Raw genomic sequence first — 66483 nt, 5'->3', positions numbered from 1 at the left:
CTTTTTATCTAAGGGCCTTGCTCACATTACATTTAAGGCAACTGAGTTTGAGCCAGAACAACCACTCACATACTAATTTTGGCTACAAGTATATTTATGCTATTTGAATTTTTTTTATTTTTTTTAAAGATAAACTTTTTATAATTTTAAATATGTTATTGAATTTAGACCAAAAGCATATATATGTTTTTGAACTTTATATGGTTTCAAATATATGCCTGAACTGTGCAAAATCATTCATTTAAACACTTAATCAATTAGTGATAGACAAGCACTCTGACGTGATAATTTTTCGACGGCTCCTCAACTCCCATCCTCTCTTTTCGGCAGCGTCTCCTTTCTCTATAGTGTTCTCTACATCTCTTCCGATTGGGTTAGATGAATCACTGACGTGCCCGAGTTGATGATCACCCTACAGCCTAAGGGGAATTGAACATGAGACTAGTTTGAGGGTAGCATTCTTATAGGAGACTTAGTTAAAAAAGACGCAATCGAAGGAAACACAAGACGCACCAAAAAGAGAAGAGATGCAACTAGAGAGAAAAAAAGGAGTTGAGGAAACGCTGCAGAGAGATGTGGAGTTGAGAAGATGCAAAAAAATTATCACATTAACAAACGTACGTATCATTTGCTGGCAAAATGTTTAAATGAGTAATCTTATACAATTTAGGAGTACATTTGAAATTATGAAAAATTTAAGAATATAAATATGCTTTTGACCTAAATTCATGAACATAATTGAAATTACAAATAATTTAAAATTTCATAAAAATTTAAGAGCATAAATATATTTTTGGCCTAATAATTTTTGTACAAAATCAATCATAAAAGTAACTAGTTTGTCAAAATTGACATGGCATAAACGAAGTAGAGTGACCAACAATTATTATTTGTGTGACATTATGATGTTATGGTATTTAATGCGTGCAATGCATAATCCGCTGTCCACGTGAACGTTACATCACCATCCCACCATTCAATCTTATAAAAGCTGAGATTAAGACCCTTCTCTTTTCTTCGTTCTTAACAATAATAATATAATTAATAAAATCTTAGCAAATAGGATTAGACTTAGTGGTGTTGGGAAGATGTGGTCCTCTAGTGCAGGCAAGGCCATTAGCCCCATCTACAGAACCTTAGGACTCCCATGTCTCATACCATACACGCTCTTGCACATGCTATTTCATTTCAACCATCTAATCTAAAGAAATATGGAGAATCTTGCAAATAATTTTGATTTTTAACTGAAAATATTTGAGATTGGGAGCATCTTAGATAACTTTAAGTATCTCGATTCATTTTTATCTTCAAGGAATTCAAGACTAACTCTATCTCTATCATATTCACTAAATTCATCTCCAACTCAAGATAATCAATTCGAGTACTCGACTCACTTTCTTATATAAAAATTAATTTTTTCATGCCCATTACATATTTATTGCTACTGACTCGAACATCAAAGATTATATTGAAAATTGAGTTGTCCTTTTCTTACATTTGTTTGGATGGAGATTGAATTAGGGTAATTGGTCCCAAATACCATTATCAATTATGGAAAAAAAATTATTTAATTTGTATGTAATAATTTGATAGGACTTCTAACACTTTAGAGTAGATCTAATCCCATTGTACCGAGAGAGGCGGCCAGTGGATCGGTTTGGAGCATGACCCTCGACCGGGCATGTGTATGTCCATGTGATAGGTGGAACCATGGGTACCATCCATCAACATCATCCCTTTCGTTACATGCATCGTACATCTACATATATATATATATGGCACATTATATAGTGATACACATACCAAATATATATTTTCTTTGCATGATTATATATATATATACATAAAACATAAAAAATCGAGTGATTCTCGATACGTAGATACGTAGGTAATCTTCGAATTGGAACATCTCACTCTCTCTATAACCTCATGATACACTTATTTTTTGGCTTAAATGAGCGAATAGATAATTTCAAATCAAAACTTAGAACCTATCCTTTTAGAGACACGAAAACATAATCAAGCTCACAATTTCATAATATATATGGTGGATCAATTGTGTTATCCATGAAGAATTATTTTTGTTTTTAAGCCTTTTGCTCGTCTATAGAAATTTCTTACAAGATTAGTGTTTTAAATAATTACTATTCACTTAATTATATTCACTTATTATACATGATTACATACACAAAATAAGTCATTTCTTAATTAAAAATTATCCAAAATGGAATTAAATATTCTATAATAATCTAATTATTGTACTAGTCCTTATTTAAATGTTGACCCATAATAATTAATGTATCCAAGTGACACTAACGGTTCGGAAAGGGATCCGAACCCGATAACGCTGGCCCGAATTTAGAGAGGCCCGGTCGGTAAGTTTACGGTGAGCTGGAGGGAGCGTGAGCCCGAATCGCATGGAATCGGGCCCGCAAATTTCACCAATCGCGGACCACTTCTCGCTGAGGGACCCACATAATCAGGGGCCCACTCACCGCTCATCAAGGAGCCGGAGCTTCTCCTCCTTCCGATTGATTGACCTTTTCATCCTACTCTTTCGTTGGCTCCGACTTTATTTATTTGACCCAATTTTATTTATTTTCATTCTTTATTTTTTATTATTTTAGAATATGTAGAATTAATAATATATTTGTATGGTCGATGCTCGCGGAGTGATTGGTGGTGCCATTCCCTTTGACCCATCTCAGCCGTCCATTCTTCTATTTGGAACCACCAAAACGACTTCAATCACCCAAATTGTTTTTTTTTTATTTTAGATTATAAAAATACTCTTTACCTATTAACACAAGCCACGTTTTACCAAGTATTGTACTTGATGACGCGTATGGATGGCTGATTAATTTATTTATAAAAATAGAAACAGCAGGGGAATAAATGTTTGGCAAGCCATGTGGGTGGGTGGGTAGGTGGGTGGGTGTACGGTCACCCACATATATCCACGTATATGGTTTCTTATCCATTACATATATATATATATATATTATATAGGATAAATTCATATTTTTGTGTTTATATTTTATTTTTTGTATAATAATTTAATTTTTTTGTTATTTTAATTATACTATTATATTTATATTTTAGAATCAATTTAATATCTGTATTTTGACTTATTAAAAAATGTCAATTAAAGTAATTAAAATATAAATATATGGGTATAATTGAAGCAATGAAGAGTCTATGTTGCTATAAGAAAAAATGTTAAAATGTAAGAATTAAATTGATTTAAAAATATAAGTTTAGAGGTAGAATTAAAACAATAAAAAAATTAAATAAATATAAAAAAATGTGAAAGTGTATATATAAGGTGTGATTTGTGTGTATAAATATAATAATAATAATAATAATAAAGGAAGAAATGCAATGCAAGAGTTGCGAGTCATGTGGGAGTGCTTAATGTTGGTGGTAAGTAGATGTTAGGTGGGGATGAAAGAGAGAGAGAAGGGGAATTAATAAGACGGCCCAATTGGTCGAGCTTCCAGCTTGGTTGCGTGTGTGACTCACATTCATTCATAATAAAAAAAAGGTATAACGCTAAATATCATAGGGTTATAATTATAAGAAATAAAAGAAAATCATTGTCACGACATGAAATAGGCACAGCTGTGCCCAGGAGGGAGGGAGGGAGGGAGGATTGGATTTATATATATGTATCTACTTTACATTACAATTCCATCACCTTTTTTGTAGCAATTGTTTTGGGGTTGGCTTGGTAAAAGAGATTTGTAAATGCTGTCCACCTTTCAACCAATCATCATTGTTAGTGTTCTAACTTTATTAAGCCCAACACATTTGATTTAAACATCTTGTCTTATAAGGAAAATTGATCACTAATATAAGTTATTTATAAGGGTGTCCACACAATTAATTCGGTTTGATTTTTGAACTGATCAAAATTTACTAATCGATTAAGTCAAATTGAAAAGCAAAATCGAATCGAATCAACAGATTAATCCAAAAAATTGAAATAATCGATACCTGAAAAAATAGAACTCAATTCATATAAATTAAACTAAATTGATTAAATATGAAAACAATATCGTTTTAAAATTCAATTGATTTAGTTTTTTCAATCAAAATATCGAACTTAGAATTGATTCGAATCGATGCAAGAAAAAAACCAAACCAAATCGAAAAGTTCGATCGATTCAATTCGATTAGTTTGAATAAACCGAACTTTTGTTCTCCCCTGATTATTCGAAGAGTACGATTGCTAGCTCATACCATGGATAAAACTTCAGGTTAATCAATTTATAAAACAAAGATTATAAATACTATCTCTAGTAAGATTGTAATCGGACAAAGTTGAGTCAGGTTTCGCCAAGCTTAGCTAGGCTCGAGCTCGAATTTATTAGAATATGTTATTTTGTTTAAACTTAATTTATTATTTTACTTTATTATATATATATAGTATATTATATTAAATGATTAAATGAATATATAATAATTTTAAATATATTCAAAATAATTATATTATTATAATAATTTAAATTTTAATAACTTTATAAAATTTATATATTTATAAACAAGTTTGTTCAAAACTATTCACAAACTTTTAATTGAACATGTTTACAAATCAAACATATTAATCTTCATGACTTTTTAATTAAGCATGTTCTCAAACTTTAATGAATTAAATTTTATTAAATTTAATCTTAATTTATTTATAAATTAAGTTTTAAAATTAAATTTAAATTCAATTCATTTAACTTAACAAACACATTTAAATAAATTTTTGACAAATCGGCCATCAAAATGGTATTTATTTATATAGGAAAAAAAAGAAATTTGGGAGACAAATATGGGAATGAGAGAGATGTTGGAGTAACGGATATATTTATCTACGACCCGTCAACGATTTCATGATGTATACGACGACGACTATTCTATTGATTAGACACCACGTGACCGCATGTGCACGCCAAAAGAACGAATAAATACGCAGACTCCGCGGCACTTGCACGTGCTTCTGATTCTCCACGCTACGCTGCTGAGATTTCACTCAACCTTCATCCACTGGTTTGCTGCCACGTACTCCGGATCTCTTTTTCAAGTTAACCGTTGCACGTCTTCACTGGCTCACACGGCGGCTCCCCAGTTCGCTGAATTCGAACCCAATTAAACTTGGACCTAAAGCCCAAATCACTTCTCAAGATCAGCCTATAAGCTCGAATTTAATTATTCACTTGATATGATTATGGTCAATTATTATGTTCACATTTGATTATTTGCGTGATACAATCGTGATCCTCTAGAGATTTTATAGCGACCCCACATAAGGGTGTGAATTACAAAAATTATATACCTCATTAACTGTATTATCATTATATTATTATTGTATTATTTTTTTATAAGTTTAATTATTGAAAGATCTATTAAGAGATATAATTTTATTCTCCTTTTATAGGTTAGGCAAGCTTTGGATAAACTCGAGATCGAACTCAACCTATAACAACGCATGGTTGAGAAAAATTATTTAAAAGTACAACTCTCGAATGAATTTAATGGTAATTATCTCCGATCATCACAAAAAAGTCAAGAGAAAACAGCTAAAAAAAAAAGCTCTCATTAATATATAAAGTGCCTGTTATTTTTATTTATTTATTTATAATCTGCAACAATGCAAAGTCAACACACGAATATACTTTGTATTCCGAAATAGGCCAATAATCTCGACCATTACTACAAAACATTGAGGCGGGCCGGGTCGGCTATTGCTTTATGGGTTTGTACCGAGTTATTGGGCCTAGCTAAGGCGCTGAAGCCCAATTTAGTTAAAAGTACAACTCTTGAATGAATTTAATGGTAATTATCTCCGATCATCACAAAAAAGCCAAGAGAAAACAGCTAAAAAAATCTCACATTAATATCTAAAGTGCCTGTTATTTTTATTTATTTATTTATAATCTGCAACAATGCCAAGTCAACACACAATATACTTTGTATTCTAAAATAGGCCAATAATCTCGACCATTACTACAAAACATTGAGCCGGGCCGAGCTCGCTATTGCTTTATGGGCTTGTACCGAGTTATCGGGCCCAGCTAAAGCGTCGAAGCCTAGTCTCCTTTTACATCTTTCCCTGTTATGAGTTTAATTTACTTTCAACCAGAGTCGTGATGTGATTTTATGAATGGACAAGTTAAAAGATTTTAATGGAAGGTTATAATTGGTAATTATAATTTAATTCTTATATTTTTAAGTAAAATTTAAATAATGTGATGGTAAGTTTAAGTTTAATCATATTTGAAAGATTATGAATTCAAATTTTATTAGTAGATTTTTATTATTGTCTGAATACAATGATTAAAATTTATAATACGGAATAACTCAAGTTGATGTATAACTAGGTGCAAAACAAGACTATCAGGAGAGTCTAGTAGTTGTCGAGGAAAGTTGTTCGAGGGAATTAATATGTGCTCGAAAAGAGAGTCTGCAAGACAACAACAAGATTAGAAGATTGAGAATTTCTCCTGCGTGGGGTCTCCAACACTTAAGTTAGAAAATGATATGGTGTTGTCAGAATACAAGGAAAGTGTGTGTATGAATATGTAGTTAAAGTTGTGCGGATGTTAGAAGGTGGAATGTTGGGAAATAGAAGATCTAGGAGACAAAGGGTCGATGAGCATTTATATCATTCAGTTCGTGACAACGACACTTGGTACATGACTGTACTCTCACCCTGCAATTAAAACACAATAAAAACAAATCATAATAAAATTTTTATATTTTTTTTATTTTGGTGAGAGGTTTATACTCGTCAGTGTACGAGTGCAGTTGTAGTTCAAATTTAAATTTATATTTTCTGGATGAATCCAGGTCGTCCACTGAGAGATTTATTTATGACAAAAGAAAAAGAATGTCACACACACGCACACGCATTTGGACAAATTGGCAACAATATTTTTTTTATGAGTTTTTTTTTAGACAATAGATACTAGAAAATAAAGTAAGGCAGAAATTGAAATAAACATTAAACGTAAAAATATGAATTTGGATAGTGCTTGAGTTAAGACAATTTCAGTATCAACCCGTTGATTCCCAAATTTTAGCATAAAAGATTAGCAACATTAATTTAATTTCAGATATGAGGGTTTGTTATTAAATGCAATTAGAGACGATGATAGTTCTAGGTTAAGCAATCCCCATACATGATATGCGAGATTCTAATTTAAGCAACCACCATAAATCCAATTGTAATTAATACACAAAATAACTAAATTAATCATCTGGGTTTAGGTATGATAGCGTTTCCAGTTCTAGTAACTCTCATACATGGCATGAAAGCTCTAAGTTAGGCTTACGCTCCAATCCAAACCTAGTGATTTTTCAATAATTAATACACACTCATACTGAAATTTAAATTAATGTTACTTATTTAAAACGCAACTTTCTTTGGGAATCATTGGCGTTGGACACTGTCCTTGCCTTAACCCAAGATTAGATTTAGCTACTCATTTTTATTTGAAAGTTAATTGACAGGAATTTAAATGACGTAATTTAAATAACAGAATTTAAATGGCAGGAATTAAAATAGTAAAAACTAACTGACCATTTAGGCGGTGGATAATTAAAAGACAAGAATTAAAATTACAGAAATTTAAAGACATAAACTAACCGGCCATTTAGGCGGTGAATAATTAAAAGACAAGAATTAAAATTGCAGGAATTTAAAGGCATAAATTAACCGGCCATTTAGTCGGTGAATAATTAAAAGACAATAAATGACATAAGAATTTAAAAGAAGAAAAAAAAAAGAAGTAAGATTATAAGAGAAAGTACTAAAGAAAATGAGAAAGAACAAGAACAATTCTCAAAGAGGGAATTATAAGGAAACAACTAAACTTTTATTCAAGAATAATAATCACACTTACAAATGCAATCAAGTGACCTATTTATAGGCCACAAGATGCAATACAAACCACACAATTTCAATTATTCAACTAGACATAATTATATCTAATGGGCACTCACACACTTAAAGTTAAATGGATTTTAGCTATAATACACACCTAATATTAAATGAATTTTAGCTAAAATACATACCTAATAAAGCACTCATAAAGTTAAATGGATTTTAGCTATAATATCCACCTAATAGTTAAATGGATTTTAGCTAAAAAAACACACCTAATAAAGCTCTCACATAAAAAATAAAAATAGATTTCTATAAATTGGTTTTTAATCTTCATTAGGATTAAAAATAATCCTTGGGCCTTCTCCAAATAATATCTTTCATGGGTTGCTCAAATTGGGCCTTAATTCTTCACGGGCTTGAATTTTTCATGGGCTTTAATTTTTCATGGGCTTGATTTCTTCATGGATTTGAATTCTTCATGGACTTGATTTCTTCATGGGCTTGAATTTTTCATGCCTAAAAAAAAAAATAATAATTTAATGTTATTAATAAATTATATATTATATATATGTATTACACATGGCACATATATATATATATTAGATTATATTATATATATATATATTACATGCATGCATATAATGATGTATATGTATTATATATAATTTTATATATTATTATTATTATTAAATTTTACTTTAAAATTTCATTTCATTCATTTTTCAATTTAAACTTGCATATAACCATAAAATATATATTAATATCTAATTTAAACCATTTTTAAGATCAAAAGAAGGGTATAATTATAACAAAATTTTTACAAAATTAACCACTAATCATACCCCCTAACTTAAACATTGCTAGTCCCTTAGCAATCAGATTATACACCTGCCAAACTTTATTCACAATAACTGTATGAATGTAAAAATTTCAAATTCGAAACCAAAATGCATAAAATTGAATAAGTAATTTAGCATTCTAAATCAGATTTTTGGTTAAAGGTCATACAATCTCAGGAATGAAAATTAGGATAACCAACACACAGATTTACTCCCTCAAAGTTTTGACTTCAAATCTCACTATGGATTTTCTCTCCAATAAAAAGGATTCCTCAAGTGTACACACAAGGGGGTGCACCGTTATAAGAGTAAATGCAGAACAAGTTCAAAACTCGGTGTCATCCCAAATACAAGGAACGTATTTTCATGAAAGAACAGGGAAATTGACATAGCTTCATGATTGGAATAATGCTCTAGACGAGTAACTTCTGAATTTAAACATGATTCCCTACTCCAAACTCGAATTCTGAGATCACATGATTTATAGCATCAAAAAGGACCAGACTGGGTTGTAATGGGGCTATAAAGTTAATACGGGTTGTCAAAGAAAAGATAGAGTGTGCAAAGGGTGTGTCGGGATTTTTATTTTTTTTTAGCATTTATTTTGAAACAGTTATGCTGAATAGCTAAGAGAATTTGCCCATTTTTTTCACTTTTTTTTTCTCTTTTTTTTCTTTTTTTTCTTTTTCTCTTTAAATATGAAAATAGATAAACAGACTAATTCCCAAAATCACACCAGGTTGGATAAAATTCATATGGTTATGGGTTAAACAAGGGTAACGAAAGAAGTTGTACTACAAATAGCTCAAATGGGCTAACAAGAGGTTGATTTAAAGAAATAAATAGGCTCAAAATGAAAGAAATTGATCCCCCTATCATGCTTCTCAGTCATCTAATTCATAGTTTGAAACCAGTCAAATTCATCCGCTATCATACTAGACATTCAAAGCGAATTGATATTTTGAAGCCATTGAAAAGATAAGATAAACAAGAGAGCATATTTAGAGTAAATGTTATTTCACTCAGAATTAACGGTTATTAGGTTCAAACACTTACTTGGGTAATAGTCTCCACTTCTGTTGAGGGATCATACAATGTACTAATCAGCTAATTACTGTTACCTTTGACTTTATGACCGATAACCAATTTTTAAATTTTGAATCCTCGATGAATGCAAATTACTTATTCTAATGCATATACGTTTTCAAATAAGAAATCAATGCATCCATGTTTTGTATTGCAAACTTAACTGGCTATCAGTGCATAACTTCAAAACTTTAGGAATAGCGTTATTTAAAACATAATTTTTTTTTTAATAAGAGCAGATAAAGATAATCAATTCACACAAGACTACAAACTAGCAATAGCAAACTCACAGTTAAATATGAACCAAATAATTCATAACTAAACCTTACACCCCCCAACTTGAATTGCAGTAATAAATTAGGGTTGTTAAGAATACCTGTAACTCCACAAGTCCATTTTGCTGTGAACTGCTAAAACTTAAACAACAAATGAGCACACCATATATATATATTTATATTTTCACACCAAAATAAAAATTTCATGCAAGTCATAAGATAAGCAAAATGCGTCTCAAGAGTACAAAAAGTACTCCTTACTCAGCCACCTTATCAAAGACTTTGCTAACAACATTCCACAGTTTTGTTTTTTTTTGTTTTTTTGTTTTTATTTTATTTTTTTAAAGAACACAACCAAGAAAAATCCTGCAAGGTGTACAATAACTAGATGCATCTCAAGAGTACAAAAAGTACTCCTTACTCAGCCATCTTAATAAAGAGCATTTCTCACAGTGATAAATCTAAATTAATCGGACCCCTTTGGCGCTTGTTACTAATTGCCTTAGACCAGTCTATCCGAGGCTCATGAGAATCGTACTGTGGAACATAAGCATGTAATTTCTCTAGCAGCTTATCAATGGTGGATGCAGAAATGAGAATCTTTCTTGCTGAACGAGAAATGAACTGTTGGTCCACAGCCTGATCAAGAAAAGAGAGTAACCCATCGAAAAAATGGTTAACATTTAAAAGTCCAATGGGTTTGGTATGGAGATTACTCTTGGCCCAGGAGATTATACAAAAGATTTCCTCAAGTGTTCCAAAACCTCCTGGTAAAGCAATGAAGGCATCTGACTGATAAATCTTACAAGCCATGCGCTCAGACATAGAAGTCGTTTCTATAAGTTGACCGCGTGTAATCCCGGAAATATGTGGTTCAGCTAAAGGGATTGGCATTACACCTACCACAGATGAATTTCCAAGATGTATAGCTTGTGAAACATAACCATTCAATCCACGACTTCCCCCTCCATATACCAAATTAATTTTTTTCTCTCCTAATTTTTTACCAAGTTCGCTCGCTACAAGTGCGTAACAAATATCGCTCCCAAGTTGAGAGCCACAAAGTACACATATGGTATTGATTCGACGAACTAACTGGCCTTCCACGTTTGTTTCTTTTGTATGTCCTGAAAAGAAGTTTGGCGATCAAAAGTAGCTATACAACAATTCAACAAGAAATAAATACAAACAAAAATCATGCGTATGTATAAGTAGTTGTGATTGTGTTTGGTTTCACGATTTGACGCGGTTTGATTTTTGCAATGCGGGGTAGTTTGGTTTCGCTTCTCCTTGAAGATCCAAGAGTCCTACAAATTTATAGATTAGGCTATGCAGCCTTTTTAGATGATCAACAAACACACTACACTGATCTTGCATTAATCTTTCAACTAGTGGAAAAAAATGGACGAACAGATTTGGAATATACTATGAGAAATTTTAAGGTTTTTTTTTTTTTTTTTTTTCTACAATCAAAGCGAAGATCAGAACAATAAAATCACCAAATAATTGTAATGAGCCTGTATCAAGCTCTCTCACCTCAGATCCTTCGAGCAAGCTGAATGTCCTTGAGCATAATGATGACTCTTTTGGCATGAATGGCACACGAATTGGTGTCCTCGAAAAGGTCGACGAGATATGCCTCTGCAGCCTCTTGGAGGGCTGCTACAACGTTGCTCTGAAACTTAAGATCCGTCTTGAAGTCCCGTGCAATTTCCTTCACAAGCCTTTGGAACAATAGCTTCCGAATCAGCAGTTCCATACTCTTATGGTACTTCTGAATCTCTCTCAGAGCCACCATTCCCCATCAAAACCTGTGCGGCTTTTTCACCTCCCATCGTCGACGTCGTCTTCGTCACCAACTGCTTCCTCAGCATCTTCTCACTGGTCAATTTCCAGGCAATTTGCTTCATTTTTGTATAAATTGTATAGCGAAAGAAGACTTCAATTTCAAGTTGTTTCTAAACAACTTGGCAAAACCAGACCAAATCTCCTTGAGTCCTTGGTGGGTTGGAAGCATGCGACACTGGCTAGAGAGAAGAAATAGAATAGAAGGCTTAGAACTTAGAAGTGATTAGGGTTACACGACACACCCTTTTACATTTTATTTTCTTTTTTAATTTATTTTACTATTAAAATATTACTCGAGCGATTTGCAATTTTTTAAACTATATCGAACCACCAAATTCTCAAATCGTAAATCGTGCAATTTGTAATTTTTTTAAATCGTGTCGAACTGCTCATCCAAAAAATTGCACAATACGATACGATTTGATCAATTTTTGTGATTAATCAATTTTTTTGAACACTCATAGTTTTTTATTTGAGAGAACTTTCTTTTGGAAGATGTGTTACAATAATATTAAAATAAAATAAAATAATAAATAAATTAAATAGATGAAATTCAACAAAAGTACAAAAAAAAGCTTCTAAGCAATAAAGTTCAACAAATGGAATATTCAAAATTTATATTTTTTAATAGGGTAATTTTAAAAATTATTAAGGTGCAGTAAACAAATAAAAATATTTTATTTTAATTTAAAATTATTTTTATTAATTGATGAGGAATATATAATATTTTATTAATTAATAAAATTATTTTAAAATTAAAATAAATATTACTATGTGTGAAAAGAATGGCACATCACACATTTCATATATGAAGTACAAAAAACCGCCGCTGAATGTTTAAAATATACCAATTTGCCGCTAATTGTTCCATTTGCAACTCCTCCGATGGGAACATCCAAACTTCCGTTTCTGCTCGATTGCTTCTCTTTTAAGCTACCAAAAAGCCCCATCTTTGTCAATCTCATACAAACTTTGATCGCAATGGAACTCTGTAAACTATGTAGAGCTTCAATCGTTTTGCTGGTCACAGCCAACTTGATCTTCACTGCACAAAGTATACCCACTACTTTGGAAGGCCCATTCGAGCCTGTGACTCGCCGTTTCGATCCATCACTGCGCCGAGGCAGCGATGACTTGCCCATGGATCATCCAAGGTTGAAAAGGAACGTCACCTCGATGTTTCCTGAGCAGATTGCTCTCGCACTATCCTCGCCTACAGCAATGTGGGTTTCCTGGGTTACCGGTATTTTTCCTGTCGGTTTCTGAAATATGTCCTTTGCTCTTCACGTGTTTGTTGAATTTACTAAATGAGATATTTGTTGAATTGGGTTGGTTTATGTTGGTTTCCAGGAGATGCTCAGATTGGTCTTAATGTGACTGCCCTTGATCCGTCAACCGTTGCCAGTGAGGTCTGGTATGGGAAGCAAAGGGGGAAGTATTCCCTGAAGAAAACCGGGGTTTCGACTGTTTATAGTCAGTTGTACCCATTTGAGGGCCTTCGGAATTACACCTCTGGCATCATTCATCATGTGAGGATTGATGGTAAAGCAATAAAACTACTCCATTTAGTTTTGTATTTTTTTAAACATCGATGATTGAGGAAAGAGTGAGTTTGTGCCATCTCGTTTTTGGTTCTGATGGAGATAAAAACTCGAAGCAAAAAATTATACCTTTCCTTGATCAATATAAGGGCATAACATATTAGCATAGAAATTACTAGGAGCACTGGTGATTTAGGTAATAGTCCTTCAATTAGCTGTGGAGTTCTTTAGTTTGAATGGGCTGCTATTGCCCTGTTGGGTTCTTCAGTTCGAATGTAGTGGGAGACAAGTTATGCTGAGCTTCATTCTAGTGTCTAACCACTGAGTGTTAAATCTCTGTGTGCATTGATGCTAATGAACATTGCATAATACATGAAGAGGCTACATATAATGGACTTTTGTTGAATCTAACACCACAAGTTTCCTGTAAAACGTATTGCCAAAATAATCCATGTTTAGTGGGGCAAGAAAATGGAGCTTAGATAGAAGTTGTTCTAAAGTTTATTGCCTTTATTAACAGCTAATTTTCAGAACTAGATTGATATCGTGCAATCCTTCTATGAAAGTCTTGGTAATTATCTTCTATTACCTATTATTTTTCTGATAATTTTTTCCTTCAAGAAATTGATCAATCAATTGTAAACCTATTCTTGTTGAGCTGGTTAGATATTCTAATTCTTGGATGTGTTTATGATTTTAGTGGTAGTCTGGTACTGTTATGAAATTTCTGAGAATCACTTCTGTAAAAGGAACTTTTGCGAGAATAATTTTGATTAGTTTGAAAATAATTTTGGTTTTTTCCTTTTCTTCTCCTCTACTGCTGAAGCATTAAATTCTTGTTTCTCCTCTGCAACATAAACATATTTTTTTTTTATTATATTATTTATATTGCTTTCTTGTTGAACTACAATAAAGTTCCTTTATCTACTCAAAAATAGTCTTGCCTACTGATAGCATGGCCAAAAAGGTCAAGACTCAAGATAAATTTTTGAAATCACTCAAATGAAAGTAAACCTCTATGTTAATTGCAAGGTAGACTTAGGCTGCAACTCTCTTTAACTTCCACCTATTGTCTCTCTGATAGCATATAACATAATTTTTTGGCTGAGCAACTTGAAAATTTATTGTTGAATAATTGAATTGTGTCAAGAGTCTCATAGTTTGTGCTTGATTTCTTATAGTTTTATTCAATGGTATTGATGGATCTTCTTATGAGAGATCTTTAAGACAACCTTTTTGGGAAGAAAAAAAAAACCCAAATCATGCTAATTGTTTCTTCAGAATTGAGATTGACAAGCTCTTGTTTTATTATAGGTCTTGAACCTGGAACTAAATATTTCTACAAATGTGGTGATAGTTCTATTCCAGCTATGAGTGAAGAGCAAGCCTTTGAAACTTTACCATTGACCGGACCCAATAGGTACCCTCGTCGAATTGCAGTTGTTGGAGATTTGGGTCTCACAAGCAATTCAACTTCTACCATCGATCATCTGATAGAAAATGATCCTTCAATGATTTTAATGGTTGGAGACTTGACTTATGCAAATCAATACCGGACAACTGGTGGAAAAGGAGCTACATGCTTTTCATGTGAGTTCCCAAATGCACCCATTAGGGAGAGCTATCAACCCCGTTGGGATGGCTGGGGAAGGTATTAAACTAGTTTTCATGGTGACTGTCATATTCTCTGCTACAACAATGCTCCCCTTCTGTGTTTGCCATGCAGTTGAACTTCACAAAGATGCATGTTGTGCCTCTTCAATTCAATTTAGTTTTTTCAAAATTACGCTTGCAATTTGCAAACTTGCAATGCAGTTATGCTGATGAGGCTTCTTCTTTATTTTATCTATGTTTCTTTGCTCCTGGCAGGGATCTTATCTTATCTTTTCTTTCTCATTTGTAGCCTCATCCTATTAAATTTGGATCTGAAATACTCTACTTAGACAATCAAGAATTTCTGTGTCAATATGATGCTTGCTTCCTATACTACCTGAAGGGGTAAAAAGGAAACAAGAAAGAAGGATTTATGCCCTTTGATTGTCATCTTACATGGTTCTTGCAAAGCGTTAAAGTCTATAAAATAGTCTAAAATTTTCATTGATGAAAGAAGTTTAAAGCAAGTATGACAGGGTTAGTCTTATGCTCTTTAGAAACACCAAGGTACAAAACAATGAGTATGCCATATGGAACCTATGTTGATTGCAAGCTCCAAGGTACAATCAGTCTTTAACAAAAGAATCTACTGCTTGGTTGACCCAAGAAAAGTTTACATCTCAAGAAAATGAAATTGCAAACTAATAAATTGAATCTTAAAAATGAAACTATGACATGAATAAACTGAATAAGAGTCCTCAAGTTATCTGAAGTTAAAAATGTGATAATGAAGCTTATCAAAATAATATGAGCTTGTGAACTATGTTACCATTCATGGACCGTAATTCTGTCCCATGATCTTTTTCCTCACTTGCATTTTGATAAACTTTGTACATCGCTATCGGTAACCTAATAAACCATTTGCACTCTTACCAGGGTGTGATTTAACATCATAACAGCACAATCCACAATTTTGGTTCTTAAAACAATAGGGGAAAGAAATTCTTTAGGGATGCACACACAAGCTTTTAAGCTACAATATTTGTTCATGTATTTATCAGATTGTTGTAACTATGGAAGGTCTAATGTGTCTATTTTTTTCTTGGTTTTTGTTTGCTCCTGGTATTTTTATCTGCATGCCTATGAATATCCGTGATCTTTTTTTGTCTACAAATGTCTAAATTATGATGCTTGGGTGTATATTCTAATTTAGGCATCCAAGACTTAGAGGGTCTGGTTATCTCACACACCTATTGGGGATAAGTTGGGGTCCCATGACTTCCATCAGAAATAAAACTGGTTGTCACGGACAAGGGCTAGGGCGCCTTTAGTTGAAGGGGTAATGTAGTAATAAAAGGAGTAGGCGACTGGAGCATAGAAGTGTGTAGAAGCTGGTAGTTAGCTGCTTGTATGTTTTGGCGCCTCCTTGAGGAGGGTATATAAGCCAACTCATTTCGCTAAAGCGGGCATCTGAAAATACAATTGAATCACATTTTTCCTCACCAATCTCTCTCTCGATTCTCTCTCTTTCTCTATCTCTATCTCTCTACCTCTAATTTCACTTCCTTCGGGTTTCTCATTCGCGCGCAATTCCTTCTGAATTGCAGAAGGAGCCATTGCCAGATTCGAGATTTGACAATTTGGTATCAGAGCACGTTCATGGGCGATCGGGAGGGCCATGGCAGACGGAACTCGGATGAAGCATAAGGAAGCGCAACTCCAACAGGTGATTGCGCCGGTATTGGAGATGCAGAATCGGATGGAGACGTTTGAAAATTTGGTGGAAAGAAGGATCGATGGAGCGGTGAACTTGTGGCGGGAGAAGAGTTGATCACAGATTGCTCGATTAGAGGAGCAAATGAGAGAACAAAACCAAACTCTCCGGGATCACATGCATCAGTTTATGCTGATGCTTTCACGCCAAACTCAAGTACGAATCTCTTCGGAGTTCCCTTCGAGGGAGCATTTGGAACCGGTCCTAAACGATCTAGGGGGTAATAGCAGATCGGAGGGATCTGCAGAACTGGAAACAGAGCAACCAATGATGGAAGAAAACACGGGCGTCAGGAGATCAGGCGTAGCACAAGGATCGAACCAGAGCGGGACGTTGATGCCGCGTATGGAGATTCCTTTATTTGATGGCCAGAATCCGCGATGGTGGGTGAGGCGTTGTGAGAGAGTGTTTCGTCTCTATAACGTGGCCGAACAACAGAAGGTAACAATTGCTGCGGCCTACCTTAACGATGTGGGGGATGCATGGTACCAGGGGTGGATGGGAGTGAAAAACGAGTGCTCTTGGGAAGAATTTGTGGAAGGAATGTGTGGAAGATTTGGGGAGAAAGGAATGTTAGACGTAGTAGAAGAATTTAATAAACTGAAACAAAGAGGATCTGTGCAAGTCTACCAACAAAAATTTGAGGAATTGAAGGCCCTCATGTTGATCTCCAATCCCACACTTACCGAGGTTACTTCGTGTCAAGTTTCATCAGCGGCTTGAGCAAGGAAATCCGCCCCATAGTGAAAATGTTTCAACCGAAAATAGTACAGTAGGCTACGGAGTGTGCTAAGCTGCAAGAACTAGCGGTAGAGGCATTATCGAAGAAGCAAAAAGGGGTGAGTAGAGGTTGGCAGGTGCCTATTCAACAGAGTAATAGGGGGTGGAATAAGGAAGGAGGAACAGGGGGATCAAACGGTAAGGCGTTAGCTCTGCCAGCTCCATCCCCATCGTTTGGGAACAATTTGAGAGAACATAGGAGGTTAGCTAGACTTTGTTTCAGGTGTGGAGACAAATACACGCCAGGCCATCAATGCAAATGCCAATTGCTGTTGCTAGAAGGAACAGAGGATGGGGAAGAAAAGGTTGAAGAAGTAGAGACCCAAGAGAACGAAGGAGACAAAGAGAAAATGGAGATTTCTCTCCATGCACTAAGGGGAGTATCCACAAGTAAAATCATAAAAGTAGATGGTAAGGCACAGGAGGACGACCTGTCTATACTCATAAAAGTAGATGGTAAGGCACAGGAGGACGACCTGTCTATACTCATTGACAACGAAAGCACACATAGCTTCCTGGATGAAAGAGTGGCTAAGAGGCTCCATTGTTGACTTACCGGGACAGTTCCACTGTCTGTTACAGTGGCTAATGGCCAGAAGGTGATTTGTAAGTTTGCTTGCATGGGATTCTGTTGGCAGATGCAGGGGGAAAACTTCGAAGCTAACGTAAGACTTCTCCGGTTAGGAGGCTACAATATGGTCTTAGGTGTGGATTGGATGAGAGAAGTAAGCCCCATTTGCTTTGACTTTAAGAAAATGGAAGTCACTTTCAACAAAGGGGGAAAACGAATGACTATCATTGGCAGTGCAGAGGCTGGTACTTGCAAACTTATTTCAGGCAAAAGACTACATAAGCTATTCAAAAGCAAGTGGACACAGGTGGCTCAATTGTTCTTGATACAAACAATTGAGCAGGAGGAGGAAGAACTGGATTATGGTGGGAAACTCAAACTGGAAGCAACGAAGAATGGCTCCATCCCTTGGGAGGTAACTCAACTGGACTTACTTGATGAACTCTTAGTTGAATTTAAGGATTTGTTTGAGGAACCGAAAGCTCTACCCCTTCCCAGACCGTTTAACCACACCATAAACCTTAAACCCAATTCAGAGCCGGTTAACATTCGTTCTTATCGGTATCCCCCAAAACAAAAGGCTGAGATTGAACGCATGATTAAGGAAATGCTTCAGCAATTAGTCATTCGACCCAGCATCAACACATATGCCTCTCCTCTTCTCTTAGTCAAAAAGAAGGACAGCAGTTGGCGGTTTTGCATAGACTACCGCCAACTCAACTCCCTTACCATAAAGAATAAGTTCCCTATCCCTATCATAGAAGACCTACTAGACGAGTTACATGGAGCCAAAGTTTTCTCCAAACTCGACCTCCGTTCAAGATATCATCAAATCCGTATGAGCCCCCAAGATATCCACAAAACAGCCTTTAGGACCCACCAAGGGCACTACGAATTCTTAGTAATGCCTTTCGATTTAACTAACGTACCAGCAACTTTCCAAGCCCTCATGAACCAGATATTCGAACCCCATCTTCGCCAATTCATTCTGGTTTTCTTTGATGATATCCTAATTTACAGCCCTGGCTTCCCTAAACACATAGAGCACTTATGGTTAACCTTGCAAATCCTTAGATTCAATAAGTTGTTCATCAAGAAGTCCAAATGTGCCTTTGCATAAACCCGGGTGGAATATTTAAGCCATGTTATATCAGAAAAGGGGGTGAGCACTGACCCCCAAAAGATTGCAGCAATGAATGACTGGCCACGGCCGACTAACGTGAAGAGTTTGCAGGGATTCTTGGGTCTCATGGGTTATTACAGACGATTTGTTAAAAATTACAGCATCATCAACAAGCTATTAACTGAGTTGCTCAAAAAAGACGGATTTCATTGGGATGAAGCAGCTAAAGCTTCCTTTGATCAATTGAAGAAAGCCATGTGTGAGGTTCCTACATTGAACCTCCCTAATTTTAATCAACCGTTTGTTTTAGAAACTGATGCCAGCAACTATGGAGTGGGAGCAGTGTTGGCTCAGGGAGGAAGGCCCATAGCCTTCATCAGCCAGGCTTTAGCACCAAAGCATCTCGGTCTCAGTGTACACGAGAAAGAACTTCTGGCGGTCTTGATAGCAGTAGACAAGTGGAGGCATTATTTGGAAAGGAGTAAGATCATTATTCGAACTGATCATGAAAGCTTGAAATTCCTATTGCAACAGAAGTTACACACACACCTCCAAAGGAAAGGTATGTCTAAACTCATGGGTCTTGATTACACCATTCAATATAGGAAAGGACACGAGAAGAAAGCAGCCGATGCCCTTTCTTGCTGTATGGAGGAAGGAACAACGGCAGCCATGACTTCTGTCATACCAGAATGGCACCTAGAGGTAGCAGCCAGTTACGAGAAAGCAGAATGGACCAAGGATCTAATGGAGCAACTGACACTAGACCCCACGAGCAAACCGGGTTACTCGTTAAGGAATGGGTTGCTAAGATACAAAGAGAAGTTGGTAATCAGAGGTGACGAGCTGCTACAAAGAAAGATCCTAACAGCTCTGCATGATTCGCCCGTAGGAGGCCATTCGGGGGTCCAAAGCACATATAACTGAGTACAACAATTGTTCTATTGGCCAGGGTTGAAGAAGGCAGTGCAGAGTTACATAAAGAATTGTGACATTTGCAGCCGGTGTAAACATGAGAATATTCACCCTCCAGGGCTGCTGCAACCCTTGCCTCAACCGGAGCAAGCATGGTCCAGCATCAGTATGGATTTTGTGGAAGGATTACCCAAGTCAGAGGGCAAAGACTGCATATTGGTAATCGTGGACAGACTCACCAAATACAGTCATTTCTTAAGTCTAACTCATCCCTTCACAGCCCAAGAAGTGGCACAAGTGTTCCTAGATCAAGTTGGAAAATTACACGGCTTGCCTCAAGTCATTGTGTCCGATCGAGACAAAGTCTTCACCAGCTTACTATGAAGTGAGCTTATGAAATCACTTGGTACCAAGCTCCACATGTCATCAGCATATCATCCAGAAACGGATGGACAGACGGAACGAGTGAATCAATGCCTTGAGACCTACCTTCGGTGTGTGTGCTTGGTGCAGTCCATAGGGTGGCACAAGTGGCTGCATTTGGCATAGTGGTGGTACAACACCAACTACCACTCATCCTTGAAAATAACCTCGTTTGAGGCCTTATTCGGCTACAAACCACCACTGCTACCGGTGGTGGCCCCAACTTGGTAGCCACAGTGGATGATTATCTCACTCAACGACAACAAGTGATGTAGACACTAAAGAGGGAATGGGCAAGCGCCCAAAACCGAATGAAGCAATACGCTGACAAAAAGCGGAGTGAACGAAATTTCTCAGTTGGGGACCGGGTCTATTTGAAACTGAGGCATGCACAATTGAAGACTCTCTCACCATCGGCAATGTCCAAACTCAGTCCTAAATTCTATGGGCCGTATGAAGTGTTAGCTCGGGTGGGCAAAACGGCCTACCGATTACAACTTCCAGTAGACTTTCATTCATCCCGTTTTCCACGTCTCTCTCCTCAAACCATATCCTGGTACCAACCCGGTGAGTGTAACTCTACCCCCGACTGCTCCAACATCGCAATAGGCAGCTGAACCTGTCGCTATCGTGGATAAACGAGTGATATACAAACAGAACCTCCCCCTCACTCAGGTGCTAGTTCGCGGTCCAACCTCCATCCAAAAAACAACACCTAGGAGTATCTACTAGACTTACTCCAGCAATTTCCGAGGGCAGTCGGACTCCTATAAAATCTTCTTGAGGACAAGAAGAATCCTAAGGAGAGGAGAATTGTCACGGACAAGGGCAAGGGCGCCTATTAGTCAAAGGGGTAATGTAGTAATAAAGGGAGTAGGCGGTTGGAGCATAGAAGTGTGTAGAAGCTGGTAGTTAGCTGCTTGTAATTCAAATGTTTTGGCGCCTCCTTGAGGAGGGTATATAAGCCAGCTCATTCCGCTAAAGCGGGTATCTAAAAATACAATTGAATCACATTTTTCCTCACCAATCTCTCTCTCTTTCTCTATCTCTATCTCTCTCCCTCTAATTTCACTTCCTTTGGGTTTCTCATTTGCGCGCAATTCCTTCTGAATTGCGGAAGGAGCCATTGCTAGATTTGAGATCTGACACTGGTTAAATCCCTTAGCCTACTGGATAAGTCAAGGTAGGGTGGCAGCTGCCATTAAACCTTAGCCTGCTGGTTAAATCCCTAGCTTTGATAGTAGCAGTAGAAAGCATTTTAGTTTGGTGTGTGCACCTATTGGATGAAGGAAATTGTTTTTATTCATATGCCTCTCTTCATATCTATTTCAGCCTTCAAATGCTTTTTCTTTATGTACTTAACTTGATTTTCATTTTGCACAAGGAAGCTGGTTATGGTTATTTTAGCTAGGACACTCAAAACTTACCATTGCATGATGCAAAAGATATAGAACTATATTTCTAACTGTGCTTATGGAATTTAATCTGGTTCTTTTACTGACATGATTGAAGTGCAAGTACAGATTCATGGAACCCCTCACATCAAGGGTTCCTATGATGGTCATTGAAGGCAATCATGAAATTGAGCCTCAAGCTGCTGGAGTCACTTTCAAATCATATCTGACAAGATTTGCTGTTCCTTCAGTGGAGTCTGGCTCTAACAGTAATTTTTACTACTCTTTCGATGCTGGAGGGGTGCATTTCATCATGTTGGGGGCGTACGTTGACTATAACACTACTGGTGAAATATACAATCCCCTTTAATTGATTCATTAATGGGCTTTTTAAATCTGATCACTATTCCCTTTTTTTTTTTTTAAGATTATCACTTTTATTCTTATTCACTTTCCATGTGCATTTTTCATCTGATAGTACAAATATATTTGTAAGTATGTTTAATTGGATATGATTGGAGAGTTAAAATCTGTGTAGCTGACTGCACTTAATAGGATTAAGGATTTTGATGATGGTGGAGTGCAAACATCTTTGCAAGTTGAGTTTCAAAAGATGTTAGTCTTAGCAGCAAGTTCTTTTCCTCAGGTGCTCAGTATGCTTGGCTAAAGGAACACCTACAAGATATAGATCGCAAAGTCACCCCTTGGCTGGTAGCTGGATGGCACTCCCCTTGGTATAACAGCTATTCATCACACTATCAGGAATTTGAATGCATGAGGCAGGAAATGGAAGCACTTCTATATCAATATGGTGTTGATATTGTCTTATCAGGTCATGTAAGTTGAAATGCATTTAGTTTTCTTTCTTCTTCTTTTTTGTGAATAATATAATTTTTTTCTACTTTTAGTCAAGTTTGTATTTGTCCCAATTGTATTAGGCAGGAAATCATTTTCCACCTTTTTAATGCATTAACTCCAATTCCATCTTCCCATATTGCAAAAATTTGCATAAAAACAAAAAACTATTTTTGAGCATCTTGAGGTAAATGCCCATGCTATTAGCCATTAGGAACTAAATATTAAACAAACACATCTACAAGGCTTAAAAATTATATTATTTAATTATTGTGCTGGTTTAAATATTTATATATATTTCAATTTCCATTTCAATATTTTCACTCATCTTTCAATTTGTTATTGTTTCACGTGTGTTCCAGAAAATGATCCAAGATATTTCCATTTCTGAGCTAATCAAAAACTATACAACAACATACTAAGTCTTAGTTGTTCTAGTTGAAGTCTGCTACATGAAGTCTAGCTTGGCAATCATCCCTATCTATGATTATATCTTCTGTAAGGTTATTTTTAACTCATGCCATGCCTAACAGTTCTCCACGAAGTTTTGCTTGGTCTCTTTATCTTTTTCACTACAAACTTCTTTCATTCTTACCATTCTCCTCTTAGGAGCATCAATTAGTCTTTTTCTCACATAATATAACCATCTTAACAATATATCATGCATCTTATCCTCATCAGGAGTCACTTTGACCTTTTTACAAATACATTCATTTCTAATTTTGCCTCTTGTATGGCCACGCATCCACCATAACATCCTCATCTCAGTATATTGGTGCTTTACTGCCTTACATTGAAATGAAAGGTAATTCAGGACAGAAAGACTTGAATAAATGCGTGTAAGTCCCAAGTGAATGGCATTTTTTTTCACATATTTATATTGAGTATTTGTTTAATCATGATATCAGAACACAATCATGTGCTAAAGTCAATATAGAAACATAATAAACATGTGGATCTTGGGCGGGATACTGATTGTATTAACTCCTATCACTGTTGAAGATTTTTATTGAAGTGTTTAAGATGCACACAGATCCTTCACAGTTTAACAAAGCAGATAGAAATCCATTTTCCAAAACCTTTTTATCAATAAAGTATGACATTTTATTTTCATCCCAGGTGCATGCTTATGAGCGGATGAATAGAGTCTACAATTATACACTTGATCCATGTGGGCCTGTTTACATAACAGTTGGGGATGGTGGAAACATAGAACTAGTTGATGTTGATCATGCAGATGATCCTGGGAAATGTCCTTCAGCAAGGGACAATATACCAGAATTTGGAGGGGTATGCCATTTGAATTTTTCATCTGGTCCTGCAAAAGGAAATTTTTGCTGGGACAGACAACCAGAATGGAGTGCATACAGGGAGAGCAGTTTTGGACATGGAATACTCGAGGTAAACTATATTATGTGTTGATTCCTTTTCATCAGTTAATAGAGATTGTTTGTAACCTTTCAGGCTCTGAGACAAGTATATGACATTAGCCTATATGTTTGTCAGGCAGTAACGGCAAATCTTCACTGCGTAATTGTATAACTTCCTCCAACTAGTTCTTGGATGGTCTCTTAAATCTCTTGGTGATTGATCTTGAATTGTGCACAAATATGCTACTAGAGTTCTTAGATACTCTCATGAAAGTATTTGGGTTCATTTCTTTCTGGTGTATTCAACAAGGAGTAAATTTCTTTCAAGTGTGTTGTTTAGTTCTGAAAACAAATATTCTTAAGTGTAAGACAAATGAGGAAAAGTTTGGAAATATATGAGAATGGTTGGAGATGTACTAAGATAAATGGTTACGTATAGAAACCCCCCAAACTGAATATATAAAAATTCCTATGTCTAGAATGTCTAGAAATATTTTTGTGAATCGGCTCAACTAAGCCTCTTCCAACTACATGGATTCTTATTTGAAGGGCCACGTAAACAAGTCTAGAAAGTCGTGTACCAAAATAATGGTAACAGCAGTAATTGATCATAAATTAAGATCTTTTGACATAGCCAAGTTGTGCAAAGCTCAGAATTTATGGCATCAAGATAAAGCTGAACATGAGTTTTTTTTGGGGGGGAGGGGGGGGGGGGGGGTAGATAATAAAAAACCTTCAGAGCTAAGTCATAAACTGATATTACGTGGGGAACTAGGTCATTGCTTGAACCTATGGTAACATTAGGTTTTCATGTCATTAATACCTGCATTTGAATGACCAGTCACTGAGCTGGAGAAAGCCTTGGGATATGTTCTACACAGGAATTGATGGATGCTAAAACTAGGTGATTGCTCAAATAATTTTTAGTTTCCTCATTAGTAATTGGCCTTATTTAATACCTAGTTATAGACAGCATGATCTATTAATGTTTTTGCGTTGACTTTTCTATGAGTTTGAAGTTTGAAGTCTATGCAGGTTGTGAACTCTACATATGCATTATGGACTTGGCACAGAAATCAAGATATCTATAAAGAAAACAGTCATGGGGATCAAATATACATTGTCCGGCAGCCTAAATTGTGCTTTATGGGCTCAAAAGTAATTTTCTTGCTCCACATTTTTCAAGAAAATATTTTCTTCTATTTAGTTACTCTTTTCTCTGCAAAATTAATGAAGCCATTACCACAAACTTTAAATACTTCTTTTTTGTATTCCTGCATGGGTACTTGAGGCACCCTGACACAGGACAGAAGAGGGGATTGCAGAAAATTGGAGGAAAAGGAAGGAAGTCTGAGAGAGGGAAGAAGAAATCTGGGGAAGGGGAAGAGGAATAAGTAGAGGAGAGGGTGACCCTAGAGAGAGAGAGAGAGAGAGATCAATAATCTTATTCCAAAATTAACTGTGTCACCTAGTTACATCACTAATGCCTACTTATACACTGAAGTTCATACATAAAAGATAAATTTCAAGTTACAATTTATCCGAGTATATCTACTAAAATATAAAAGGTAAAAAATTTGGTAAATTCTATTATTGAAGTTAAAATAAATCTAAATTCCTATCTCACTCTACTTGTCTTTTGTGTGTTCCTTATTTTGGATATCAGAACATGCTAAATTCAGCAAACATCTTGGATCATCATCATTTGCCCCTTCATCTCCGCAGTACTAAATGATAACATGGTCAAATCATTTCCATTATGATATGATTATTCAGATCCATTGCTAGCAATTCTGATGAACCCCATTTTTATCACACCAGACCCCGTATCTTTGGCTGCATATCGTAGGAAAAAGTGTGTGAAGCACTAAATTGGTTTTTTGCACAGATTTATACCTTTTTTGCTTTCTGTCTTTTGTTGGTGGTTATTGTCATGTAGTTGCCGTCCTATAATTTTATTTACCACTATGGTGCAGGAAACTAAAATCTTCTTGTCATCATTTGTAAGTGGTTATTGTCATGTAGTTGCCCTCCTATAATTTTGTTTACCACTATGGTGCAGGAAACTAAAGTCTTGTCGTCATCACAAAATACGAAAACCACCGGTGGATATGGAGTCCCTTCTTCTGGTAGCTTTATCTGCTACCTCTTGTTCTTCATGCTTATTTTGCTTTATTTGTCCTGGACTAAGCTTCCAGGACAGAGAGCAAGAGTGAGAAAAAACATGAGAGTGAATGAATAGCCATTTCAGATAATCCCAGCATGATTCAATAGTCATTTCTTGGTCATATGATGCCCAGTACTCGAGGTTAATGGATGGTGGGTCTCTATATGAATTTGAATTTCAACATCAGATACTGCTGTCTTCGTATTATAATGTTTGGCATCACTGTTGGGAACCTGAACATTTATCATTGATTGCGTATACCACCTGTTTAGTGAGAAGAGTTCTAAAGCATACTATTATGCAAACTAATCATGGATTCAAATTATGCTATAATGTTTGGCATCACTGTTTGGTATAAGTTAAATGATTTTGTTCCAGTTTATGAACTGGATATACTGAGCATGCACAGGAGGAAACTGTAGGGGCCCTTGATCAGTTTTTTGCTTCGAAGGCATCCATACAAATAGATGGGAGACAGATGGGGACAATTATAGCTGGCAGATTGTTTTGGATGTTGTTTCAAGTTTTTAATATGGGGGCATGATTATCAATGCCATATTCAAGGAACTGCTGTTAGTATCCACACATATCTGGATAACCTGATGATATTGTTCTTCTTGTATGCATTATTACCTGTAGGGTTAAATTTCTTTTCAAACTTCGTTTTCTCTTTGTTATTTTCTTTTCTGCTTTCCCAAAAGGCGATATCAATTTCTGCTGGTTCTACTTTGGGGGACCAACAATTCAGTTCCAGTCACTCAGGGCATTGATTCTCTTCTTACTCTTAAAAGAATGTTTAATGCATCTACCATAGAGGCTGCTGGAAAGGGTGGAGAGTAAATTTGCGGCAACAAATTTTCTGGTTCTGAAAATTTACACTTGTATTACCACTGTCACGATGCAGGATGATGATGTCGCGCCATCATCGCCGCCAATGGACTCTGCCGGTGGATCCTGGAACCCCCAGTCTGGTGGCTTTATGATCTATTATTTCTTGCTTCTCATCTTAATTTCCCTCCAGTGTTTGTAAATGAAAGCTCTTTCATTGTTCTTCCTCCTCTTCATGTCCTCTGGTGGTGTTGTGGCTTGCTATAGCCCGTCTGTGGTTGCCATTGTTTTGCTCAGAATGTGCTAGTGCTGTACATTATATTGACCACAGTTTTGACATGTAAACTGTCGAGGGAAGTTACTCTCTACTACGTTTTCATCTTCCTTTACCTTTTCCTTTCATGCTTGATGTGCACTGGGCTAAAGCCCATTGTTGATGTATGCTGGGCCAAGGCCCATTAATTAAGAACAGGCCCAATAAAGGCACCTTGAACGACGAGTTCTCGAGAGACCCCTAATTTGCCTCGTGAAGGAAGAGTCAAAAGACTCCTTAGATTGGATTGTATGAGAATGGGACCAAATCAAACTCAACTAACTCAATTCGATCTGAAATTGTATAAATGTTATAATAATAATAATAATTATTATTATTATTATTATTTGATTTTTAACAAGAATTAAAAGTTGAGTGTTTAAATAATATTTTTTTAAAAAATAATAAAATTCAATTAGTATTTAGTAGTGACTTTACTAGTAAAACTCCATCTTAATTTTTTTTTATAATTTTTAATTGCATTTGAATAAAAATTTAAATAATACTATTTAAATTTGTACTTTAAAATAATTATATTATTAACATAAGTTATTTGAAATGATATCGTAGCTATGACTTCAAAGTTCAAATTCTTCTCGTTTTTAAATTAAAATTTAAGATAAATTTAGATCAAATTTCAAATGATTTGGATAAAAAAAAAATTCAAACAAAACAAAACATTTAAAATTTAAATTAAATGATAGTAGGAGCAGATTCGATCTGGATCTGGTAAAAACGTGGGATCGAACGTAACGTTGTCGGAGATTACAGATTACAGGACGCAATGCGGCCAGAAGCAATGCCACGTTGCACTCCACATCAGATTGTTTAAATCAAGACGCATCAGGACCATTGATCAATCAATCGCGGTTATCTTGAAGTGATGCTAAGCCAATTGCAACGACAGGGCGGTGAAAGCAATTGTAGGTTCGTCGCAGATGATCACTCCCTGTGCACGCATCGCCAACCACACGCCGTCTCCTACTATTCTCCCTCAAACCTGCCAAATCGCGGCGTCTTCTAAACTATTCTAACGCTCTCTCTCTTTCTCTCTCTCTCTCTCAGTACCGTCGCTGCGCTTCCACCGCCGTCGGATTCGACTTCGAGAGAAATGCAGTACAAGAACCTAGGCCGATCGGGGCTCAAAGTGAGCCAACTCTCGTACGGGGCATGGGTGAGTTTCGGCAACCAACTCGACGTCAAGGAGGCCAAGGCCCTGCTCCAATGCTGCCGCGACCACGGCGTCAACTTCTTCGACAACGCGGAAGTATACGCCAACGGCCGCGCCGAGGAGATCATGGGCCAGGCTATCCGTGAGCTCGGCTGGAAGCGCTCCGACATCGTCGTCTCCACAAAGATCTTCTGGGGCGGCCCTGGCCCCAACGACAAGGGCTTGTCCCGCAAACATATTATCGAGGGCACCAAGGCCTCGCTCAAGCGCCTTGATACGGACTACGTCGATGTGATCTACTGTCACCGCCCTGACTCGTCGACGCCGATTGAAGAGACGGTTAGGGCAATGAACTATGTGATCGATCACGGATGGGCGTTTTACTGGGGGACAAGCGAGTGGTCTGCTCAGCAGATCACCGAGGCATGGGGTATTGCGGAGAGGTTGGATCTTATTGGGCCGATCGTCGAGCAGCCGGAGTACAATTTGTTGTCTAGGCACAAGGTAATGGAGTTTTTCTTTTGTCGTCATCTAATTTTTTATTTTGCTTGGTTCTTTGAGTAATTGCTTGTGGAAGTTGAAATTGGCCATAGTACTATAGTAGGATCAAGGCACATAGATAATAGTTGGATCAAGGCACAGAGATTGAGTGCATTGTTATTATATACAATAATTAGAGATGTTAGAATCAAGGAAAAATGTTTTTGCCACCCTGTAGGGGTGTGCAATCTGTCATTTTGGTCGGTTTGGTTAATTCGGTTACAAAATAAAAAAAAAAACCAAATTGAGTTGGTTTATAACCAAAATTGAACTGAAATTGGGAAAATTCAGTTCGGTTACAAAAATCAGTTCAGTTTGGTTAATTCGGTTACAAAATCGAAAATACCGTCTAACCAAATTAACTGATAACACCAATTTAATGGCTTATTTTTCAGAAACCATTTATTGCATTATGATAAAGCTGCTAATTCATCAAATTAACCAATGTAGGGTTCAGCTTCAAAGCTCAAAAACAATGGCAAAAGATCCTAAATGGGGAACCGATAAGGTTTTTTGAAATTGAAACGGCCAAATGGGGAGGGAAGTATATCCTAAATGGCATCATGGTAAATAAGCTTACTTTTATGGTACTTTACATAAACATATATATATATATATATACATATATTAGAGGCCAAGGCTAAACCAGTTTTGCTGCGAAAGCATGCATCTCAATCTCCATTTTATATATTAGAATTTTATAATTTAAATAAATATATATCTATATATATTTATATATCTTAATTTAGTTATTTTGGTTAAAACTGAACTTTTGTTTTCAAAACCTAACTGAATAGCCGAAACCAAAATTTTTCAAAATGAAAATCAAACCAAATTGAATTAACCAGAATTCATTATTTTGGTTCAGTAATTCAGTTTTATCCAAAATCTGCTCACCTAGCCACCCTTGTATAATTTTCTCTACAAGTATAGGCACAACATAATGGATTATGTATTTGCAACTGAGACTTCAGATGATATATATATATATATATATTTGGGTTATTGGTGAATCTTTTTAACTATTTGGTATTGATTTTCTCTGTAGTATGTGAGATTTTAATTTTTAGTTTAGTTTTTTGGGACTTGGGAGAGGGGTTGATTGGGGTTGATTTTTCTATATCTTCCTATTTATGGAGTTCTGTTTACAGGACAAGAGTTTTAAGAATCTTGTCAACTGCTGTGACCACTTGCAAAAGATGGAACATGAAGTTGATTGTTTATCTTATCTGATATTCTGATTCATTTCTTACATAAATGTAACTCAAAAGTATCAGTTAATACAGACGCAATCCTTATGTAGTGCAAGCTGTTGCCTGGATCACCTAGATGCATGATTTGATGCTGAGACAGATGATGAAGATTTGTTTTGCTCTTTCTATTTGATTTTATAGTTTTCTTCTATGTAAAACTGGTGGTCTCCAATGTTTGTAATATCCTTGTATCTCACATTAGGCTTGTAGAAAACTTAAATCTTATGCTATGGTATAGTGATTTGAGGATTAGCTCTGGAGAACTATTCTTATGCTCTGTCTGGAGCTGTCCACAAGGCTGGTACGAATGATAAGATAAATGGAGAGGACCAGTTTAGTGGACAAGAAGATCAAACTTCCCTCCCTTAGAGTGATTCACTTATCTGAGCTGTAGATAATAGATGTTGAATTGCCTGTGGAGAATGTAAAATAATGATAATGTGAATCCAATATCAAGAGGCAAAGACAGTAGAGTACTAGGATCCATGAGACCGCTAATCTAATATATAATTCATATCATCAAGTCGGAATTTACGTGTAAGAAAAAATCATCTTGCAAACAGATTTTGTGAGAAGAGGTTAATAGAACGATAGAGTTAGTCAAGGGTAGGAAGATTCACTCTCATCAGAACTATTATTCTATTTCCATCTTATTTCATGTTTCTATTCACTATTCCTATTTCAATGGTCAAGTGGTTGGAGAAATTAAACAGAGATTTCCATTAGTTGACAAGATAAGATGTGCTTTATGTCATGGGGTGTGAGAATCCATTACCTGAGTCTCAGTAAAGTCCTGCATCAGAAATGCTTGTGGAGGTTTGGATGGCAAAGTGTTTTTGTGTGAGAGGTGGCAGCAGGGAAACATGGTCTTGAAGGGACATGTACTCACCCCCCGCAGCTAGGAGATCCAATGGGTTGGGCCTATGGATGGGCAGTGTGAACGTGCGGAAGAAATTTGTAACTTAAGTAATTTTGTTGCAGAATATTTTTTGGACAGGAATTTTGTTGTGGTTAAACTCATAGAATGTGTCTTGAGAATTTCTTAGGATACTGAGATGGATCCCCTTTATCCAGAGGTCATTTTCACAATTGAGATGTTGGATCAGTTGAGTGCCGGCTTCAAGTAGAACCAGTTCAGATCCAGCTTAGGGATGCTGGGTTGGTGTATAAAGAGGTGCCCATTTCATATGGTTGGCTCTTTTCTGTAACTAAGAACGTGTGATCCCCTTCTTCTAGAACACATTGTCAGGATTGAGAGGTTGGATCAGTTGGGTGCTGATTGGGAGGCTTCAATTAGGACCAGTTTAGATCAAGCTTAGAGATTCTTTGGAAAGGATCTTGTAGTGATACTTTCTTGATTTCATCTTGTTATAAGTGTTCCTGGGAATATGGGAGATACTTTTCATGGAAAGCCCCACTATTTTTTATGGAAGATACGTGAACCATATCTTGACTACTGACAAAAACACATGCAATTACCAGTCACTGTATTCTGTTTCTTCTGGATTAGTGTTGCATATACAAAACTAATGGACCATTACTGTCTCAAGGTTTTGAACCAGTTTGGATGATGCAATCTTCAGTAAGAGATCTTCCCTTGTCTTGGGGTACTGGATTTATCCTAGAGGCCACGATGTGAAGGTGTGGGTGACTTTTCGTGGGAGGGCAGCTTATACTAAGATAACAGCTCATTGTTTATATATACTAGCTGTAGCTGGTTGATCTATGATGGGCTTATGAACTTATAATGCTTATAGTTTCTTTGTTTGTATATAGAGGGGTGGCACATGCTATGCACTTGCAAGTTAATAAATGGATTATATTTTTGAAATTTTAATGAGAAGTTATTCATGTTTTAGTGAAAAGTTATTTTGGCAGAATACATGAAGAATTTTCAAAATAAAAAATCCTGACAGAGCTTCAGCAGATGATGGCACAAAATTTTGTGTTTTCTTTTTGTACTAGAATAGATATTGCTTATTGATGATTAATCTCAACTTTTCACAATTTGCGCACTAATATTGGTTTTTATTTCTCATTTCTTTATAGGTTACTGTATTTTCTTGTTTTGGATTAGTTATGGTCCCATTTTACTACAGCTATGTAGTTTTGTGCTATACTTGGGGATTTGTGTTTGTTAAGTTGTATACCAATGTATATAATATATCCTCATCTACTGTTACATCCATAATTATGGTGTTTTGCTTCTGCAGGTTGAATCTGAGTATCTACCTCTGTACAGTAATTATGGTTTGGGTCTTACCACATGGAGCCCACTTGCATCTGGAGTTCTAACTGGAAAGTATAACTCAGGAAATGTTCCGCCTGATAGTCGATTTGCATTAGAAAACTACAAGGTAAAACTTGATTGGGAATAAAACTTCTAACTGTCACAATATATTGTTTTTATACTTCCTTCAGCACTAGCTTTTGGCTTATTTGAACTTGCATTCTGATGCTTGGATGTTTCTTAGAGTATGTGCTTAACTATTAGTTCAGAGGTTTCTTTTAAGTTTTGTGTTAGATTGAGATAAGTCTGTCATACAACATTTGTGCAAGAAGCTATCCTGCAACATTCAAAAATGGTGTGCTTGTTACTTTATTGTTGAGAAGTTTTATCAACATATTTTACCATTACTTGAATTATGGTGCTAATAATTTTAGTTCTTATCAACTGATACAGATTTTTTTTTTCTTCCTGCTAATTTCTAAACACTTGAGTCTTTGAAGTTAGACTAAGGAATATAGGAGTCTCGGCAACACTTTTGGCCATATTGATTGTGATTTCAGCATTTTTACCAGATTCTTCGTGTAATTTTTCATTCCCATGGTTTTTGTAGTCCTTATCCATATAAAATAAATATATTGGAGCCGAGCTCCTCCACTATCATTTTGAGTCCAGTCCATTGTTACGATTCAACTTGTGTTTCTTTGAACACCACAACACCCTGCCCCCCTCCCCCACAGATACACAACACAAGGAAAAAAAACTGTTTTTGTGGGCCACAGATATTGATGTATGGTATTTGCTAAAGTGAGGCATCATTCAGGGATGACTACAAGACACTTCATTTGCGTTTGCTGTATTCCCTAATTCAAGGAGTAAAGAGTCTGAATCTTTTTTTGGTTACCATGAAACACAAATGAAATTTTGTGTTCCAAGGCAGTATCTTTGCATATTAACTCGACAAACAACAAAATTACTCTTTTGGGTTGTGTTGTCCTTCATAAGGCCTTGCTGGCTTCTTTACATTGTAGATTTTGCACTTTTACATTGTTTTCTAGTTTGATCCAATTGGTTTTTCCTTCAAGGCTAAGACTGTCTCAAATGGTCTGGTGAAAATATTTTAGAGGAGATGGTTACTTGTTCATTAGCCTCAATGTTCTTATTTCCTTATGATGTTTACTGAAACTAGTCAAGGTTATATTCATGAACAAGATCATGGAACATGGCACATCTAAACTCAGCTCATTTAGAAACCTTATTTCATGTCCCTTTCTGCTCAATTTTGTGTAAACATCCCACCATACTGTGAACTTAGTGGGATTTATTGGTGACATATGAGATTGAATGACTACATCTGTGCACTAGGTATCTGTAGCATGGAATTGTTATTTATGACCAATAGTTATTTATTTTATGTTGTAACGCTTAAATAACATCATTTATATGTTGTAGTCTTTAAGATCTAATCAGCACCAACTTGTACAATTAAACTGTTGAGGGAAAAGAGAAAAACTATGATATGATCATCTTGGATTGTAGAATCTTGCTAGCAGATCACTGGTGGAAGATGTGCTGAAAAAAGTTAATGGACTGAAGCCAATTGCGGATGAACTGGGTGTACCTTTATCTCAACTAGCAATTGCATGGTGTGCTGCAAATCCTAATGTCTCCTCAGTTATTACTGGCGCTACAAAGGAACACCAGGTTAGTTCAATTACTACAATGCATCTCCAACTGTAGGGATCCTGTTTTTCTGGGTTTTTTTTATTAAACTCTTTTCTGATTGATTTTCTTGTTGCAAGTATCATTTTGAACTGTTGTCAACGTTCTGCAATAGAAGTTTTTGATGTGGAGGTTTGTATTGCTTTGTCTGAAATGCTGCTGTTAGCCAGTTCCATTAGGAATGCTAATTTTTTAAGCAATGCACTGGTAGGTCACTATATGCGGGGGGACCATGGGTGAATTTGCTTGATCTTTTGTCCTGTAGGTCACAAAAACAGACAGGCTTTTTATCCCACTATTCTAGCTTTCTAGTTATTCCCATCTATGGTATTATCTTCTACAAGGCCTTTGTAACTAATATCATATTCAAGCGGTTCCCATCAAATTTTTCTTAGTCTTCTACTACCTCTTTTGCTCTATTCTTCGCAAGAGCCTCTATTGTTTTTCTTTTAACCTGACCGAACAATCGATAATACTTGTTAGTTGCTCTTGGTTTCGAGTTGCCCCTCTATTTGGAAAATCTTGCAGTGGTAATCTGAGCTTTTGTTGATCTCTCTCTCTCTCTGGTTTGGTTCTATTAATTTGTTTTACTGCATTATTAGTTTAGACTTCTTGATATGCAGATCAAAGAGAACATGAAAGCTATTGATGTAATCCCTCGGCTGACCACTTCCGTGATGGAGAAGATTGAGGCGGTTGTTCAGAGCAAGCCAAAGCGTCCAGATTCATATAGGTGAATCCTTTATTCTATCATTTTTTCGTTCTTCTATTGCGACACCCCCCCCCCCCCCCCCCCCCCCCCCCCAAAAAAAAAAAAAAAAAATCCTGCAGATTTGAAGGCTCAATTCTTAATTGTACTTATTACTTCATCCTTTGCTGTATTGGGACGTTTGAGTTATCCCCCTCTCTTCTCCTCTAGACTATTGTGGTTTTGGATTTTCATTATATGAAGAGACGGCCTAGCCAGCCTGCCGGCCTTGTGTTTTCAACATGTTACGCCTGATGACTATGACTGGCACCCCCAGTCAGTGGTCTTCACTCGTATTATGGTTTGATGGTGAAAATGATGTAGGTGTTGGTAAGCATGGGTTGACTTATGTTATATGTAAAGCCTCCTCCACTTTACTTTGGTCCCAAGCCCTAAACTTAGGGATGGTGATTGGAAAATCTAATGGGTTTAAGCCTTAAACTTGAAGACTTGAATGCTAAATGTTAAAAGTTAACTAATAAGATCCTAACTCCCCACCTGGGTTTGATTGAGAACTTACTAATTTTTCAAACTTTATCCTAAATAGCTTCATTTCCCATACGTCAATTGCTCTGATGATACCTCTGCAACTTCACGGCGGATACAATCTATATTGAATGATCAATGAAATTGCAAATCATACGGAGTTAGATCCAAAACAAATCATAATATAATCATTAATCACACACAAACATAAAATTTTATAAGAAAAATTAAGGATAGAAAAAATAAAATATTATTAAGTAAATAATTATTAGTATATAAGTGATGTTGTCACACTAAAATATTATTAAGATTATATTACTGTAATTAATTTTAAAACATTGGACATTAATTTACAAATATAAAATTATCTATAAATGTGCATATGAAATTATATCTTGATTAGAAAATGATTTGTAAGAATATTTTTTAAGCTGATATAAATCTCAATTAAAATTGAATTTGACAACATTCTAATTACAATCGAATTCAAAGTCATAAATCTCAATTAAAATTGGATTTGACATTTTAATTACAGTCAAATTTGATGTCATAATCACGATTAAATTAAAAATTTCAATCTCAAACAAATTTAAATTTCGAGTCATAATAACAAGTTGTTGGAGAGTAACTTAACAAAAATCTTGTACCCAAAAAGAGTTTTAACCTAGGACTTAGAAAGGAGTTATATTTTCTTCCTAATATTTCATTGATTTACCACTGTTCTCTTAACTCTTTTTTAACTTGGTTTTAATAGAATTCTTCCTCGTTTCTTCTCTTTGATTGATTCTTTCAATATAAAAGTTAAAATATCTATATTTTTATTTTTCAAGTTGTATTGCAATAAAATTCTCCTTATATACTCAACTTGTCAGTGTGTCAACTCCCCGAAGAAAATATCTTCTCCAATCAATTTTTATGTAAGTTGCAAAAAGCATTATGATTATAGGTAGGTTGTTGACTATGCGTCATGCCACTACTCACTATGCTTCCTCCAGATTCAACTGGATGTTTTAACATATATATATATATAGATAGATAGATATCTAGAGACCATTGGTGTGGCTTATGTTAATTTTATCTTCCTTTAGTTTATCATCAGACTCGTATGGTATGGGCTCTGTTAATTTTCATCATCATTAACTATACTTTAATCTCAATTAAAGCTTGAGCTAGTGACAACATACTTATAATGTCGATTTAGTTTTGACTATATATATTAACAACATTATTAATTCGTATAAAAAATAATATAATCCCCAAACCCCTTAATTTGGTAGTGATTTATCGCATCAATCTCCCATTTTCCCGCCGGCATTGCATGCCCATTGGTCCACGTGTCTCCCCCACACCCCCTCAAAACCCTTAATAATGTATCATGCATTCTGTCTATCCTTAATAATAAGTAAATAGAAACAAAAAACTTGTAATTGGTCTTTTTTAAGCCTCAACTACTATGATCATGGATCGTTGTTTCTATAAATTGTCAACTTGTTCCCCATGCCATAGTGACAATACTATCATGACCAACAAGTATTTGTGCCTTTTGCTGCTTCCCACTTCCACCAGCATCCCATCCATGGCCATGGTGTTGCTGATTCATCCCCAATTGCCATTTCCAACATAATCATATTATTATTGTAAATAGGCTACGAAAAAGGTCAGCCTTAATATTCACAAAACCTTACACTTACACATAACAGAAAAGGTCAAAAGCTATTAAATTTGTTTCCCTTGTTTCTTCCAAGTCTGTAATTTCTTAATTCTATTCTATGGTTGGTAGTTAAGACAGTTGAAAGTCGAAACCCATTTGAGAATGGAAAAGCTTTTTAGCACTAATTTAGGAAAAAAAAAAAAGTCAGCCCACGAGACTAAAATACAAAGTGGAAGACCATCAAAAGGCAAAGCCATTTTATTTTCAAGATAAGGGTCCATTTGCAATTTTTGTGGAGACGACACTCAGATGCCGATGGAAACTGTGGCCATAATATATTCAGACGTTTGGATCAATACATTTGGGAAAAGTTTTGTGGGATGTGCTTTAACCTCTAAATAGAAACCAAAAGAAGCGCTTTGATTGGGGATGAATTAGAGCCCACAACAAAAGTCAACCCTTTTGAGTGGCTGTGGGGGTGGAGGTGACGGAAAGGGACGAATAGATTAGTGGATGGGTTTTGCAGCATAAAGTTATTTTGTTTGGCTAAGCTGGAGCTGGCGTGTAGATGGGTTCATGGGTGACAAGGGGGCCTCCAAAAGCAGAGGAAATAAGGCAACCCCACCCAACCCAACCCAACCCAGCCCAGCCCAGCCCAGCGTTAATGCCATCCCACATGCTCCTCCTCCTACAGACTTGTGTCATGTGGATTGTCATGTATGTGTGTATATACCTTTTTCTTCATCAAGAAACAATGCCACTTTGACACTAGATATTATTATCAACTGCTATAAGGAACTAGCTTTCTGAATTCATTATAGCTTTTGCTCACCAAATTAAATTGAGTGCAAATTAATGGGCAAGGTCTGCACTTTACTAATATTCTAACTTTGTCCTCTACCTTGTCTTTTACCCAGAACTAAATGGCCCTCTTTTGGAGATTTACTGATCTGGAAATTACTGGTTTTGATTGTAGAATAAATATATATAATGAGATTAGGGCAAGTCCTGTCTTCTCTTCAATTTGTTCTGTCTTTTCTTTTTTGTTTCTCTGTTCCGTCTTGATGTTAATACCTATTAGGGTATTTGATAATTAACTTCTAAAGGCAAATCATAATATTGACAGTTATTGGAAGAAGCTTAATTATGTACTCTGCATATATGTCGAGTGAGAGGAAGAGTCATATATTGATATGTTATATTGACGTAATGTATAAGACGTCAATATAGAATGTCAACGTAAGAGAAAGACTCGTATATTGATATGTTATACATTTATATTAATATAATCTACAAGACGTCAAAATAGAATGTGAAGGAGTGTCAAATTTAAGAGCCAAATAGCATTTCTGATCTGAAAATAAACTTCCTTCTGGTTTTGTTTTCTTGTCTGCCCGACCAGCCTACGTGTCACTCACTGCATGTAGCTAGCCTGGATACACTCTTACTCAGCTTAATGTATAATTAATTCTCAACAGAAGAAAGAGAATTGATTGATAATGATAGGTTGTATTAGTAGAAACTAAAAGGTATTCACATCTACATACAGTAATTACAAGTAGAAGATGATGATCATGGATGTTAAATTTATCAACATAGACGCTGTTGGCTCAAGTCCTGAGAACTAACGAATGTGCCATGAAAACCATAGGGTACCCTAGACGGTAACCTTACCGAAGCCACTTGCTCCATGTCCCAAGCCTTAACTATCACCAATTCCGACCTCTCCTTCCTCTCATCTCTCACAAAGCCCATCACATATCCGCCGTCTTCTTCTTCTTCTTCCCCGCCGCAGCCCACAAAACATGGCTCGCCGCCATACCTTTGATCGCCGTAAATAAATTTGTTCACTTCTCCCGTCACCATGTCCACCTTGGCGATGCCAGAGCACCGCGGCCAAGGCTCCGCTATCGCCAAGTACACGTACCGGGTTTTCCGGCCAAGCCACCGCTTGCTCACCTGTCCGGCTTCCAGGTTGAGGCCGGCCACAATGACCCTCCTGGTGGACCCGCCCGTTTTCAGATTCAGTCGGATCTCAGATAGCTCGCTTTGGAGGGGGTCGGGCCGTTGATTGAAGATCGAATCAGGCGGGCTCATGCATGACCCGATTACCACGATGACCGGGTCGCCTGCTTCGCTAGTTTCCTCCCATGCATTCCAGAGATGGAAGCAAAAGCAATCTGGAACATCGATCCACCGGATCTTCGAATCGTCGGCGGCGTCTTTGGGTAGGATCGCGAACCTAGATATCTTGTTGGCGTCGTGGATGACGGGTGACTTGCCCCGGGTCATCTCGGATAGCTTGAACACGACTTGGTGATCCGGGATGATCACGTGAGCTTCCGTGATTGCGAAGTCATGGATCATGGTTGGTTGCGGGAGAGAGATGGTCACGTCACGTGACTTCCTCCCGCACGTGTCGAATTTGAAGTACCTAAGATAAGGTTTTTTCAGGACATCGTAGCTCAGGCCGTAGAAATCACCTGTGATGGGGTCCACTTTTGGATGAGCGATCATGGACCCTTCGAGCTGCCCGTTGAAATCGAACCGCCTGATCGTTTGTAGATCACCATCTTTCGTGATGCGGACGTGGTACGGAAGATCGTCCTCTGACATGGCCAAGAGCCGGCCGTTGAAATAGACTAATCCGGCGTTGGCGACACCAGTGCCTCGAGATGGGTCCACCAGGCCGATGCCAGCTCGTGCGGAGAACACAGCCAGCCGAGCCAACCCCAAATGGCCATGCAGCTCGCCGATCGGCTTGGGAAAGATGGGCCTCCCCAATGCGGTTTCCTGTTCGAGCCGGCTGGTGCGAGTGAAGCGGCAAGAGTAGCTGGCTCGGTTCCCGTTCCCCAGCGTAACGGCATGGACCATCCCGTCCCCGTCGAACAAGTGGTGGCCGTTGATTGGTCGGAACATGGGGTTGGCCCCATTCCTCAGGTACACCCCACGGAGAGCTGCCGGAATTTGGCCAACCACCTCGAGCCCCTGCTGAACCGGAAACTCCCTGACCGGGGCGAAATTCCCCTCCAGCTGAACCGCCGGGTCTACTGTCGGGCTCAGCCCGTGCTTATTATCTAGCTTCATGATCACTGCCCTCTCAACCATGTCTAGCGCGGAGGCCGCTAGTTTCTGAATCGGGTTCAGCTTCGGCGGGTGGCCGGTTTGAGGTGGCGCCGGAGCGGGCTGAGGCGGGCCGATCAAAGGCTTCTGCTCCGGCCGCAGAATAATCTTCCGGTGGAGAGTCCCCTTTGACGGGTTGACGGTAAGGATTTTGGGTGTACATAGCTGTGGGTGATGAGGAGAATTTCTTGTGGGCTGAGTTTGAAGTTTATATGAGGTTGGTGTGGCGAAGAAATGGGGAGAGGCTTGCATGGTTGGAGTTGCAGAGGGAGAGAGAGAGGAAGGCGAATTAAGGAGGAGATGGCCGGGTGAAGGGTGTAGTAGTAACACAACAATTAATGGGGGGGTCCCTGATGCTTATATAGAAAGAAATGGAAAAGTGCAAGTAAGTGGGCTCTATCAAGAAGAAGGTCCAGCTAGCTAGCATGATAATGGGTGGACACGTATTCCATTTCTTTATGAGGTGACCCCTTTTGGAGAGATACTTAGAACCTTAATTTGGCTTTTGCTTTGGCTTTGGTACATTCTGTTCTGACTTCTGAGAGTATTGGAGTGATTCTCTAAGTATATATACTTAATAACTTAAAAGGCTTAATAGTAGTTACTTAACATTACAGATAATAACATATATATATATATATATACGCACACACGTATATACTTTAAATTCATATTAAACAGGGTAAAAATGTTATCGATCTATCTAGTCTAGTGCAAACCGGATCAGTCCGGTCCAACAGTAGACCAGTCTAGTCTTCGGTCTTCATATATATATATATATAAGGAGTTTTTTTAATTTCGATGCTCATCACTCCTATTTCTAGCTAGGTGACCATGCATATCTCAATTATTAGAATAATAATAATATAATGAAATTTGTTGAGTTGCATGTCTAAAAAATGCATCCTAACTCCATAGTTAGTTAAGGTTACTTTACTATAGAGACAGAGAGTGAGAGAGAGAGAGGGCCGGGGGACCAATTAGTTAAAATTGTGACCATTTAAGTGCGATAAATTTATATGTGCATGCATATATAATTTTTGAGTTACTTTAACTAAAACTTTTGAGTTAAAATTTTGAACAAATTAAAGCATTTAAAGGTAGTTGGAATAATAATTTACTTATGATGATGATATTTATATATGAAGTTGTGGGTTTAAACTTTTCGTTTTCCTTTCTCTTGGTATTTATTTTTTCTCTCCCACCAACCATATATAGCATGTAGAGATTGATTTTCTTATAATTTTGAAAAATATTCGAAGCCCATCTTTATTAATTCCCAAATGTGATGCGCTGTACGTAGAATATTCACCCAAGATTTGATGTATTATTATAGTATAGCAGAGAATTAATTATGTAACAACTAATGCTACGTAACTCCAATTCCTAACCAACGTATTTAATAAAATTATTATATAAAGTCCATCATGCATATTGCTTAGTGAAATCAAAGGTGGTACGTACGTCAAACCCTATATATATATATATATATATTTAATAATTAATCACATTATTAACTAATGTTTTCAGGTTAATAAGCATATTTCTTCTTCTATTTGAATGTCATGTCATCTCAATATTATTCGAGATAGATAGATAGATAGATAGATAGATTTAAAGTTTGTCACACACATAATAATGTTAAACTAAAAGACAGACGTAGTAACGAATGCAAGGCCAAGTAATAATTTATTATTAACATCAAATAAATAATAATAAATTAATTAGAATGGGAACTTGACATATAGGGACAAATTACCTTGAAGATTCTGTTGGGATACGGACAATTAATGTTCATGTGAATGCCTTCAGTTTCTTGAACTCTTGTACTTTAAATATTTTAACAACTTTGTCTGGCGTACAAGGCTAAAATTGGAGGAATTTAGTTACGTGAGAACAATGAATTTATTTATTAATTAAGAATGTCGTTGTTAATTTATTTAAATTTTATATTAAAAAAATAATTAAAAGATGTAGAGCAATTTTTGCCTAAACACTTTAATATTTAAAATTTAAATATAATATTAAAAATAGTATTAAGCACATGTCTTTCTTAGAACGATGGTCATCTATTTATAGATGAATATGGAGTTTTATGATAAGTATTCCTAATATTTTAAAATCTATAAGAATTGAGATTTTTAAGAATAATGTTTATCCTTTTTACAAAACTCTTGGAAAGATTTTTAAATATCAAAATTAATTTGTTTGCGTTATATTTGAGACCTCCCAAAATAAAAGAAATTTACTTGATAAGTTTCGAGATTTTAGAGTATCCATGAGCTTGTTATAGTTTTTAAGAAATACTCATGTCTCGATTCTTCTAAAGACATTTTCAATTACTATTTTGTCGACATTTAGAATTAGTCAACCGTGATTTATAGGCCCTCAATGAGTAAATAAGTCCAAATGCATGGAGGAGGAACATAATAGAACGAACGCAAGAGGTTTTTACATGATTCGGTCAGAATAATGCCTACTCCATGACTGTTCTCTGGATATTCCGATAGAGTAACAATATGTTATTATCGTTGTTCTCTCTCCTACAATGGTATTCTTGGCCCCTATTTATAGTGATGGGTGTTTACAATTGCATAAAATACAAAAATATAGAGATGATATTATGGGGGACAAGATGTCCTTATCATTTCCATAAAATCGGGAGTGAGCTCCGTATTACTAGTGATCTGGTTTGCCTTACAAAAGTAAGTGGGTCCTTGCTTCCGGTTATTCAGCAGCAATGTTGTTATGCAAGCTGAATAGTTTGATTGGCGAGCTGAATGGTTAGACCAGTAAGTTAGAAGCATTGTTAGCAGCTCATTGGATATATCACTTAGAGCTCGCTATGAGCCTTCCTCTTTGCTGGGAGCTCGCTTGATTTCGTGATGTGACCTAGAATTTCAGCAATGTATGAGCTTTCCTGATGAGCTCATCTGGGCCTACTAGGCTTTAGGCGATTGAGCCAGCCTATTAGGCTAAGTCTAACCCATAAGAAATGGTACGAGAAATATGTATAACATATTTTAAGTCAAAAATAATTAGGGGTGTATACGGTTCGGTCTGGCCGATTTTTAGCCAATTTATTGCGCCGAACCGCACATGCGGTTTTCACATGTAATCAAACCGACCGATTTGATTTGGCATGAAAAAACCGCACCAAACCGTACTGCGTAACGCGGTGCATTTTGATGCGGTTTTCACGGTTTGCAACAACCCCAATCGACATACAAATAAATCCAAATCCAAATATCTTGATCAGACAATGTCCACCAAAGATCTCAAGCTTCCGCACCAAACCAAAACCATCTTAATAACAAAACATTCAGGACTGGAAAGTACAAATGGAAGAGATACCTTATCAGAAATGGAGTTGGTATTGTTGGATCTGCTAATTTAGGATGAGGGGGAAAACAGATCTGAGTCATCCATGGACTGGTGCGATCGACGACGAGGGATGGGTGCGTGTGAAGCTTTGAGAGACGAAGAGGGAGAGATGAGAGAAATGCTGAAATGATTTAGGGTTTCCCCCACCTCTTTTATATTTTACATTTTATTTTTTATATTTTAAATTATTATAATATATATTGGGCGGTTCGGTTTGAAACCGAACCGTGAAACCCCAAATCGCAAACCGTGCGGTTTGGGGGTTTCTCAAACCGTGTTGGACCGCCACTCTAAAAAAATCGCATGGTCTGGTGCAGTCTGGTTCGGTGCGGTCGATTTCCGCGATGCATCAATTTTTTTGAACACCCCTAAAAATAATATTATGTGCTTTTGAAATTTTTATCTTTTTAAGTAGATTTTTGTTCATGATACATCAAGTAGATTCTTTAAAAGTCCATCTTAGTATTTTATAAGTTTAATTTAATATTTTTTAACTTAAAGTCCATCTTAGTATTCTTTAATTTAATATAGTCCCTAGAACATAAGTTAAACAATTGAAAAAGTGATATGTCGAGTTTACACTGGTGAATTGTGAGTTCGATTTTTATCCTGTGCAATGAGACAAAAACTCACACTTGCGATTTACCTCCTCTATTAGAATCGAAGGGAGGAGCGACGGGAGCCGCGCAAAGATGGTCATCTAAAATTTAATTTAATATTAATTAGTTTAATAAATTTTAAATATTAAACTTAACAAATTAAATATTAATATCTAAGTAGATTTAGAAATTTCATTAAGGTCTTCAAACTTTATCTGACAACTAGAGCAATTTAATAATTAATTAATCAGTCAAAATAAATACAATAATATTATTTAAATACTTAAAAAATAATAATTAATGTGATAGTCTTATATTAATATATAATATACTCGTATTAATTAGACTATGAATGTAATGTCACCTCTTAATCTCTAAGTATCATTTCCAAATTAAATTTCATCCCTGTATATAAACTCACAAAGTGTGTGGCTGCATGGTGGGGTGGGCACACTTAAATTTAATCGATTTAGAATATGGCACGTGTCGAATATGCAATACTCTCTGGGCCAAATCCATATTTTTGGCGTGTAATTTCACATTTTGTATTATCATTTAATTGTTTTTGTTAATTTAATGATATTTTAGAATTTGATTTGTAAGTTAATTTAATTCTTATATTTTAATTTTGTTTTTGTGATAATTTGAATATTTTATTATTTCCATTACATTTGTAGATAAATATTTTTATGTGAATTTAATTCATATATTTTCATGTGTATAAAATAGAAAATATAAAATAAGATAATAAAATATACGTCACACTTTATTTACGTTAAAGTATAAAAATTAATTTGACTCAAAAATACAGATACATGAGTATAATCAAATCAATGAAATCTTTTGGTTGTCACATGAAAAAAATTTAAAATACATAAATTAAATTGATTCGAAAATGTAAGTTTATGGGTATAATTCGAAAATTAAATTGTATTTTTAAAAAAATGTAAAAATACAAGAATAAAATATAATTTGACCTAATATTGAGTATTTATTACGAGCATTTTCTGAATCGTCTTGGGCCTTGACGGGACTGTTATGGGTTGGAAACGGTCTGATGATAAGGCCTGATCTCTCGAATCCCAATAGGTCCAAGGCCGAAGCCATCTCTGCGAGATCACATAATTGCTAAAGCGCGAACTCTGGTCACTATAGCAAGCGAGTTCTTGGCGATGACTCTAACTCGTTAGTCAACACTGATCAGATCGCAATAATAAAGACACATTATCCCTCAAGATATGATCCCACCACTTTAAATTTTGTGTAAATTATCTATATCTCACATTATAAATGAGGGATAAAAAGTTATTGTACAAGCATGATAAAAGATACATATTGTTACTTTGCCAAAATGATCAGAGGACAATCATGGACTAGGTATCGTTCTGGCTGAATCACTAAAAAATTTCTTGCGTAGTGTTTGTTGATGGTGTTATTGTTTTCTTCTCCTCGTATTCATGATTATTGGATTAGTACGGGTCGACGAATTTCAGTTGATCATTTTTCAACGTCGACAGTATTATATATGATTTTTAAAGGATGAATGATAATTATTAAATTTTTATTATAATTTAATTTTTTTAAAAAAATTGTAAAATAATATTACGTTGAAGATATATAAAATAGAAAGAAATAGAAAATATAAAAATAAAGAAACAGTGGTTGATGAAAATGAAATTGAGATTAAAATTGAAATTATGTTTCCCATGGTTGGCTTGCAAGTGCATTTGCATGGTGGGCGGAACTCAACATAATGACACGTGTGCTATAAGAGAGGGAAATAGTGCATGACACGTGCCTCTAATGGGGCAGTTCATTTTTGTTTTGAATTGTGTCGTTGTATGTTGTTCCATTCCACGCCCGCCCACCATGGTCCCGCCCGACGTGTTTTCCGAGGTTTGTGGCCGCTTCCCACCTCGTCGTCTTGGAATTGTAATAATTCTTCTCTGCTCTGCACCTGCATGAGCATGGTGCTGCGTCGCTACCGTCCAAATTGAGCTGAATTTTGAGCCCCATATGCGTTGACATCTGTAAATTACCTCGTGTCATCTGTTTGGCAATTTTTGTCACGTCGCTACAGTCTTAGTGTCTGTCACCTAGTAAGCCTCCTAAGTCCTAATTTAGGCTACATCTACTACAGCTTAGATCTACTACTACCCAAATCTCTCAAATTCCAAGCTCTTAAGAGTCAAATTACCCTAAACGGGAAGTAAAGTAGCCAAATAGAAGACAAATTAAGGAACCCATCCATGCATGCAGATGCAGTCAGGAAGGAAGGTTGGATTAGACTTTCTATTCCCCAGAAAGTTTAGTGCACTAATTACGAAAAACAGCACTCAAAGATGCAACCATAGTGAACAATAATTAAAAATTCAACCATATCTTACAAGAACGAAAAATTAGAAAGAGATAGAAAAGTTCTTACGTAAATACACGACTATTCTTAAGTCATGAACTGAAAATTTAAAAATTGTATTAAAACTAGTATAGGGACATGCATTTTTTGAGACTCATCTATTTATAGAGAAATATGAAATTTTTCGATATTTATTAGAATTAGAATTATTATGAATAATATCTATCATGATATTTCAAAATCCACTAGAATTATGATTTTTATAAATAATATTTATCTTGATATTCTAAGATTTATTAGAATTATAATTTTTATAGATAATTATGTTTATCTTTTACGTGGGCTCTCGAAAAAATTTTCAAATATCAGAATTATCATATTTACGCTTTATTCATGAATTTTCTAATTAAGAGGAAATTTACACATTTCTTGTCCTAAAAAAATTATTTTAGGGTTTCAGACTTTTTTAACCTTGTAATAGGCTTTTGCTTGTGCCACATCCATTAAAATTTAAAAATTCATGGGGGAGTGAAAATTGCTGCGTGGAAACACGAGGGCCACTCAAATGAGTGCATGAGACGCTATATATTATTATTGACATGAAACTAAGAACTAGTCGATGAGCCAATTATTAATTAATTACAACATATACATTCAGTCCACACTCATACATCGCTCTCCTCTCCTATGATCCCCTGTTTCCTGCTCCCAAGAGAGTGTCCATCTCGCGCATATATGCGTCTCCTTAGGCTGCAGTTTTAGCGCGCACAGACACGGACCATGCCAATACCACTGCCGGGTGCGCCCGAATTTCTTATGGTTTTGCACCTCACACGCACGCTTAGATCAGCCAACGATGCAACGGTGACACCCATTTTACCCTCGCACAAAGGGCGCTCGCATGGGCCACCAATAAGGGGGCATCCAACTACACTATAAATTAAGGCCAAATTTATATTTTTATTTCTATTTTTTTTAAGTCATCATTCAATTTTTTTTGTTGTTTCGATTACATCTTTATATTTGTATTTTTAAATTAATTTAAATAATATATTTTGATATTTTTTCATGTGAGAATGTAATTTTTTTATTATTTCGATTACACATATATTTACATTTTTTAATTAATTTAACTATTATACTTTAACTGCATTTAGCGTTTAAAATGGGATTAAGTATTCTTGCATTTTTTATGTTTCAAGTCAATTTAACTCAATACAGGGAGTTAAATTAATTAAAAATACAAATATATAAGTATAATTAAAATAACGAAAAATTTGAATAATGATACCAAAAAAAATTTAAAATATAAGAATTAAATTAATTTAAAAATATAAATAAATTAAAATAATAAAAAAATTAAATAACAACACAAACACAAACGAAGAAGTATAGGAGTAACCAGAAATTAAATTAAATTAATGCCCAAGTCCTAGGCCTATTTTCTTGCATTATCATTGACCCAGTGAGCAATCGGCCACCCCAATTGCTTGCTGTAACCAGTTTGGATTACTGTTGAGGGCCTTAAGGCCCATTAGCCCATGTTGGACAAGGCCTCATAATTTCTGAGGCCCAAAACCAAAACCCAAACCAATTTTGAATTGTTATGTATGATATATCTTAATTAATAATAATAATAATTCAATTATTAGACACTACCGGCTCCTTATCTCTTTTTGATCGAAACCTTTTCGTCGTCTTCTTCTTCTTCTTCCAAGCCCAATAGCAATACGCAACCCCATTTCATATCTGTCAGTTAATATCTCTGCGACTCATTTCCTCGAGCAGAAGGTATTGGTGTTGGAAGAAAGAGAGAGAGAGAGAGAGAGATGGAGAAAGCAATCGAGAGGCAGAGAGTCCTTCTCCAGCATCTTCGCCCCAATTCAACCTCTTCCTCCCTCGAGAACATCGAATCATCAATATCTGTAAGTCTAATCTGTTGATTCCCTTGTGTTTTCTTCTCCTATTCTATTCGATTTGTTTTTGGATGCTGAAATTGATTGAGATTTGGCGTGCGTGCGTTTGTGGAGCTGACCACGTTCCGGTTGTAGCTTGAATTCCGCGAACTCGATGAATTGGATTGGATCTAGGGTTTATTATTTATGAGTTTGGGCACAAGGCTTGGGTGGTTCGGAAACCCCGGATCTTCGTCGATGGGGGTTTATTTGGTTTGGTTGAGCCCTAGTACGAAAAATTATCCATGAGGAGGACATGCAGGAAAGGGATTGTCATATTGATCTGTCATAAGGTTATCCTTATGTCCGTTTCATGGCATTGATCGACCATGAGAGAAAGTACGATAGTTAGTCAATACTATAATTGCCTAACCGTGGTTTGGTGGGTTCGCCTCCATGATCACCCTCCTGAGACGATTTTCCTTGCTCCTCAGGAAGGGGGGGGGGGGTGGGGGTTGGGAGACCAATTAGCCCTAACTTGGGGTAAATAATTTGATATTTTGGCAAATTTCATTCATTGATCTTTATGAACCTAGGGGTTTCACTATAGGACTCACAAACAGGGGTTGAGCGTATATGTAGTAATTGGCCCAAGTTTGGGTGACTGTATCCTGCTCCTGTGAATACTTGCGTTTACTATGTTTTGCCAACTGGTTAGACTAGACAACTGGAATAGACTATACTTCCACTAACTATATGGGGCTGCTTCTGTGAATACTTCCATTTACTATATCATGTTGCTCCTCCATGCGATCATTATGGATAAACAGGCAAACTTTTTCCATGAATATATCCATTTATTTCTCATTTTCTACCTAAAACCAAAAGCTCATTTAGTCATGATTGTAAGCAACTGACTTTCTAGATTGCCTGAAGGTCCATTGCAACGCTATATTCATTTTCAAATCATTGAAAAAACTAATTTTTATCCTCACTAAAAGGATAAATTATACAAGTAAAATATTTAATGTGAAAGTGTTATTCAAATGGCATCTTTTGAACTTTCACAACTGCTTATTTTTTGGTTAATAATTGTGAACAGTTTTGTCTCTGTCAGCAGCTGATATGGAATGATTCAATCATTGATTGGTGATTGATTAATTGATGATTGATTGATTGATGATTCAATCATTGATTGGTGATTGATTGATTGATGATTCAATCATTGATTGGTGATTGATTGATTGATGATTGATTGATGATTGATTGGTGATTGATTATATATGTTTCCTAGATTGATTGATTGTATATATTATTTCCTAAAAGAAAAATTGTATCCTCTAGATTAGATTATGTTTCCTATCTTGGTTGTATCCTAAATTGTATAGATTCTAGGATTCTTTCCTAAAGTTAGTTGTTTCCTATTTTTGTAAAGAAGCTTGTATAAATCAAGCTTTTCTAGTGAATGAAAGGTTGAGACAGTAAGGTTATTTTTTTCCAAAACTTAACATGGTATCAGAGCCCTAGGGATTGTTTTTGTTCTACAATTCTTTGGGATCTACAAAGCCTATCCTTACCAGTCTTCCCATCTTTCGTTTTTCATCTGAATCTTGGCCAAGAGATGTCTTCCGTCCAAGAACCTACATCAGATACAGCCAATTCCTGCCATACCTCAGAAGTTCCAATTGCTGGAACTCAAAATGGGACCTTGGGAGGAGAATTGCAGTCTCTCCAGGCAACCTATCGTTTGAACGGGAAAAACTACCTAAAGTGGTCATAGCTGATCCGGACCTTTCTTAAAGGGAAGGGGAAGCTTAGCCACTTGTTAGGAACGGGCCCAAAAGAAAGTGATCCAGCATTCGCAGCATGGGACGAGGAAGATTCCTTGGTAATGTCCTGGCTTTGGAATTCCATGGTTCCAGAGATTAATGACACTATCATGTTTTTTACCACAACCAAGGATATTTGGGAGGTCATAAACTTGACCTATTCCAAGGTGAAAGATGCAGCCCAAATCTATGAAATACGGGCAAGGGTGGCAGCAACCAAACAAGGCTCGAAAACCATCACGGAGTATGCAAATATGTTACAAACTCTATGGCAAGAGCTAGATCACTACCAATGTTTGAAGATGAAATGTAGTGAGGATGCTGCACTCCATAAGAGATTTGTTGAAAAGGAGCGGATATATGACTTCTTGGCCGGCCTCAACATTGAATTTGATACGGTTAGAGTGCAGATTCTTGGCAAAGAGGATTTACCTTCCTTGAATGAGGTAATCTCCTTAATAAGGGCAGAAGAAGGGAGAAGGGGTATAATGCTAGAAGCTATCTCCGGTGAGAGTTCTGCCCTAGTGTCTTTAAAAACTTATAATCAAAACAAAGGCCCTAGGGATGAAAAGAAACCAGTGGATAGGGATTCTTTATGGTGTACCTTTTGTAAGAAACCTAGGCACACCATAGAAAAGTGCTGGAAGCTCCATGGAAAGCCATCTAGAGGGGGACCAGCAAGGAGTCAAGTGCATATAGCAGCAGCCAACAGTCAGCAACTGGAACCGAGAGGATTGGAGCATGGGGGACAGTCTCTTGAACTCAACAAGGCAGAAATTGAAAGACTAAAAAATTTTCTGGGATCTCTAGACAAAAAGGCAGAAAAAGGTAGCTCTCTTGCTCTCACAGGTATTGCTTCCTACACTTTTTCCCTACATGCTTCAGAAACTTTACACCAACATTGTTGGATCCTAGACTCGGGTGCTTCAGACCACATGACATCCCATCCACAATTGTTTACTTCCTATCAGCCTTGTCCTAGCTCTAGAAAAATTACAATGGCAGATGGCTCACTCATTACTGTTGCTGGTCAAGGAGATATTATTCTCAATGATCACCTAACCCTCAAGAATGTCCTTCATGTCCCCAAATTATTTGCTAATCTTATATCTGTTCAAAAACTTATTGAGGATACTAATTGCAGTGTATCTTTTTATTCCAATGTCTATGAGATACAGGAACAGGGCAAGAAGAGGATGATTGGGCTTGCTAGGGCTAAAGAGGGGCTTTATTACCTCGAGGAATCAGTAGGGCCAGACAAGGAGGAGTCTCTTCCTCTTATGTCATGCCTAGCTCAATCCAATGAGGATGAGATGTGGTTACAGCATTATAGAATGGGTCATCCCTCCTTTCTTACTCTCAAATTAATGTTTCCTAATTTAGCTAAAGGTCTGGATTTTAGTCACTTTCATTGTGTTGATTGTGAACTTGCCAAACATAAAAGAGTTTCTTTCCCTCTTTCTAATAAAAGGACTGATTTCCCATTCTCTTTAATCCATAGTGACATTTGGGGTCCATCAAGTGTTCTCAATATTTCTGGGACAAGATGGTTTGTCTTATTTGTTGATGATTGTACTAGAGTGGTGTGGTTATATTTGTTGAAAGCCAAGTCAGAAGTAAGCCATGTTTTCCCCAATTTTTACAATATGGTTAAGACTCAGTTTGGGGTAAATGTAAAGCGGTTTAGATCTGATAATGCTAGAGATTTCTTCAATCACACTCTATCCGCTTTCTTTCAACAAAAAGGTATTATTCATGAGTCTTCTTGTCCTTACACCCCTCAACAAAATGGGGTGGCCGAGAGGAAAAATGGTCATCTTCTAGCTGTTATTCGAGCACTTCTTTTTCACCATAATGTCCCTCAACATTATTGGGGAGAAGCAGCCCTAACTGCCACCACTCTTATCAACATCTAAAACTCTAGAATCTCAAAGTCCTATTCAACTATTGATAAGTCATTTTCCTGACTTCCATGTTAGTAGTAATTGGCAGCCCAAGATATTCGAGTGCACGGCCTATGTTCATATTCCAACAGCCAATAGAGGGAAACTAGATCCTCGTGCCTTAAAATGCGTATTTATTGGATATTCATCTACACAAAAAGGCTATCGATGCTATCATCCTCCCTCAAAGAAATATTTTGTATCTGCTGATGTTACCTTTGCTGAAAATGAGTCGTACTTCAGATCATCAACTATTTTAGAACAAAATCAGACCTTAATTAATAGGGATTCCTCCTTTCTTCCTGACCCTAATCTGCTATCCTCGAACCCATCTCCTAAACAGAAAGACTCGAAAAACATGACACCTGAGAAAGCTTCACCTTCTACTCCTCGGCCTATGCAGGTATACTCAAGGAGGAATAAAACCGAATCTAGTCCTATGGAAGCTCCTGCATCCTCTACAAGTCCTAGTCCTACGGTCTCTACAAGCAGGAATAACACTGACAATCCTGCCATTTCAGAGTCATCACCAGGTATTCATGCAACCAATTCTCTTGATATGACTCATATGAGCTCTACAAAATCTGCTGAAGCTATTGTCCAACCAGATACCTATGACCTTGATTGGCCCATTGCTCTAAGAAAAGGGAAAAGAACTTGTACCAAGCATCCATTACACCTATTTCTTTCCTTTTCTAAGTTGTCTCCTACCCATAAAGCCTTTCTTACCAGCCTACATACCATCCCAATTCCAAAAAGTTTTTCTGAAGCTATAGGGAATAAGAATTGGAAGGGTGTCATGGAAGTTGAGATGACAGCCTTGGAAAAAAATCAGACCTGGGAAGTGGTAAAATTGCCTAAAGGAAAACATCCAGTGGGTTGTAAATGGGTCTATATTGTGAAATATAGGTCTGATGGATCTCTAGATCGGTACAAAGCAAGATTAGTTGCCAAGGGATATACACAAGTGTATGGGGTAGACTATTTGGACACTTTTGCACCGGTGGCTAAACTAAATACAGTTAAGAGTCCTCCTTTCGTTAGCTGCTAATCTAGGTTGGCCATTGCATCAGTTTGACGTGAAAAATGCATTTTTACATGGTAACGTAGAGGAGGAGGTATATATGGAAATACCACCAGGTTATGAAATAGCCACACAAGGGCCGGTTGTATGCAAACTAAAAAAAAGCCCTGTATGGACTGAAACAGTCCCCACGGGCTTGGTTTGGGAGATTCACGAGTGTTATGCTTGGCATGAGGTATAGACAAAGCCAAGGAGACCATACTCTTTTTATTCAATATTCGGCCACGGGGAGTAACTGTGTTAATTGTGTATGTAGATGATATTGTTGTTACCGGCAATGACAAAGAAGGGATGACTCAATTAAAGGAGTGCTTGTTAAAGGAGTTTGAAATCAAAGATTTGGGGAGATTAAAATATTTCTTGGGAATAGAGGTGGCTCATTCTAAAGATGGCATATTCATATCTCAGCAAAAATATGTGGTAGACCTTTTAAAGGAGACCGAATTGCTAGGCTGCAAAGCAAGTGACACACCCATTGACCCAAATCATAAGTTGGGAGAAGCTCTAGAAGGAGATAAGGTTGACAAGGGAGTTTACCAAAGGCTAGTTGGAAAGCTGATATATTTGGCCCATACTCGGCCAGATATAGCCTATGTTGCGGGGGTGGTTAGTCAATTCATGCATAACCCAAGGGAAGTCCATCTTAAAGCTGTGTATCGAATACTCCACTATCTAAAAGGAGCATCTGGAAGAGGCATTTTGTTCAAAAAGGGAGAAGCTATGACCCTTGAGGCCTACACAGATGCAGACTATGCAGGCTCTGTTGTAGATAGAAGATCTACTTCCGGATATTGTACTATGTTGGGAGGCAATTTGGTAACGTGGAGGAGCAAAAAACAAAATGTGGTGGCTAGGTCAAGTGCTGAGGCAGAATTTTGTTCCATGGCTCTAGCTATGTGTGAATTATTGTGGCTAAAAATTCTTCTAAATGATCTCAAGATTGAGTGGACTACTCCTATGAAACTCTACTGTGACAACAAATCGGCAATCAGTATCGCTCATAATCCTGTTCAACATGACAGGACAAAGCACATTGAAGTAGATAGGCACTTTATCAAAGAGAAATTGGATAGTGGGCTGATATGCACACCATGCATCTCATCCCAAGATCAGTTAGCAGACATGCTAACTAAGGGTCTGCCTGCACCAGTATTTAACAGGATGATAAGCAAGATTGAGATGCAAGATATACACGCTCAATCTTGAGGGGGAGTGTCAGCAGCTGATATGGAATGATTCAATCATTGATTGGTGATTGATTGATTGATAATTGATTGGTGATTGATTTATTGATGATTGATTGGTGATTGATTGATTGATTGGTGATTGATTATATATGTTTCCTAGATTGATTGATTGTATATATTATTTCCTAAAAGAAAAATTGTATCCTCTAGATTAGATTATGTTTCCTATCTTGGTTGTATCCTAAATTGTATAGATTCTAGGATTCTTTCCTAAAGTTAGTTGTTTCCTATTTTTGTAAAGAAGCTTGTATAAATCAAGCTTTTCTAGTGAATGAAAGGTTGAGACTGTAAGGTTATTTTTTTCCAAAACTTAACAGTCTCCCCACCATTATCTGTATCAATGCTTTGCCTAATCAATTTTTAATCTCTTGATAACAAAAATTTTAGGTGGTCAAATGATTGAACATAAAATAAGTGGAGGGCATCTTTAGTTTCGCCTTATTAATTGAAGTGAATGTGTGCCTTCCATGTGCTTCATGCCTATAGTCTAAACTTTCTTTCTCTGTGGTTAAAAGTTTGCAGGTAAAGTGTAAGTACTGCATATTGTGTAGTTGGAATACTCAGTTGATTACTTAAATGTGCTTCCAAATGTAACAGTTATGTTTTCATGTTTGGCCTTTGCCCTATCCTTCATTGATCTGTTCTCTTAACACGCAGGCATCTTTGTGTGCTGCTGGGGATAGTGCAGCATACCATAGAACCTCAGTTTATGACGATGATGTAGTCGTAGTGGCGTAAGTGATTACTCCAGAATTAGTTTTTTCTTCTTGCATTATTTGGACTTACAAATTATGCTCGACTATGTTAAGTTGTTACCTAACTGTTGTGCTGGTGACACTCAACAGGGCATGTCGGACTCCACTTTGTAAGTCAAAGAGAGGAGGTTTCAAGGATACTTATCCTGATGATTTACTTGCTACAGTTTTGAGGGTATGCTTTCTGTATAATCTTGTATTTTGTTAAACACCAGAAATGAGGGTTGATGATATTAGGGTAACCTATAATATGTTTGTTCTGCACACAGGCATTGATAGAAAAAACAAATGTAAATCCTAGTGAAGTTGGAGACATTGTTGTGGGCTCAGTACTGGCTCCAGGATCTCAAAGGGCTAGTGAATGCAGGATGGCAGCGTTTTATGCTGGGTTCCCTGGTACATGTCCTAGCTCAATTTGTCATGTTTATTGCTTTTGTTCCCTTCATGTGCAAATTCAATATCATGTCTCTGTTGCTCAGAAACTGTGCCAGTTAGAACTGTGAACAGGCAGTGTTCATCCGGTCTTCAGGCAGTTGCTGATGTAGCTGCAGCAATTAAAGCTGGCTTTTACGATATTGGTATATCTCAACTCCAGTGTGCAGGATGTCTTAGGTTCTTGCTGCCTCATCTGTTCTCTCATATTATGTCTATCACATAGGGATTGGTGCCGGGTTGGAATCCATGACAGCAAACCCAATGGCGTGGGAAGGATCAGTCAATCCAAGAGTGTGTTCTTTATCTCATGCTTTGATTTTGGAATTTCATAAGTTTCCTTCATTAATAATTTCCTTAACAGGCTTACTGGGTGGTGACCAGCTCATTTTATGTTTCATATAGGTCAAGGCAATGGCACAAGCCCAAGATTGCCTACTCCCCATGGGTATAACTTCAGAAAATGTTGCACATCGGTTTAGTGTAACAAGGCAGGAGCAAGACCAGGCTGCAGTAAGTCCAGTAGATTTGTCAAACAACAATTCCTTTTATGTAATTGCATTGTTTCTTACTCTATTTTTGTTCTTAGGTTGATTCACATAGAAAGGCTGCTGCTGCAACTGCTTCTGGTAAATTTAAGGATGAAATAATCCCTGTGGCCACGAAGGTACTTATTTTTCTTTGGTTGCAGTTTCAGTAAAGTTTGGATATCATACTTCTGCAATTCCTTTATTTTTCAAGTTTGTGTGTATTCAATTTGAGTTTGTGCACTTGCATGTATATTTAATTGAAAAAGATTGTTGATCCAAAAACTGGAGATGAGAAACACATGACAATCTCCATTGATGATGGAATCCGTTCAAACACAACATTGTCAGGTCTGGCAAAGCTGAAGCCTGTATTTAAGAAAGATGGGACAACTACTGCTGGTATTTCAAAATGCATATTTTAATATTATTTGAGAATTATATTTTTGAAAGACATTGTTGATTTTGTTGGCTTTGTTGCCTGCACAACAGGAAACTCTAGCCAAGTGACTGATGGTGCTGGAGCTGTCCTCCTGATGAAAAGAAGTGTTGCAATGCAAAAGGGATTACCAGTTCTTGGTATATTCAGGTTTGTAATGCGTAGAACATGTTTCTCCATCATCCCCATGGTTATGCTTGATTTCACTACCAATTTGGTATGTGTGAATCCTGTACTCTCTGCCAATAGTTAACCTCATTTCTTTTGTAACTTCTGCACTTGTATGTGATCCAAAACCTAGATAATGCCTTACCAAAAAAAGAAAACCTAGGTAATGCCTTGAGCAGCCACATTTCTAGGGTAACCCAACTCCATCACCAAACTACTTTCATGACCTTACTAAGAGAGGTCACCTATGGTATCTTAGTTACGTCTAAGTACTTTGGTACCATTCTGAGCCTAAATCTCCTACCATGTAAGATCATGCCATTTCCTAGAAAGGTAACGGGTCATGACCACCTACAAAGCAACCAAATTCCTTTACTTAGATTTGCTATTTGTTTTTGTCATTAGCTGGAACCTTGCCCTCGCTTGCAAATTCTCTCCAGAACACAGACTCTGATATGCTTGTAGAATGCTTTGATGGTTAACGTGTGATCTTCTCATTACTTGTCTGATTTACGGCATAGGCATGATTTCAATAATGGATGATATATCACTCGATAGCCTAGAATAGCATAAGTCTTTTAACCATCATATCATTCCATTTAGTGGGGTGAACTAAATAAATTTTAGACCTCCTGCCATTTTTTTAATAGCCATGTCTCTGTACGGCCATTGTATTCTAAGTAGTGTTTAAAGGTTTTCCATGAGTTTTCTTTGTCCTTCCTCTCCCCCTTTTGCTAGGAACTTATTTCGTCCAATTGCCTCAACTCACTTCACAGGTGCACCTATGGATTTTCTTCTCATATATCCATCCAGTCTATTTTAATCCCATCTTCTGCATCCTATCTTCAATGGGTGCCATTCTAACTATATCAAGTAGAATCCCATTTATAATTTTGGTGGTTCCCTTATATGCCTGCACATTCACTTTAATATCTCCATTTCTACTACACTTATGCTTTGGATATGGCCTGCACATTCACTTTAATATCTCCATTTCTACTACACTTATGCTTTGGATATGGTGGTACTTACCTGCTCAATATTTTGAGTCATACAACAAGGATAATCTTATAGCTATCTGATATAAACAGATCTTTTCTTGGGTTAACTTGATTTTCAATTCTCACTATGACATTATATATATATTTATATTTTCAATGAACAGCCACATATTGAGCTTTTGATTTGATTAACCTAAAACCTTTGGATTCATGCATTCTTGGATATAATTTTCGAGGGGGGACAATGGTCTGTTGGACAGTGCTGTTTCCTTCCTCCTTTGGTGGCTGGTGATGTGCAAAATTTTCCTGTAGATGACCTGGTTATTGGAGGGAGTAGAGAGAGAGAGAGAGAAAGAGAAGGTAATTTGGTTGTCGTAAAAATTTTAACAGGTGTTAAGTAACAGTAGGGAGGTTAATGCAATCAGATTTGTAAAGTAAAGGGAGGTCTATGCTATTTTTAAAATACACTCTGGGGCACTGTTTGCTTCTTTTTTTTTTATGCAAAACCTCAAGGGTACGGAGTGCATTTTTCCATATATTTGAATTAGGAATAAATTAGATTGATAATATCATAAAATTAAGATTACCAATACAATATTTAGGATATTAATATTACAATATTAATGATAATCATTAGTCTTCACAAAAAAATGATAATTGTGAGTGATCATTATTTTTTTTTCTTTAACTTTAGAATTTTTATAATGTTCATGTTGCAGTTGATATTTCAACTATTTAGTATTAACCTATTTACTATTTATTTACAATAATACTATTTTGATATTCTTAATGTTGTAGAATTATTGATGACTATACGATTTGTGAATTATAATTTTATAGTAGAATAAATTATTTGTCATTAATCAAAATTTGCTATTAATATGTAGATTAGTATTTTTTATAGTGATAATATAATCAGAAAATTTTAAAATTCATATTTTTACTATTCATATTGATATAAATATTAATATATTAATATTGTAAATTTTATATTCATGTTTCTACTATTTACTTATTCAATGGAGTAATTTTCTGGGAAACTGGGGTTGTTTTCCACAACGAAACAGCACTTTAGTCTCTACTTCTGATTTCTCCCCTTTAGTTTCACAAGTTGCATTCGGTGTGCTGTGGTGACAAGCATTTTTCCCTTCTTATCAGCTATTTGTCTACTTTTCGGACCCCCCCCCATTTTCCTGGCTTCCATTGAGTTTCTTTCTCTTTTTCTTTTTTTACATTAGATGCTTAAGCTTCTGAGTTATTTGCTGGATGTAGTTGCAAATCATTTCTACAAATAGCCTTTTGTTGTCAGCTGTGTGCATTTTCTTCTTTTAATTGGCTGTGGCCTGACTCTGGTGAAACTTCTATGATGCTATCATTGAAGCTTTCCTGGACCAAATTCTTCAGTGGCCCCAACCCTGTGCTTGAACGTTCTCGGTGCTCATATTCAGTCTTTCTTTATACATATTTTGCCAGGTTTCCAGTGTAGGTCTTAATGTTGACAATTACTATTTTGCAAATTGGGTAATATATTTATCCACCCATCCAAACCCAATGAACAAATACTGGTAAAAAGGAGTTGGTTAAGTTATTTTCACTCCCCAAAATCAATCAGATCCATCTGGAGCTTTTGTTTATTTACTAAGTCTAAACTGTTTAGCAATTTAAAACATAGATCATCCTAAAATGATTTATTTTTAGGGTTTAGCAACTCGTATACAAGTTTCATTCTGATATCTGATTCTAGAATAGGCCTATTTATATTCTGAAAGTTGGCTGGGTATGTTTCTTTTCTGAGTGGGATTGAACACTTAGTTCCGCCTGATTAATGAATGTTTAGATGGCCTTTGACATTAAAGGTTTTACTTAATTTTAAGCTCATACTATTTATTATTGTCCTTGAGAAATATTAAGCTATTTTATACGTTTTATGTTTTAAAGCACCAAATGGGTCATGGCTATTGCTATTTCCTAATCTATACTGGAAAGCTATACCCCCACAGTTGTTTATTATGGATAGGCCTCTTCGAGCAGAATAGAAGAAAGTCTAAGGTAGATCAATTGATGATGTACTTGTAGGACTTTTGCTGCTGTTGGCGTAGATCCTGCAATCATGGGTGTTGGCCCTGCTGTTGCGATTCCAGCTGCAGTGAAGTCTGCTGGTCTTGAACTTGATGACATTGATCTTTTTGAGATAAATGAGGTAATATTCCAGTAAAATTATTAGCACTTCTTATTTTATGGTCTTGGACTCCTCTGAGATGGGAAATCTCTCTCTCTCTCTCTCTCTCTCTCTCTCTGTGTACATATATACACACCAAGCTAATGAATTTTAATTTATGAGAGTTGACAATATTATATGCTTTTATACAGGCATTTGCATCCCAATTTGTTTACTGCCGCAAGAAACTGGGTCTAGATCCAGAAAAGATAAATGTTAATGGAGGTGCAATGGCTCTTGGGCATCCTTTGGGCGCAACAGGTATTTACAATGGGCTCCCGAATTATTAACAATACATTCATTGGTAAAGGACGTCAATTATATCTCTCCATCATGCGCCTACAAGATACATGTTCTTTTAGATATTGTTTTATACCTAACTGTTAATGTCATGCTAGCGCGTTTTAGCATTTTATGCCATATTGATCAATGGCTTGTTATAGGAGCACGCTGCGTTGCCACATTATTGCATGAGATGAAACGTCGTGGGAAAGATTGCCGCTTTGGTGTAGTTTCTATGTGCATAGGTGCGTCTTCATTGTCAGCTATTCATGATCTTCCATCATTTCTGGACTAGAGTTGTATCATTTTTGGGTTTTATTGTTTTACGTGCAGGCACAGGAATGGGGGCTGCGGCCGTATTTGAAAGAGGTGATTGTGCAGACGGTCTGTGCAATGCAAGGAAGGTGGAGACCCACAATCTCCTATCCAAGGATGCTCGGTAGAATATGATTATTGTTAGTCTGTTTCACAGAGCTTGATGCTGGGTGTATCCAACTGACCCTAATAAAGTTGCTTAATCAATGGACGAAGCCCATATATATTTATAAATTTTTTACGAACCTGCAAGTTTTATGATCATTTGAGTGAGTTAGAGGTAGCTTGTTGGGGGCAGATGGGCCTAATGGGTATACAGGTCCGTACTAAAAGGGGTAGGGCATTGCACTATCCGACGTGTCTTTGGACCTTCAGGAGGCCGTTTGTAGTCCCGATACTGATTTCTCTGTTGGATAAGGTTACAGTTATATACTAAGTTGCACGGAAATACTTCGTTCCAGTTATTGTTTTATTTTTAAAATATTTTTAAAACTTGTCTATTTTTTAAAAAAAATGTCTTTTCATATTCACCTTTCTATTTTTTATTGAAAACTTTTTCCATTTTCCGTAGATTATATGGTGATAGTAGTCTGGACGTGTGAACAGGTATTGCCAATCTGGGCCTTTTCGTTCCATAAAAATGGAACAGGGCTTTGATGCCCAGTCGCAACAAACAGAGATTCTTCGGCGACAAAATTGTAGGATTCTGTAGGCCCAATCTGAGCTGAGGTTCTTAGTTGGGCTAAGATTTATCTGGTTGGCCCAATTGCAACACGACAGCAAACGCGTGTGGGTTCTATTGGCCCAACGCTGAGTCGTCAATAGTATTGGGAGTCTGCCGGCCTACCCACTTCGGGCCCGTGGGTTTCGGCCAGCCCAATTCCTACTTCACTCATTGGGCTTCCCCGGCCCAATAGGCGAGTGTGCTTCGGCCAGCCCCCAAGCCCAACTAGGCCTCATAATGGACTACCCGACCCAATTCACGGCCGCTGTTGGGCTTTTGTGGCCAACTTACCTTCGTATTTATTACACTGCCGCCTCTGCCGGCCCAATACAAGGCCGCTATTGGGCTTTTGTGGCACAATTACGTTCGCATTATTTTGCCGCCATAACACGGCGGCCTCGGCCCGCCTGATAGAAGAACGAAGTGGCACTTCAGACCAATAACAAATCAAAATGGACTCTCCATTCTAATTTCTAAATCGAACCATATTTTTAGGGTCCGGTAATAACAATCAGCAACCTTTAGCTCCATAGTATGTTTTAATCAATGTAGATGGCCACCAAATACATTTGTTTTACAAGAAATAAGTTTACAACTTAAAAGTAAGATAACAATACAATTTATTAATCAAAATAGCGTTTTCTCATCCGACATTAGAAAACCAAGCTGCCAACAATTCGACATAAGCAAATTAATTAAAAAGTAACTGCTTACCCTGCCATTCCACCACAGCATTCAACCTCCAAAAATAGAACAAAACAATAATAAGATGCGATGCCCACAATGAAATGGGATTGGGGGGGTATGCTCCGCCGTTCAACTTATGATCATTATACAGCTTCCATGGGACTTTGTAAATAAATTCCTATTGCCATTCTGTTGTTCAGCATAAGCAAAGACGGAGGAGGGCCGGGCTATTCCAAACACTATCATAAATTAATTCAGAAATGCAGATGATACCAGCGAAGTCCCATAGATGGACTTCATATCTATTGCAAACTCCAGGGCGACACATCTTGCATTCAAACACCAACTCACAATCACAAATTATGTCTAGGCACTCAAATGTGCATTTGGCGAATTACCTTGATCCTCCGAATGCCCATTGATTGCATATTTGGCGTCTTTCACAAAAATTCATCTTGATAATCAAGTGATAGATGACTTGCATACTGGGCATGATGTTCTTCGTCTAAGCCATGGATCAATACACTGCATGGGTGGACCAAATCATAAGTACAGAGTTCAAATGGAAATGAACTATAACAAGCAAGGAAAAAAGTTGCATACGTCTTTGTGAAATTTATGCAAACAAGGCAAATGTCTTATCGTGTCCCCAGAGGATGGAGTATCGAGACAAATTGCACACGCTTCTTCAAAATTGTCACCCTGCAAGATGCAATAACAAATGAACCAATGGACCTCAATGCCGGGAGCCTTTCACCCATCTCTAGGCATGCATGCATATGTAGTACCTGAACGATCGACTGCGGCAAAATGTTGATCTGATCCAGAGATGCACCACCATGTCGATGATTATTCTCATCAAGTGCCAACAGCATTTCGTAGTCATTTCTGCAGATAAAAGAAAAAAGAAACATTAAAAATAAAAAACAGAACAAGCTACAAAAAAAAATAAAAAAATTGTAATTTCACCTAAAAGAAGGGAGTGCCCATCAGCTCCCAAGAATAAAGAAAACACAGCGGGGTGATTCATTGGCAAATTTTTAATATTTAAACAAGCCAGTTAACATAATAGTAGAAAGTTACTACTTACTAGTCAGTTTATTAGATGGCACTTGCAAGTACAGTATTCTAGTATCTTAAGGTATTAGAGAGGAGTTGGAAATATGCAGTATGCAACCGGCCACTATCAAGGCAAGCAATATGACCTTAAGTGAGCTACCATGTTGGTGCATAATTATCAACCACATTATCAATCTCACAAAATCAAGCAAGAAGATAAGGTATAGATATCCTCAACATAAAAGTAAACCCTGAGGATATTGGATATGAGTTTAACCATTAATTGCCCCAAACATAGGCCCCGTTTGGCATTGAGTTCACAGCCACATTGGGGTGAGTTAAAGGCCAAACTCAGTGACATGAGAAAACACAAACTATAAAAATGAAAATGCAGATAAATGATAGTGGGAAACAGTATCTTCAGGATAAAAGAAATGTTAAGAAACTTCAATTAGAGTACAAAATGATCATACTCGTTGAATTCTCGGTCATCTTGAAGGAAATTTCCCACCATTTCCATATCACTGAAGGCCTCTAATGCTTCCAATATATGAATTCTCTGCACCCACAAAATAAAGTATAAATCTCCACAACTGACATGGAAATCAAAATACCAGCTAAATCTTCAAAATCAAAATTAACCAGACCATATTCAGGACTCTAATGTTCCCCACCATATCAGTGTCTATTCATGACTTCACCGTCATCAGGTCTTTAAAGTCATTGCCTGAGGGGAAAAAAACTCAGGAGATCTCACAGATCCTAGTGGCTGTTATTTTTCTGGATGGAGATTCACTGGCTCTGTTCAAAGAGCTTGTCATTAAGCTACTACAGCTAGGGAAATACTGCAGCTGGCAATAAGCATTGTGTGGGCAGGTACCTTGTGCCGCTCATTGGCATGAGGGAGGCATGCAGAGGCAATGAACATTGCATAAGGCACACCAATGAAAGGTGCATCAATGCAGAGAACAAGGCCCTCGGTTCCATGTCATGCAAAGAGGTCCTTTAGTGGAGGAACCCACACACTGGAGCATGCCAATGCCAAACGCCCAGGTGCAGCAGCAGCATATGTAGCATGCAGCCCAGGCACAAGCATATAAGAAGCCCACGTGACCAAGAAATGCCTGAGCTAGATTGATGATAGCTATGTGGGATGTCATGGACTTGTGCTAGACTAGCATAGGTGTTAACAGCACAGAGCACAGGTAGGATGCACATAGACACATGCCAGCAGTAGGTTGTGCTGGTTAGAGGCCATTATTTAGACATAGATTTTCTCTCCAGACATTTGGCAGGTGTCCCTAGGGCATGGTTGGCAGAGTCTACCAACAATAACTTCCTAGCAGTTGGAGACATCAACTGCCAGGCACATGGTTATATGACTTGTGCCTATATATAGATGGTTGTGGGAGCGATTTTGGGTGGAGAGCTTGCCCCAAGCCAACCCTTTTGTTAATCTCAGTTGATTAACGAAGGTTGGGAAGGTTGTCTCATAACTCTGGTGCCTTTATGTTGCATTGTGGATTGTGGCAGATTGTTTGGCTGAGACTAAGTGGAAACCTTAGCGCCATCACAGGAAAGAAATTTAATGAGAAAATTGACCCTTTGACAATTACCGAGGTTTCACTGTGTGGTATGGGTTCCCTCCTCAGCCAAGGCTCCCCCTTCCTTCCAGTCTGAGAGTGAGTTTGGGAATCAACTAATCATTGAGGGAGAGGGATTAGCCCTAGCTGATATTAGAGATGGTAGTTGTCACAAGGAAGAGTGAGAGTGGTATTAACAAAGTTGTTAACTAGCTTGGGGTGGATGGGATATTGTTCTAGGCAAGACAATTTTGAAGGAGATGCTTGGTCAGGGAACATAGTTTGACTTGGAATAGAGCTGCTGCGAGTCAAATTGTGACCTTACCAATGACTTGGAATTGAGCTGCTGCAAGTCAGTTTTGTGCATGAAATGCAAAACATGCCATTAACATAATAATTACATCCCACAAGAAATTATAAAACTAAAGAACGCCACTAAATGCACAAGGCTCATCACTTTGAGAGGATTAGGGGAGGGGTGTGTGTGAGGATCAGGGAGGGCTGTGAAATCCTTTGGATAAAGGGAGTAAACAAAAAAAAAAAAATGTCACTATAATCCAGGGAGTGATCATCCATCATCTAAACAAGAAAAAGAACAAGAACAAGAAGAAAGATAAAGGGGCAAAAAAAAAAAGTAGTTGTAGCACAGGAATAAGAAGAAAAAGGACAGGAAAAAAGGGGAACAGATGAAAAAGAACTGCAGTAGTAAAAGAGAAAAGAGTCTTGTAGCAGAGATGAAGGAAAAGGTACAAGAAACAAGGGGAAAAAATGGGGCCAGAAAAAGAAGCGCGGGGTGGGGGGGTGCATGTGGACTGCTGTAGAAGGAGAATGGACATCCCTGGTGCATGAGCTTTGCAAGGGCTGAGCGAAGATCGTATTTGTACAGAGCATTCTCTATTACTTTATTTTTTTTTTTCAAAGAGGCGGTTTTCCACTACCTGAATAAGAAAATTTGAACTGAGCAGCAAACAAGGTTTGTCAGCAATTGTGGTGGCTAGTCCATTTGGGGCAGCAAGGTTTATGAGAGAGGAGTTATGAGCGTGTTAGAGGAAACTCAACAAAATATTTTCCTTGAGGAAAGAGGGGTAAACAGGGTTTCGAATTTCATGCATCCTTGCAATGCAATGAAATGGATTCAAGTATTAAAAAAATAGGTGAGAGGACCAATTTAGAACAAGGAAATCATAAAACGCACACTGTCCTTGAAGAAGAGTCAGTAGTAAGAAATTAAGAACACAAAAAATTATCTCAAACTAATCCTTCCAAAGGAGGTAGCTGCCTTTAAAATTTGACAAAATCAGTTATTATCAGAGAGGAAGCCTAACTTTAAGTTGGATGAGATTCTTGGAATATAATCTCGAAGAAAAAGGAAGACATCAGTAAAAAACAACTAACAATATACGAGATATAAGGGCCTGATTAAACAACATAATTACCACTTATCTCTTCAACTTATACTTCAAA

General features: G+C 36.8%; 6 protein-coding genes across 11 annotated transcripts; 4 read left to right on the top strand and 2 right to left on the bottom strand.

Moving 5' to 3' along the window:
• The first annotated feature begins 12776 nt into the window (after positions 1 to 12776).
• On the top strand, positions 12777 to 27647 carry LOC127798749 (purple acid phosphatase 23). Of its 4 annotated transcripts, none has more exons than XR_008022486.1 (9): positions 12777 to 13167; positions 13275 to 13466; positions 14780 to 15116; positions 22168 to 22385; positions 22685 to 22875; positions 24013 to 24294; positions 25299 to 25421; positions 26326 to 26582; positions 27335 to 27647. XR_008022486.1 is itself a non-coding variant. In XM_052332336.1 (9 exons), the coding sequence occupies exons 1-9, from the start codon at positions 12810 to 12812 to the stop codon at positions 27337 to 27339; spliced, it is 1773 nt and encodes a 590-aa protein (XP_052188296.1). In that variant the 5' UTR covers positions 12777 to 12809; the 3' UTR covers positions 27340 to 27647. The 4 variants fall into 4 exon arrangements, 3 of the variants coding, with proteins under 3 accessions (XP_052188296.1, XP_052188295.1, XP_052188293.1); XM_052332336.1 differs by having other exon boundaries at positions 26326 to 26392; XM_052332335.1 differs by lacking the exon at positions 26326 to 26582.
• Positions 27648 to 28573: 926 nt separating this feature from the next.
• On the top strand, positions 28574 to 35280 carry LOC127800606 (probable voltage-gated potassium channel subunit beta). Its single transcript, XM_052335317.1, has 4 exons — positions 28574 to 29246; positions 32749 to 32892; positions 34302 to 34466; positions 35108 to 35280. Exons 1-4 carry the CDS (start codon positions 28683 to 28685, stop codon positions 35219 to 35221), a joined length of 987 nt encoding a protein of 328 aa, XP_052191277.1. The 5' UTR covers positions 28574 to 28682; the 3' UTR covers positions 35222 to 35280.
• Positions 35281 to 38738: 3458 nt separating this feature from the next.
• On the bottom strand, positions 38739 to 40868 carry LOC127800155 (9-cis-epoxycarotenoid dioxygenase NCED6, chloroplastic). The gene has a single exon (XM_052334610.1). It carries the CDS (start codon positions 40742 to 40744, stop codon positions 38960 to 38962), a length of 1785 nt encoding a protein of 594 aa, XP_052190570.1. The 5' UTR covers positions 40745 to 40868; the 3' UTR covers positions 38739 to 38959.
• A 7679-nt stretch (positions 40869 to 48547) lies between these two features.
• Positions 48548 to 61230, top strand: LOC127800106 (3-ketoacyl-CoA thiolase 2, peroxisomal). Its single transcript, XM_052334537.1, has 14 exons — positions 48548 to 48756; positions 55487 to 55563; positions 55675 to 55759; positions 55854 to 55980; positions 56064 to 56162; positions 56243 to 56310; positions 56422 to 56529; positions 56606 to 56683; positions 56813 to 56945; positions 57036 to 57132; positions 60228 to 60351; positions 60522 to 60630; positions 60813 to 60896; positions 60985 to 61230. The coding sequence occupies exons 1-14, from the start codon at positions 48661 to 48663 to the stop codon at positions 61092 to 61094; spliced, it is 1395 nt and encodes a 464-aa protein (XP_052190497.1). The 5' UTR covers positions 48548 to 48660; the 3' UTR covers positions 61095 to 61230.
• On the top strand, positions 49979 to 52469 carry LOC127800107 (uncharacterized). Of its 2 annotated transcripts, none has more exons than XM_052334540.1 (2): positions 49979 to 51383; positions 51734 to 52469. In XM_052334540.1, exons 1-2 carry the CDS (start codon positions 50618 to 50620, stop codon positions 51766 to 51768), a joined length of 801 nt encoding a protein of 266 aa, XP_052190500.1. In that variant the 5' UTR covers positions 49979 to 50617; the 3' UTR covers positions 51769 to 52469. The 2 variants fall into 2 exon arrangements, with proteins under 2 accessions (XP_052190500.1, XP_052190498.1); XM_052334538.1 differs by having other exon boundaries at positions 49979 to 51404.
• Positions 61231 to 62293: 1063 nt separating the features above from the next.
• LOC127798766 (E3 ubiquitin-protein ligase SDIR1) lies at positions 62294 to 64331 on the bottom strand. 2 transcript variants are annotated; one of them, XR_008022492.1, is made up of 5 exons: positions 64317 to 64331; positions 63910 to 64237; positions 63166 to 63265; positions 62981 to 63079; positions 62294 to 62902 (listed from the first exon to the last, which is right to left on the bottom strand). XR_008022492.1 is itself a non-coding variant. In XM_052332364.1 (4 exons), the coding sequence occupies exons 1-4, from the start codon at positions 63954 to 63956 to the stop codon at positions 62840 to 62842; spliced, it is 309 nt and encodes a 102-aa protein (XP_052188324.1). In that variant the 5' UTR covers positions 63957 to 64061; the 3' UTR covers positions 62294 to 62839. The 2 variants fall into 2 exon arrangements, 1 of the variants encoding a protein (XP_052188324.1); XM_052332364.1 differs by lacking the exon at positions 64317 to 64331 and having other exon boundaries at positions 63910 to 64061.
• Positions 64332 to 66483: the final 2152 nt, after the last annotated feature.

Source organism: Diospyros lotus, chromosome 4 (assembly GCF_014633365.1).
Source record: "Diospyros lotus cultivar Yz01 chromosome 4, ASM1463336v1, whole genome shotgun sequence".
NCBI classification, from domain to species: domain Eukaryota; kingdom Viridiplantae; phylum Streptophyta; class Magnoliopsida; order Ericales; family Ebenaceae; genus Diospyros; species Diospyros lotus.
This window is presented reverse-complemented; position numbering and strand designations above follow the sequence as displayed.

Coding starts and splice junctions, on each gene's coding strand:
- LOC127800606 (XM_052335317.1), top strand. CDS start 28,683: ATGCAGTACAAGAACCTAGGCCGATCGGGGCTCAAAGTGAGCCAACTC. Junction 32,893..34,301: donor TTGCATTAGAAAACTACAAG/GTAAAACTTGAT, acceptor CTTGGATTGTAG/AATCTTGCTAGCAGATCACT. Junction 34,467..35,107: donor GCGCTACAAAGGAACACCAG/GTTAGTTCAATT, acceptor CTTGATATGCAG/ATCAAAGAGAACATGAAAGC.
- LOC127800107 (XM_052334538.1), top strand. CDS start 50,618: ATGTCCTGGCTTTGGAATTCCATGGTTCCAGAGATTAATGACACTATC. Junction 51,405..51,733: donor TAGCTCTCTTGCTCTCACAG/GTATTGCTTCCT, acceptor TATGAGATACAG/GAACAGGGCAAGAAGAGGAT.
- LOC127800155 (XM_052334610.1), bottom strand. CDS start 40,744: ATGCAAGCCTCTCCCCATTTCTTCGCCACACCAACCTCATATAAACTT.
- LOC127800106 (XM_052334537.1), top strand. CDS start 48,661: ATGGAGAAAGCAATCGAGAGGCAGAGAGTCCTTCTCCAGCATCTTCGC. Junction 55,564..55,674: donor GATGATGTAGTCGTAGTGGC/GTAAGTGATTAC, acceptor GACACTCAACAG/GGCATGTCGGACTCCACTTT. Junction 56,684..56,812: donor TAATCCCTGTGGCCACGAAG/GTACTTATTTTT, acceptor TAATTGAAAAAG/ATTGTTGATCCAAAAACTGG.
- LOC127798766 (XM_052332364.1), bottom strand. CDS start 63,956: ATGGAAATGGTGGGAAATTTCCTTCAAGATGACCGAGAATTCAACGA. Junction 63,266..63,909: donor GATGACCGAGAATTCAACGA/GTATGATCATTT, acceptor TTTTATCTGCAG/AAATGACTACGAAATGCTGT. Junction 62,903..62,980: donor TGCATAAATTTCACAAAGAC/GTATGCAACTTT, acceptor CCACCCATGCAG/TGTATTGATCCATGGCTTAG.
- LOC127798749 (XM_052332333.1), top strand. CDS start 12,810: ATGGGAACATCCAAACTTCCGTTTCTGCTCGATTGCTTCTCTTTTAAG. Junction 13,467..14,779: donor TCATCATGTGAGGATTGATG/GTAAAGCAATAA, acceptor GTTTTATTATAG/GTCTTGAACCTGGAACTAAA. Junction 22,386..22,684: donor CGTTGACTATAACACTACTG/GTGAAATATACA, acceptor TCTTTTCCTCAG/GTGCTCAGTATGCTTGGCTA.